The following is a 72,089-nucleotide window of genomic DNA, read 5'->3' as shown; positions in this document are numbered from 1 at the left end:
GTTTCATGCAGGGCTGATGCGTATTAGTACTAAAGTAGAAAACTGTTATTTTATTTGTGGGAAAAAGGCATATAAATGGTTACCTGAGAATTGGTCCGGCAGTTGTTTTTTGGGTTATTTGGTTCTGGCAATAAGACATACTGCAGAATTACCTTTGGGTAAGATACGAAACGTGAGAGAAGCAGCTCGAAAGCCTGAAGGTCCAGTTGAAAAACCTGTGAATCCAGTCGGAAAGATCGAAGCTGGCTGGAAAGATCATAATGCCGTGAAAGACAAAAGCAAATTGACTCATATGGACTTGAGTGACAGTGTTATATCTTGGGCAGGAATATTCCCAGCCTATGGAGCAGTCAAATCGATCTGGGAGCTGAGGAAGTTGTCAAAACTTCTCGAAGTAATGAGTAATGCAACTTTTTCCACCCTAGAACTGGTGACCAATGAACTGAATGCAATGAAAACTGTTGTACTACAAAATCAGATGGCTCTTGACTTCACCCTAGCGATGAGAGGTGGTACGTGCGCGCTTATCAAAGAAGAATGCTGTGCTTATATTCCTGACAATCGTCATGAGATCAATAACCACCTAGAGGTAATTCAGCAAGTATCAGCCATGACTGAACCAGGCCCAAACCCACTGATGGACTTTTTCCAGAATCTATTTGGGAGGTGGGGTTCCATCCTAATGAATATTCTGATTGCCATTTGTGTGGGTATACTCCTAATAGGAGCATGTGTTTGCTGTGGAATTCCCTGCATGAAAAGATTAATAAAAGATTTTATTGATGTATCAGTTACTGAAACTTTGTACCAAGATATTCAGATTGAAAGATTGATCTCAGATGACATTTTTTCTGAAGTATAGATTCAATGACTCACCTAGCTGAAAATCCTAAGTGGAAAAGGCTAGGAGATGAAATGACACTATTAAAACTTCAAAATAGAATAAAAAGTATTAATAGGGGGGAAATGTTAGAAAAATGTGTATTTGAATATATGAGAAATGCTAGTTTAAAAGCAAAGTAGTATATAATACATTTTATTCTATTAATAATATAATAGTAAGGATTAATTCATGTGTAAACATAAGTAGTTTTGAAACTGCAGTGTAGCTTGAAGCAAAGCTGATCTTTGACCCTGGCAGAATGCTAGCTTAGCAAGTTTTAATGTTTATGCTTTTCACAAGTGATTATCTGCTGGGTCAGGAAATTAAATGTGTGAAATAATGAAATCTTCTGCTCTTTCCTGTTGGAATGATTTGGCCTTGTATATGTGTTACTGAGATAGCACGCAGCTGTGTGAGAAAGTGTAACAGAGAACAAAGACGTGTATTAAAAGACTGAAGCTGTTATTGTATTTACAGAAAGACATTATCTCTGACCAGCTGGATAGCAAGGCCTTATTGTATCTAGAGGAAAAGTTTTTTTTTAATATACAGCATCAACAGCATTATGAATAGAAGACTGTAAGCTAAAAGTGATGTAGATGCCCTGTGACATATCACGTCAGTAAGGTGGGCATAGCTTAAATGTTAAACCTATATAAAATTGTGTGCTTCCTGTTTCATGTCAGACAAAATTCTGTACTTGTACGTTTTTTTGCCTCCTGGTGTACACTAGTAAACTTTTTAACCTGAACCTCCTGTGTATTGAAATCTTATTTTATTTAACACAAATGCTGTGCCTACTACACTATTACAGTACTGCATAATTTGCATATATATTGCTTTTTATCCTCTTGTGCCATTTAAGCTGCATTAAATGTAGCTAAGCGATGGGCAAACATGAGCACCTATGGTTAAATTTAATCTGTTTCATAAAAAAAGCTTCTTTATATTTCATGTTTTAACTATTGTTCTTATAAACTTGGGGGGATGGTGCTGGGGGTATGTGAACAGCTATGAGCAGTCTCACTCATTCTTATTCCTAACCTGCTGTTCTTGATTGCAGGGCCAAGTATATTCTGAGAGCTCTCTTCTGAGAGCTCTGCTCTCAGACATGCCCCCTGCACTCATACATGCTCTGTGTCAGTTTAGAAGCTCAGGCAATGCGCCTTCATTGATATGCATGGCACGCTGCCATCCTGCTCCTAAACAGTCTCTTCCGTGCAGGACTAAGCTAGTCCTGCATGGAAGAATAGTGAATCTGGAGTTGCTCTTTTATGCATTTTACCTTACACTATAGTGATTCTAAAAGTGGCTTAATTCAAGTTTTATTATTAAGGGGCATCTTTAAAATGTAATGCTTTACTTTTGTTTTTTTTCTGAGTTTAATTTTATATTTTTCTGTAGGACTTCAGGAGTATAATGTTCACAATTTGTTAAGAACACGAGTTCAAGTTCATTTTATTACACAGCTTGAAGGCAAGAATGATACAATTAAAAGCAACACAAATAGAAACAAATACGATAACAACTAGAGTGACAACGAGTAACCAAATAGGTAAGTGTTGTTATTCATCAATGCTTTCATCTTCCATTTTGCTTTCTGCACCTGTTCAGGTAGATTCCTGATGGTGGCTTTCTTAGGAGAATGCATCGTGTGCTCTTTACCAAAATTAACAAAACATTTTTTTTTCTTTTAATCTCATAGAGCAAACTACAGCTCTTAAGAAGTTATAGACTATTAAAGACTTTATTAATTCACTCTTATCTTAGCTTAATGTCTTGTTGAATTCACAATGCACAAAAGAGTAAACAAACTCCTTTCCTGTTCATTTTGTAATGAAGCATCACATATTATTAAACTTTACCTTTATTCCTTGGAGAGAATTGTTTGGATGTTATGCGGACACTGCTGCCCTGAAGTACTTCCTTTATTTTGTGTTTGTTTATACACTTCATTGCTTTGTTTGGTTTCCTTGACGGCATTTTTAATTGAGGAGCTGTCTGTTTTTATTTGTGAATATTGATACATTCTAGAAGCAATTGCATATGGCACCTGAGCCTATAGAATCTTTGAAGCCTGTATTTTGTGTAATCTGAGCCAAGTTCTTACCATAATATTCGTGGGATTAAAGCCTTGAGGTTTGTGATGTATGGTTATCTGAGCCATTCTGCAGATATACTATAGCCAGCAGCTGAAACTGGCATTCTGAAATATACTGTGTGTACTTTTTATTGCCTGTTTGATCCTCATGCTGTTGTTATTATTTGGAATTCACATATTGCTTCCTTGCTATTGCAACTGCATTCTGTACTACTCGCAGATCTCACTGTTTTCTTTATACTACTTCCTCAGCTCTCATACTATCGTTATTTTATTGAACTTGTGTACTGTACCAAATTCTAGCTCTGTACTACTTTGGGATTAGACTATATTTCTTAAATTTTCTCCCAATGGGTTCAAGTAGTTGTTGAATCAATGTTAGATATTCTTCACCACAACTAAAGCATCACATCCATGGCACAGTTTATATATCTAACATATCTTCTCTGGTTGCTGACTAAATTAGTTCAGTATATCATTCCTGCCTTCAGTTTTGCAACCCACCAGGCAAATATGGAAGCTCATATCTATCCATTTGATTGCCAGCCTCATTCCACTCAGTGTTCTAAGATAGTTATCAGTCAGCATTAGGCTTTTCCTATACTAACTACCACTGGACCACCAAGACATGATCTGTCAAAGTGTAACATATCATGGAGGCCAAACTCTCACACAGATGTCAGGAAACAACAATTAAACTCATCCATACTTCAAAAAAAAAAAAAAAATCACACTAAAGCAATACATGATGAGATTGTAAAATATCCCCAAGTTTCCAAGAATCAGGACAAAAGAGCTTCATCTCAACTAAAAAAAAACTCCACCATCCTCACATAACTCAGAGAGTTACTAGACTGCATATTATACCATTTCCACTGCCACTATGTGTGCATGCTGAAATAGAAATCTCCTAGTAACTTGTGACCCCTTAATCAGGCACAGTGGCTTTCATAAATACTTGACTGGACTCAATCAGCATGTCAGTTAGTTGCCTCTTGAGTGTAGGATCATTGACATCATGAGGGTCTTACAGTCCCTCCAGTGTGGCAAACATGACTATCATCTGGTAGGGGCTCATGTAGATGTACGTGATCTTGGGCAATTCACCCAGAAAGACATCTATAGAGCTATACTGGGGCTTGCTATACATGTGCCAGTTGCAGGTAAGACTAGACATGGGTGGAATCCTGCCCTCACCTAAAATGATGCCCACATCCAAAGAAAAGATAACTGGCTTTTAGAAGAATTGGCTAAGAAGATCATTTCTTACTAAGTGGATGATCGACAGACCATCCTTGCCATAGATGACTTGCACTTTTGGTCCCATGAATTCCACATATTGTTTAAGGCCTCTGTAATAACAAATACATTTTAATGCATTATCCTTAATAACTTCACCAGTGTCAAAGTACATACTTTCATATTGTACCTCTGAATGTACGCACATGGCATTGAGAGCCTTATGAACAAACATGGTGATACCTTCGACTGTGAAATCATGCTGTAAACGTTGAAATTTATTAGCTCATCAAGTGTTAAAAAAAATGCTAAACCTCTATAACAATTACTTTGTATAATTGTAGATGTTATATAAGCTACTGGCATTAGCATAATAAACACATAAAAGGCTATTAAGTCCCAATTAAGCATTTGAATTATTACCCCAAAATGATTTTATCAGTAAAAGGAGATTCTTTGCTAAAATAAGACTTCTTATAACTCAAATGTAGCTTATCAAATCTTCTTCTCAGTACATAACAATACAGATTGTTTGCCTTAAGGCAAAAAGTATACAATCAGTTCTTTTAATGTAGCTTGATATAGTGATAGTCATTGAACTTCTTACAGGGTAGAAATTGACTAAAACTAGCATCTAATTTGTGCTTGGAACACATTTAAAAAATAGTCTCAGTATGTTTATATGATTGTAGTTCTCTTGGTTGACGCCCATTTGTGTGACACAAGTGAAATGTACATTTTGAGTAAAGGTCCATGTTTGGGAAAGCTGTTATGGGTGACTTGTATTTGGTAGAGTAAAGTAAGTAGTGTGGGGTTTGGAGTTTGTGTGGGCGAGTGAGTGCTTTAGGGTTAGGGTAAGAGTTATGTAAGGGGATATATTTAGTGAGATTGTGTGTGTGTGTGTGTGTGTGTGTGTGTGTGTGTGTGTGTGTGTGTGTGTGTGTGTGTGCGTGTGTGCGTGTGTCTGTGTGTGTGTGTCCAAGCTGTTTTGTGTAGTTATACTGTTATGGAGAGCGCTTTTCTAGGTAAGTTGCATGTTAAGGCTAGGACAGAATTAGGGTAATCATACGTTATAAGTTAGGTGGGGAGAGGGGTTCACCTCAATCTGCTCCACCTTAGTAAAGCATGCTAACCCTAACTCTGCCCCAACACACAACCTAACGTACAATTGACCTTTAAAAATCTCTTTCCAAAGTACTACCACTATTCAGACATATTTGGGCTGAATGTCTGGTAGCGTTATGGATACTACATTGGAAAAGGAAATTTGTTTCCTTTTTGATGAGCTGTGTGTCACAATATTATGTGCTTTTGTCAATGTTTTTTGTCAAGCATTTAATACATTGACCATTTATGACTTAATTGTTTATTCATATGATGTAAAGAAACAGAATTCAGATCATTAACCCCTATATGAGTGATGACAGAATCAAAGGACCATATATTAATAAATGATTTGATTAGGAGGCCAGGAGTATCAGACAAATTAAGTCACCTCAAGCATGTTATATTTATATACTCTCTGTGCTGGCCACTAAGGGCCTAACTACATTCTTCAAGAAATAATTGCAGAGTTGATGCTCATATTCTGGCGATATGGTAAACTTAGCAAAAGCCATGCATCCTAAATAAGGAACTAAATATACAAAGTTATGATAAGGATAGGAACCAAAAAAAAAACCACAACGCTGAAACACCAAAAATGAATAAACCACTTTCTCCTGCAGAGGCAATAATTCCAATAGCGAAGTATAAAAAGTTCTTTTTATTCCACACGATACAAGAAGTTTAAACCAGAAGATGACAAGCGCTTTCGCCTGGTTCATTCCAGGCTTTATCAAGTCAAACAACCATACTGGTTGTGAGAAGCTATTTATATACTGCTGGTAATTAATCACATGGTGTAATTATCACACTTGATTGTTTAAACCAACTGTTAGCTAAGCTAAGTGCCTTGCAAAGTGAATGAAATTGCTAAAAATTCATTACAACTGTCATAAACTGTATATGTTTACCAACTGTAATTAATAATATGCTAAAATAAAATGCTAAAATAATGTGCACCACTTAAATGTTCAATAATGAAAATAGAAATGTGCAGAGTGAATAGTGAAACTAAGTAAAAATAATTACACAATAACCTTCAAGTAATATTACACAAACCAAGTAAACAATGAATACATACATCTTAAAAACGAATGGCTCAACATTTAAAAACAGTGAATAATGTAGGCAAACAGACCAATGGATAAATGGTTATGCAGGTAAATCCTATGTGTAAAACGATGAAGTAAACATTGCATAAACCCTATGTGTGACCAGGGATTAAAAAATGTGTGTGTAAGAGGGGGGGGGGGGGAATTTATAACCTAGCCCTGCGAAGCTTCAGCACTGAGCCTATACTAAGCATACCATTAAGGCCTGGGGGTTTCCCTGCATCAAGCTTCAACTGCCAGATTAACTCTCTGAACTCGAGTTTAGATTCCCAATCTCCCCCTCTGATGTCTGGGTTAACCTGTTCAAGTATCATGAAGACCAACTTAAAATCGGGACATACATTGGAATGCTTAAAGAAAGCGTTGCTCTCTTTTTTATTTTCAATTTCATATGTATGCTCATACAATCTTTTTCTAAATTCACGCTCTGTTTTGCCTACATAGAACCCTCCACATGTAGTGCAGCAGCCAATGTACACCACTCCCCTAGTACCACAAGTAAAGTGTCCAGTTGGTTTTAAATTAATGTGCCTTGCCTTTAAATAAATGTGGCTGTCATTTATAAGGAGGTGACATTGCTTACATGCACCACATTTGTAAGTGCCATGAGGTTGCTTCGGTTTTCCAAAAGGTGTAAACTGTCTTCTCTCAAAAATTCCTAAGGATTGGAAGATGAGTAGTTTAGTTTTGTTTGGGTTGAGTATTAATTGGGCATCGGATAACCATGTTTCAACAGAGGAAAAGGCTTCCTGTGTGACTTTTTGCAGTTTGGGTAGGGACTGGGCTGAGCAGATGATGGTCAAGTCATCTGCGTATTGGATGAGTGTGCCATGTTTGGTGGCAGAGGCTAGATTATTGGTGTAAAGAGAGAAGAGTAGGGGTCCAAGGATGGATCCTTGGGGAACCCCTATGGAGACAGGTAGTTGGGGAGATATGTCATTCTGCCATACAACAGATTGTTGGCGGTCAGACAGGTAACTCTGAAACCAGTTGGTGACTGATTGTGAGAAGAATAGGTTATTGAGGACAGAGATAAGTTGTTTGTGTGGGACCATGTCAAATGCTTTAGATAGGTCTAGGAAAGTAGCAGAGGAGAGATAGCCATTGTTTTTATGCTGAAGGATAGTGTTAGTAAAGGAGAGTAAGGCAGTGGTGGTGCTATGGTTTGGTCGGAAACCATGCTAAGTACTAGAAAGGAGGTTGTTAGTAAGGAAGTAGTCGGAGACCTGAGAGTGTATGCATCTCTCTAGTATTTTGGGGAGTGGAGAGAGAATAGCTATGGGGCGGTAATTGGTTAGTTCTGCAGAGGGTCCGCCTTTGTGGAGGGGAATTATATGTGAGACTTTCCACAATGTGGGAACGTAACTTTCTGACAGAGATCAGTTAATCAAGATGGATACTGGGTAGGCCAGAGCTTCAGCTGCTATTTGTAGGTATTCACTTGGGAGGTTGTCTGCTGCTAATTTGGTGGGTTTAAGTTTAGTTAAGAGTTTTTTTATGTTGGAGGTAGGTACAGGAGAAAAGGAGAAGGCAGTGGGGAGATTACTAGTTGAAGGTGTGGGTTGGAGGGGAGGGGGGTTGTGTTGTTTAGCTAGTGATAGTATGGTTTGGGTGAAGTGTGTGTTGAATGAGGTAGCAATATTTTCTGAGGAGTGAGGGATGTTAGGAGGAGGGGTACTGACTTTACCTGGGTGGAGGATGGAGTTTATGGAGGATCAGAATTGTTTGGGGCTGTGTTGTGAGGAGTCTAGGGCAGACTGGTAGTATTGGAATTTGTCCTGTTTTATTAGCTTTTTGACTCTATTGCGTAGTTCTAGGAATTTCTGTCTAGCTGAGGAGGTTTTGGATTTGCGCCAGTGCTCCCAGGCTTTATCCCTGTTTTTCATTTCTGACTTAGTGGTTTTCTGTAGCCATGGGGAGGGTTGTGCTTTGGTTCTGGAAAATCTTATGGGGGCATGGTAATTAAGGATGTTCAGGAAGGTAGTATTAAAAAATTCAACTGCATCATCTAGACTGAGGTACTTTAGAGCATGCCAGTTACATTCTTTGAGGGATGAGATGAATGTGAGTGGGTTAAAGTTTATTTTTTTAAGTATTTGACGATAGATGACAGGTTTAGCTTGGTACAGGTATTTTTTGAGTAGGAATGTTAGGGAGTGATCACTGAGGCTATCTGATAAGCAGCCTGTTATATATGACTGGGGGTTCTTACTGACTAATATCCAATCCGGGGTAGTGTGCTTGCTGGAGTTTTTATTTATCCTTGTTGGTGACTGGACTAGTTGGGTGAAGCCATGAAGGTGTACATGATGGGTTGGATTGTTGCCAGAACAGGATTGCCAGTCAATATTGAAATCACCTAAGATGATAGTTTCTTGGGGGAGATGGTGGGTAGACCAGCTGAGGAGGCTTTCTAGTGGAGGGATGTTTTGGCCAGGTGGGAAGTAGCATCCAATTATGTTGATGGTTTTGTTTTGGTTAATTTTGAGGTTGGTATATATTATTTCTTCATTGCCTATTTGTGGAGTTGATGCTTTTAAGATCTGGATGTTTAGATGCTGTTTAAATACTATAGCTACACCACCTCCTTTTTTGTTTAGCCGGTCTACTCTTAGTATGCCGTAACCTGTAGGGAGTATTTGCTCACTGGTAATGTGAGGTTTTAGCCAGGTTTCTGTCAGGATGACTATATCTGGGGAGTACAAGTCTATGATGGCATGGAGTTCCTGGACTTTGTTGGATATACTTCTAATATTTAGGCTTAGTAGAAGGAAGTCACTTGGCTTTCTATTGGCTGTAATATGGGAGAAGTTGTGGTTTCTAGTCTGATTATGAGGATTGGGGTTGGGGATGGTAGGGCCAGGGTTGGGATGGATGTCTCCACTTAGGGTTAGTTTTGATATGCATGAGATTATTAGTTTTCTCAGTTCTTGAATGTGTTTGTTTATAAGGGAAACTTTATGATTGTACTCTGTGAGTAATAGGTATGGTGGGAGGGTTACTATGTTAAGTTGTAGGGATGCTTTACGTTTGAGTAATATAGTTGGTAGAATATGTGATTTGATTAGAAGAAGATTTGATCATTAACAACCTATTGTTATAAGAAGAGATGACTATATTACCTACTGCAAATGGTAAAACTTTGGATGTCACATGCTTAAACCTAACACCAAATAAGTGCAAAAAAACAAATTAGTATGAAAACACCATGGTTCATACAAACAAATTTCAGAATATGAACATAAGAACAGTACTAGGCAAGTGATGACAAGGACCATAAGATGCGCAGGCATATACCCCTTGAAGCATACACACTTACATGTTTGTGCCGCCCTTTTCAAGTACTTAATAGAGCTCACCTCCCAAATCAAACAGAGCTGTACATGATAACCCTCTTGTAAACTTATGACTACCCTTCTAGTCATTAAGAACTACCCTTCGGTGTAGCAAAACAGCAATTTATTTGACTGGCGGTGGTAATATATTCCACTGAATAAGAATATGTTGACTTAAGAGTCTCCCTCCAGAGAGTCTTATCTATTTTGATGATGTAGATTTAGGTTCCTAGTACAGACGTTTGTAGATCCACTGGTTTTGCTAAAACATATGAGATCAAATAGAATTGTGTATTTTATAGCTCAAAAAGCAGGACGCAGGTTACCTGGAATAGTCTGTTGGCTACTGAGCATGAAGACAGTCATGCTAACCCATGGGGATAATTATATTTAAGGCCTTTATGGGGTTTTTTTGTTTGTTTTTTTGGTTAGGTATCTTTAGGGCTTCTTCAGTCGAGTGGTATGCTTGGATTTATACATATCAAAGTGAGCATTCTGTTCATTTGTGAGTCTGACAAGGGAAGAACACTGTGATAAGATGACTTATTTTGATCTTAAAAATATCCTTTTGGAAATGAACAAAGCCAGCTAGAAGGGTTTCCTGACCATGTGGTAACATGATCATCAAATGACAGAGAGTTATCCACAGTATCCAGATCTCTTATGACAGATTTGGCTAAGAGATGTATAATTTATAACTCAGGAGGTGGGAACAGCTTGGAGTTATGAAGTTCATTGTCTGTTAAATAATGAACAAATAATGGGGTCCCAAATTGAACCCCTGGGACACACATTGGTTAATAATATGAACTTGGCCAGCTTCTCCATCCCATGATATTTTCCAGGAGCTTTTACACACATATATTCTGCAATCCAGCTAACAGACTGAAATGAAAGGCCTATTATAACCAATGTTAATGCATATATGATGCTACTACCTTTTTATTATCAAATAAAAAAGTTTTAAATGTATGGTACATGAATATTTTATACTTACTTTCAATAATATTGCAGCCCAGCTCATGGGAATTGTTTAGATACCCAATTATTGTATATAGTATGTAGAATCATATTTTCTTGTAACTTGAAAATGTAAAAAAAGTGCCTGAAACTTAAAATGGCCACCCTACTGAAGGTATTAATCAAAACCAAAACACAGCAAAATGAATCATTCAAATATAATATTGCAACCTTCTTTGATAAGCATCATTTGACTTCATGAGCAAGTATCCTCCAAGTAGAGATAGCTACTCAAAGGTAAAACTCTTACCAGTGATTAATTCTTAGGTGAAACCATTCATCTCTGAGTGGGAGTTAACTTAAGAGTTAATACAATGTATACAGGGAGTTAATATCTTAAATTTGTTATAAATAAATTCAAATGAATGCCAGAAGAAATAAAAAAGACTAAACAAGACTACTACAGGTGCTTCTAGTGTGAAAATCTAAACAATCCATCAAAATTCTGGAATGATAACATTATTTTTTTCTGAAAAGAGCCTAAAGGTAACCTGAAAATCAGATCTCTCCAGACTCATCCTGACAGTATTACATTTGTTTGCATTTTTTTATTAAACTTACTTTACAGTAATGCATAATAACTATAGACGTTTTCACAACCCTCCATCAAAGTCACTGAGAGCTAGAGGCTGGATACCTTAATATTACTAGGTGTAAAATGAGGCCTAGACAATTGAAAAGCAAGGGAAATAAGCATCGCTGCAAACTAAAATTAAAGAAATCAACAGCAAATACCAGGAAAATATACTAAGTACAGGACTGAGGATGGACAAGTTTGACAAGTGGGAGGATGACTATGGTCAACAGTTCATGTAAAGATTTAAAAGCAAATTGCAACACAAGCAGTTAATATAGAGAAACAAAATTAAGGCTTATGAATTCTGTTAACTGCCTGAAAAAATGGAATAGAGACCTATTGAAATCACAAGGGAGAGAAAAACATGGGGAAATGTAAGATGAAGGGGATGCAGGGACAGCTAATTGCAACAATGTAAGGAAGATGGAGAGAAAAACATTAGCAAAATAAGAGGTACAAAAGACGAAAGAGAAAGAAAAGTATGGAGAAGAAATTTGAATGAATTAAGCTGGAATAAAAAAAATGAGAGAACAGAGCAAAGGGAAGAGAAAATGTGGTGTATAAATAAAGCCACTTGCACCACCAGTACAAACATAGGTTCATAGGTATGTACTAGGCTAATGGCCCTTGAGCCAACACAAGCCTAACCCATAGGAATACCCTGGCATTGTGCCATCCCGACCTTAGTTTCCAGTGCCTCTGTCGAGTAGAGTCACTGGAGTGATCCCCGGGGTGAATTTTCTATTTTCCATCCACTCATCAAGATTTCTCTTGAAGAGAACCAGCAAGGTGCTCTGCTTGACATGTATGGGAAGTCTATTCCATAGCATGGGCAGACTCTGGGTTATGGACCTGTCCCTCCAGCATGTTCTCTTGATTGTGGTAATGAGGTTGAGGTCTCTGGAGCATGTGGTGTGGAGGGATTGGGACTATTTTAGATGTAGCATTTCTAGCAGAACTGGGTCAGACATGGCTTTGTAAGTCAAGCAGAGATCGCCTCTAAGTCGGCAATATGAGACAGAGAATAATTGGATTTTTTTGAGTCTGTCCATATAGGACAAGTGGTTAAAACCTAGGATCCTCTTTGTGAGGTACTTTTGCAGCCTTTCCAGTTGTTGCAGGTGTCTAGTGAGGTACATGCCAAATGGAAATTTGTACTTGATGATTGGCCTAATGAGGGAAAAGTAGAGGGAGACAATGACTTCTTTCTTCCTGGATGCAAAACCCTTAGTAATGAGATGTGCCACATAGTAGGACTTTCTGACCACAGTGGCAGTGTGGTGGTCAAAAGAGAGGTTATTGTCAGCCTGTGTTCCCAGATTTCTTATAACGCCTTCTATTTTCAGTGGACTACCATCTATGTGGTAGTTCATGGGAACTGTTTTTTTTTTCCAAAGGGGATGACGACACATTTTTTTGGCATTAAGCTTAAGGCCATGGTTCTGACATCAGTCTCAGTGAGGCCTTTCTGTAGGATGTCAACACCACTTGGGGAGTTAATAATAGCTCCCAACTTACAATCGCCTGCAAACTTTGTCAGCCAGAGACTGGACTTATGAAAAGTAGATACCAAACAGCAGAGGGCCAAGAACCGAGCCCTGTGGGACTCTATGGGTGACTGGTTGGCAATCTGACTTGAAGTCAGCTACCTTCACACTGTGGGTTCTATCTGTGAGCCAGTTTGCAAACCATTTAGTGGTATAGGGGTTGATGCCTAGCTTAATGAGTTTTTCTATGATTCCTGAGTGTGGAATGGTATCAAAGGGCTTGGCCAGATCAAGGTAGGTTGTATGAACTACCTTGCCTTCATCTACAGCTCTGGTGACTGATTCGAAGAAGTCAAACAAATTGAGCAGGCATGATCTACCCTTCACAAAACAAAACAATGTGGGATCCAGAGTTTGGAGATTCCCTATATCCTTGTTTATTAGGTCCATGATGATGCATTCCATAGCTTTGCATAGCAGACTTGTCAGGCTAATGGGGTGACAGTTCCCAGGGTTGTAGTCACTCCTCCTTTGTAGAGAGGGATGACTATGGCAGTGCACCATTTGGTAGGGACAAAGCCTGAGGTGAGGCTGTGATTGAACAGGGCACACAGTTGAGGTGCCAGTTTACTCTGTAGTTCATGTAGAACTCAGACAGAGATATTGTCAGGTCCCATAGAAGCTGTCTTCTTGGCCTTGGACAATGCTGTTTTAACCTGTGCAGCAGTAATACTGGGTGTCTGGCAATCTACTGGTATTATGATTGGTTCTTGGGGGGGGGGGTAAAGTTGGTACTGAATCTGTCGGCCAGTATATTGGTAATATCTGTTGGCTCAGTATAGGAGGTACCATTGTGCAGTAGCAAAGAGCAAATCTGGGTATTACCATGGAGGTACTTTACATAACTATAAATGGTCTTGTGGTTGTATTTACTATCTGCTGCAATTCTGTTTTCATAGCTAGCTTTAGAGGATTTGATGAGGGATCTCAACTTTTTGTTGAGGCTGATAAGGGAGTTTTTCCAGTCTTGGGACTTCACCTTCCTGCATCAGTTTCCTCCTTCTGTTGTAGAGTTTGTTTATGGCAGGGGACCACCAGATTGGCTTCCTTTTTTGGAGGAGAGCACCGTGGTTCTATTGGGTATGGCGAGATCCATGCATTTGTGTACATGTTCGTACAGTGCATTGGTGTATAATTCAGCAGTCATGAAACTATTCTCCATTTGCATGAGTGCCATGAAGTTAGCCACCTCTGTTCTTAGGAGCCCAAGGTTAGCTTTGCGGAAGTTTTTCATGGTAGTTACCTTTATGGATTTCCAAGGTGATTAGTTTATGGTCGGATCTAACCAGGGAGAAGTTGACTACTGGTGTAGAGCAATGGTTGCCCATGTTAGTAATGACCATGTCAAGGATATTGCTACCTCTAGTGGGGGTAAGAATTAGCTGGTCCAGGGCATTGGAATGAATTAACTCCAGGAAACATTGGGCAAGTGTATTGGTAGATGAGTACTTTTTCCAGTTAATGGAGGGGTAGTTGAAGTTGCCCAGTATGAGTGTGTTAGATTGGACCCTAATATTCTCCAGGATGCTTAGGAACATGGAGTTAGTGTCTTGGGACATGGTTGGGAACTTATAACAGGCTACAGCTTGCATTGCTGTCTTACCCAATGTTAATTCCACCTGAAGTATCTCTGATCGTTATGTTGGGCTACCAGTTAGGAGCTGTGTGCATCCTTTATGACTATGGAAACACCACCACCTTTGGAGTTTTGATCCAAGTTCTGGGGCCGAAAGGTGTGGAATGAGTTATAGCCTGGTAGTGCAGGGGTGCTTTCTGCTGCCTTGAACCAGATCTCTGTTAGAGCACAAATGTTGATGCTGTCCATTTTAAGGAGTGCTTCAAGCGAGTGCATTTTGAGATTTAGACTTCTAGTGTTGAGCAGCATGACCCTCAGATTGCATTTGTTTGTAGCCATTACTGTGTTAATTTGGTCTTTGGAACTCTGCCTAAATAAGGTGATAAGCACTAGCTTTCTAGAGAAACTTGGTAATTGGAGAGGTTGGAGGATAGGCATACAAGAGACGTGGGGGGGGGGGCAATCATGGATGAGTGCATCTCTCAGTGATTCTCCCACTGGGACTATCAGGGAAAGTACCTGCTACACTTGTTGAGAGGAAATGCAAAGAGGTCACAGTAAGGTTGTCCCCATTGGTGGAATATCCTTTCAGGCAACTCACATGTTGAGAGACTACTCATGAGGCAATAAAATGGACCTGCCAAATTTGTCTGCTACCATGTTGGATTTCTTTGGAATGTGCATTGCTATCAGAAATCACTTGGATGAGATCTCCCATTGCCACTGTCTCATAGATTTTCAACACAAGGGGTAAGATCTGGTTCCTCTTTGTTGATGTACCATACCACTGATATATTGTCTGTCTGAATCTTAATAATCCTGTCAGGGAGAGAGTCTTGAAAGGCCAACAATGCTAGGAGTACTGCTCTCATTTTCAGAACATTGATATGTGTGCTGACCTCTTTTGGGGACCAAGTGCCTTGAACTGTCTTTCCTAAGAAGTGCCTCCCCACCCAATCTGAGAAGCATCCATGGTCACTATGACTTTGGTCTGAGGAAGAATGAAGGGGGCACATTGTAATATCTGATCTGTACAAATTCACCACCAGAGATACTTTTTGAATGCCTGAGTTATTCTGATTTAGGTAGACATGGGTTGGGTTGGTATAGAATGGACCACTGAGTTGCTAAGATCCATTGAGGAATTCTGTTATGGTATCTTGTGTTTTAATTTCTCCAAATCATTTGGTTTTCTAATATCATGATAGGAATAGACCCCATTCCTAAGTCAAAGTACAATTAAAGTTCATGAAATTAGTATTGTTTCACTCTTTGATGTCAGCCAAAAGTGCTCTTAGCAGCACCTGTAATGTGCCCAGTAATGACTCCTTCCATCCGTATGGAGTTACATGGATTGGTAGCATATCTAAATATGATTGTAGACTCTTTTTTATAAGAGCCATTGCTCCTACTACTACTACTCTTGGAACTATCTGGGTATCTGAGTCTATATTGTAATGCAGAAATTTCAAAAGAGCAAACACTCTTATTTCAACACAGAAAAACCAAACTGACAGAATGTTGAACTGACAAAACAGTGATTTTTTTCCCCAGGGGAAAAAAATCACTGGGCCATTGTTGGGACTTTGCCATTTCCTCCACTGGGGTGTGATCTCAAAGTTGGTATAATTAAGTAGTGGGGTGGGGTGGCAGACATTTTGTCTATTTGTTTTTTTTTTTGGCCCAGTTTGTTTTGGCCATTCAACATTCTGAGGGTTCTGTATTTCTATATCGGTATAAGAGTGTTCGCTCTTTTGAAGTTTTGATGTTACAATACATACCCTGGTATCTTTCTTCCACATTGCTCTCATTTCTGTTTGCAAATCTTGATATTTTATGACTTTGTGTCTCATTGTATGCAGGACACTTTAGTCACAGGGTGTGGTGATTTCAATGATCAATGCTACTTTTGCCTTCTTTTCTTGGACAACTATATCCTGTTTCCTATCATCTATCTTTTGAACTGTTGTTAATGGATGATCCCATGTGATGTAGACTTCATCATTTTCTATGATGCTTTGTGACTCATGTTTCCAGTGTTTTTCAGCCACTTCAATACCATATTGTTTGCACAATCCCCAGTGCAGCAGTCTCACTTTCAGTGTACAGTCCTTCTGACATTAGTATGTCACAACCAGCAATGAGGTGTGCAACTGTTTCCAGTTCTGTTTTGCAAAACCTACATATGTCTGTTTATCCCACATGTTCAACTGACTGTAAAGTGTGTATGTAGTCCACTATCTTGTGCCACCAATAGTAACCTTTAATTTCTTGGTTTGAAATCACCTCTCCTTACCCATTCATGCATTTGTTCTTGATCAACATGAGGTTCCTCCAGAAGTTTTCTATACTTGCAACTATATTTATGTTTTTTCCACATTTCTTGCCTTCTCATCTGGTACTTCACCTTATATTCTTTCTTTTGTTTTTTTTTTTTTGGCACATTCAGTTGTTACCTAGTTTTTACCTACTTCTGGTTTGATTTCCATTCCTGCTTGATGCCAATATGTTTCTGCTAGATTAAGCAAAGAAGTCATCTTAGATTTATTCTCCTCATGTGTCAAAACTTTCACTACATTTGGGTCTTGTGAGGTCAGCAGATATGTGTGGAGTCCCATAATTGCAGATCTATACATGTAATCATTTTCAAGGAGGCCCATCCCTCCTTCAGAATGTGGAATATATAATCTTGGTATACACTGATTTTTATAAATCATTTGGTGAACATGAAGCATCCTTCTTGTTTTTCTATCTAATCTGTCCAACACAATTTGGGGCCAGTCAATCACTCCAAAACTGTAAGTTAGGTCAGAAAGAGCAAATTGGTTAATAGCTTGGATTTTGTTCCTAGATGTCACTGTTGTTTTCAGGATTAATTTAAGTCTTCTGAAATATTCTTCACTACGTTTTATTCACATTTGTTCATGTTTTATTGCTGATCTTTCATCGATTCCCAAATATGTATACACTCCTTCTTACTCAAGTTCTTTTATATCACATTCTTGTCCCAAACCAATGTTTTCTTGGTGCTACAGTTTTCTTGCTTCGAAGGTTGCTTTTGCACATTTATCAAGACCAAATGACATTCTTATATCATCTGAAAAAGTTCTGACAATGTGCAGTTGTGCTTTCAGTTCCTCATCTGATGAGCTATACAGTTTTAAATCATCAGCAAAGAAGATGAGAAGTCTTTACACTTTGTTGCTTTCTAGGAGCCAACTTATAGCCATGGCCTACTTTGCTAAGTAGACAGCTTAATGGGTTTAGGGCAAGGTAGAATAGCAGTGGTGACAAAGAGTCACCCTTTGAATTTTTATCCCTGGGATAATACTTTGTCCTTTATCATGGCTTAATTGCAAAGTGGTCTGCCATTGTTTCATGGTCACTGTAATGTAGTTGATCAGTGTAGGGTGTATCTTATACATTTTTAACCACACTTTTATCCATGAATGTGTTATAATATCAAATGCTTTATTGTAGTCTATCCATGCCATACTTAAATTCTTTCCCTTTTTACAGTTCTCCACTATGACTTTATTTAACAACAGATGATCCTTTGTAGTATCTTCCGAGTGGAACTAGAACTTTCGCTGCAGACATTGACACCAAGACTTGTAGAATCAATTGAGCTGGTAGAGAAGAACTCTGAATTATCTTTTTGACTTGAAATTAAATAGTTTGTACCCTTGCTAAGTGAAGGGAGGTTGTTACTGATACTGTATTGAACAAGACCACTATGAACTCTAATGTCTGAGATGGTTCTAGCTCAGATTTGTTGTGATTGATGGCAACTCCTAGATGAGAGCAAATCTGGAGTACATAGTGTCATGCTTTTATCAGACGATGCCTGAACAGAATGGTTATGAGCTAGTTGTCCAATTATGGAAACACCTGGACTCCCTGCAGTCTCAGTTGAGCTGCTACTACTGCCATACATTTGATAAACATCCTGGGGGCTGTGGTGAGGCCAAATAGCAGTGCTCTGAACTGATAATGACTGGCTCCCAGCTGGAAGTGTAGGTATCTCCTGGCCCACTTGTTTATTTTTATGTGATAGTACGCATCCTGAAGATCTGTTGAGCACATCCAGTCATCCTTCTGCAGGGAAGGCAAAATGATACTAGATATGAGGAAAAGATGCTGGCCATTTCTTAAACTTTTAAAGCAAAACAACATCAAGGCACAGATCCTGTATTCTGCAAGAATAAAAAATAATCTAACCAATGGAGCAGAGACATTCAATATCCTAGATAAAGTCTTTGCTTTCATAAAAAAATAATAACTTAGTCATTATCCCTGAAGATATGGAAGTCTTTTGCATCTCTCTTAAAAGATCACATGAAAAAAACACATGGTCAGAAGCAAAAAAAAAAAAAAAAAAAAGAAGCAAAAGAGGGACATCAGTTCTACACCAGCAATAAAGTTTCTACTGATAGGTTAAAATCTTTTTTTTCCTTTTTATTCATAAAACTAGTTTTAAAACTGTCATGTTCTTGCATTTTGTCTGCAAGTTCTCTTAATACAGACACTTACTGTTTTTAATATTCATTAACATTATTATGATACATTATGAACTACAAATAATACCATAGAAACATAATGATTAGTTTGATACATCACTAACAATTCTGATTTATTCATGCTTTATGTTGTATAAAATGAGTGTCTGATATTCCTACTGCGTAATTGTTATTCTTCTTTACATGGTTGTTTTAATTACTTATCTGCAATGCTGTTTATAGCTTTTTCCTTAAACTGATTTTTATAATGTTAATATTATCTCACACAGTCACATTTTATATGTACTTTTTAGGGTAAAAAAAACTGAATGCATTTGTTTCTTGCCTGTAGTGTGTTTTACCATTTAATAATACTTAAAAAAGGTCATGAACATTTGCAACATTTTTTTAATATTTTTTTTTTCAAATTTTAGCCTCATAGCTCATAGAATTTCTCTAAAAATTCTTCCTTTAACTAAAACGAATCTTTTTCTTACCTTGGGAATCCTCAAGACTTCCACCATTTTGTTTCTGAATTTCACTAGTATTTTTTTTTTTTTACTGTAATACACTGGAGTCAAGGGGAACATTTTCTGGGTAGCACTCCTGCTCTGTATTTCCTATTTCTGGTCATGATTGCCTGAAATATAGTAATCTTAAGGTCAGTCTTCACTAAATTAAAAATGTTCCCTTGCTTATGCTTAGAACAGCGAAATTGTGAAACAGGCATCAAGCAAAATATACACTTTATATATATTTTGCATAATTTTCAGTACTGTATTCTAATGGCAGTTTATATGATAATACAGTTTTATTTATCTGTTCAGTTTATATTTAAACATGAAATGAATTGGTATTTATCAGTAATATATTTTCTGTTTGGTTTTAAATTCTTTTACTATGAAAGGGGTGGTTTTAATTGTATTCATCTGTATGATAGCATGTTTCTTTAAATGTTCATTGATTTGTTGATTCAATTGATTAATTGAAAGGTTACAAAAAGGAAGGTGCAGGTGTGTGCTCAGAAGATTTTTTCATCTGATGAAGTTTGACTGCTACTCTTACGAAAACGTGTGGTGATATTTAGCAATGTTAATGTATTAACAGCGAATGCATGTTGTGGCAGTTTTCTACATTAAAACTTGGTTTTAACTGGAAGCTTCATTCCCAGCTCATTATTCACAGGAAACATGTTGTGGCAGTTTCTTGGTTTGTGTTTAGAACTCAGCTGTGGTTTGCTGCACTTGGTGACTGGTTTGTGCACTAAATTAAAAATGTTTTATAACCAGTTAGTACACTTACTATTTTACTTACTATATGTGGTACAAGAGCAGGTTTCAAGTTGCTTGTTTAATGAAAATAAAAGAGAGAAACAGTGAAGTCACATATTACATCTTTTTAAATTGACTTGAGCTACACTCAAAGTTTTAACTTTGCTTGCTTATTATAGAAAGATTTTATTCTGTTAAACACCTTTTAACTAGTACTTTTCTATTATTTACATACTTTTATGGCTTTTTAACCACACAAAGCTGTGTTTTATAAATATAATAAGCTCTTAAAGTATGGTACAGTGCAGCAACTTTAATAGCATGTGAGAATAAATAGCATTATTTACAGTATACCTCATTTAGTGTAATCTCAGTAATCATATGTACAAATAGAACATAAGTTAAAGATGGAAAGGGTTTTTTTTTCTTTTTTATGAACAAATTCATTTAGTATTCCTATAACCTTAGCAATATATGAATAGTAATAGCTAACATATATTTTAAACTATATAGCATTTCTAACTGTAAGAGCTTTGTTAACTTTCTTTAGTAGCTGCACCAAGAAATGCAAGTTTGGGTATGCAGGATGTTTTATTTAAAATCTGTGACAACTTTTATTTTTTCTTTATAGGTAAAAACAAAAACAAAAAAAAATAAAGTAAATTATATTTCATTCAGGTCACATCCACACGACATGATGATTTTTATTAGTTGATGTTACAGCTTTAGAAATATGGATATAACTTTATCACTGTTTTTACTTACTTTAGTCAATGTTGCTCAGATTAATTTTATTTCTGCTTTTCATATCTCATCCACAGTGCTGATCAGAGCTGCTGGGTATGGCTATGAAAGTTAGGGAAAACAGTCTGAATGATCTTTCAGACTGGGACTTTTAATAATTCCATGCTTGTTTTTGAGTAATACTGTTTTATATAATAATTTGTTTTATATTATCTTTTTGTTATCTTTTTTTAAACTTAGGCCTGAGGATAGAATGTTTAATATCAAAGCTAAAATCATTTGTTTACTAATTTTATTTATCTTTATTTCACTTAGACATTTTTCATAAGAGAAGGAGTCATATGAACAAAAATCATCCACCTTTTATTACCTCAGTTACTTTTATATTTATTTATGTCTTTATCTTTAGTTTCTTTATATGTTAATGGTCGTAACAATCCAAGGGAAAGATCAAACTTATTAAGATATTTGAATACTAAGAAACCTCAAGTTGTTTTCTTACAAGAAACTCACTTTAAATCTACTAAAAATGATCTCTGGAATCCTAACAATTAATCGGTACTAGCCCACTCTCCATTTAAAACTAAAAGAAGAGGTGTTATAACACCAGATTTTATAGAAATATGTGGACTTCAAAAGCCATTATCATTTTTAAACTCAGTAACAGAATTTGGACATTAGTTAATATGTATTGGTTCCCAGGGTTAAGACTGTCAACTGCAAAGCATTACCTTGACCTTATAACTAATGTCTATAAACGTAACCTAATATTGGGGGGACTTCAATTACATCATAGACAGTCTCGAGACTACAGGTACTCACCCATTCAGATCTACTTCTACAGCAAACCTTTTCAAGAAATGGATTACTTCCCTTAACTTATATGATGCATTCAATTCTAAGAATAGTAGTTCACTAAGTTTTTCTCACTTGGACCATAGGTTTAAAACACAAACCAAGATAGATTCCTTGTTTCCAAAGTGATTTGAAATTAAAACTCTGGTCTTTTTCAATACTACTTTGTCCCATTTCAGATCATGATTGTTGATTTACTAAGCTAGCCTCTACAACTAGAATACCAGCTTACGTCACTAAAATTAAAATTTTTAAACCATGGGTTTTAACAGAACTAAATCTCTTTGTAGATTAAATAATAACTCTGATACTAATGTACTTATGGTTTGGGATGCTTCAAAAACTTATATTTATGGCAGGACAGTTACTTGGTATAAAATAAATTAAAGGAATTGGAATCAGAGATGCAAAGCTTGCAAACACAACTTTCAATTCTTAAATCCAATTCAACAAACTTATCATCAGATACCAGAAAACATTAGTTGAACTAAATAAAAATATTCTGACATTCTAACTCATAGAACTAACTTAGCATTAAAAAGGATGAAGTTAAACTCTTATGCTCTCACCTCTAAGTATATGCATAATGTATCGTTGAAAGCTAAACTTCATTCTACATAAAACAATATTATAAAAACATTTCAAGAGAAAACTAATAAGGATGTTTCAGATCTAGGTGATAGACTTGATACTTTCAGGTTTCATTCTACTAAGCACTACAACTCTAATAATATAGACAGTAATGATCTTGATAAAAAATTATCTGCCACAAAACTAGAGACAATCCAGAAGAACTTAAAATCAGCTTTGAAAAGCAAATATCCTTAAATGAAATCAAAAATAAAGTTAAGTACCTTAAACCCAGGTCAGATGGCATTATTATAGAAATGTATAAATCATTCCCTATGGCCACTATATCTTTACTACACAAACTGTTAATGGAAGAACAAAATAAATATATAATTCCACCATCCTGGAGATAGTCATTAATCACTCCTGTGCTCAAAACTAAGACCCACATCTCTGTAAATCTTATAGACCAGTTTCCCTTTTAAATAATAATTATAAGATTTGTATGAACATACTTGTTGACAGAATGAAACTCCCACTTACTCAAATGATAAATTATGACCAAGCTGGATTTATATGTAAAAGACATACCCATGACAATATTAAAACAATTCTGACACTCATTCAATTCTTAAATAGAGAAAAAAAGAAGCCCTATTAGTCACTTTAGATATAAAAAATCCTTTGATTCTGTCAAATGGGATTAGCTTTTTCGAATATTAAACATATCAGCATTTCCATCAGCCTTTATTTCAATGTAAAAGCTATTTATAAAGACAACCTAGCCTATATAAAACTAAGTTTTTTCACATCTAAACATATACCCATAACTAAAGGTTCATAGATTCATAGATATGTACTAGGCTATCGACCCGAAGGCCTACGTAAGCCTAGCCAACAAGGTTCCCTGGCTTACGCCACCCAAGAACATTATTTTCCTGTGCCACTGTCGAGCAGAGACACAGAAGTGAGGCACTAAGCAAGGTTGCCTACTATCCCCTATCTTATTTGCCCTTGTTATAGAAGTCTTCCCTCTTTAATAAGAAGTAATCCAAAAATCAATGGTATTAATATTTATAATCATTATAATTCTAAGATATCTCTCTTTGCTGATGACATTTTACTCATGTTATCTAATTCAAATACTGAATTAAATGAGTAGAAACTGAAGAAATGTGCACAGACTGAGAAAAAAGTTGCCACTGGAAAAGCAAAATCCAAATGTAAAACAAAACAACCAATGGAATAACACACTAGCTGGAGATAAAAACTTGTTTTATTACCAAACAGGTTCATGGTTATTGACAGTATTTATCCCAGCATTAGAAGCTGTGACATCAGGAATCTAACCAAAACCAGGGAGATTAGATGGATGATAAGACTGGGAGCTGATCAGGGCAGTGGGCTTAATGAGAAAGTCCCACTTAGACCAATTCTGAAGGGACATAGCGTTAGGAGTTAAAATACGTTTTTTATATTTTTTGATTATTTTTGTTTTTATATTTTTGTCTCTATGTGTTTGTTTTATGACATTGATGTTTTTCTCCATGCTGAATTTCTCTTTATATGTATTTTTTTCTGTGTGCAGTTTCTCCTTTAACTGAGACCCTTAGCATGTGATTGGTTGCTTAGTAATTGAATTACCTATAAGTAAAGGTTGCTCTTCTCTCTGTGTATATGGCCTGATGAAGCAAAAGTGAAAGTGTTTACCTATTTTATTTGTTTGGTAATAAAACACATTTTTATCTTCAGCTAGTGTGTTATTCGGTTGGCCATTTTGTTTTACAACTGAATTAAATAAATTAAATGATTAGATGAAACCATAAATTGTTTTCAAAAAGTTTCAGCCTCTACTTTAACAAACATAAATCTAATCATATTGTTTTTAATACTAAGAAAAAAACTCAATCCAACATTCAAAATACTATTGGAGAACATGTAACTTCTATAAACTACTTAGGCATAATTATATGCAACACTATTAAAAAGACAAAATAAACTAATTATAGCAATATAATATCTTTAAATAATAATTATATAAGCATATGAAACAACATTTTCTTCTCTTTTGAAGATAAAGTGCAGCTATTAAAAATGATCCTTTAACCAACAATTCTACATATTGTTTTATATCTAGGCACTCCTCCTGAAAACAAATTTATCAGAATTATAAATAGATTATTACTAGACTTTCTTTGGTTCCCCAGTAAGAACAAAATTGCTGATATACATCACATTAGACACTGGGATCGAGGGGGTATCAAGTTTTATAGACACTGATACGTACATAGCCTCATTACTTAAATATTGATCCAAACTTTGAGTCCAACTGGAAATCTTTACACCTAGCTATTTCATCAAATGAAAGTACACTATTCTCAAAAAATCCTTTTAGTAATTCTCCTAATAAAGTTTTGTATTTTATTTGTCATTATACAATATAATATTACAAAACCCACAAAATCTCTCATCTTAAACAACATCTTTAATAACTTTAGGAAACTTGCAAACTCTAACATGGACATTAAAGTTTCATTTGATGTATTAATCCCTCCCAGTGCCACAAAAACTTCACTTTAATCTTATTAATATATGGGAGAGTAAAAACTTTGTATGTTGGCAACATTTTTTAAAGACCTACAAACTTTACCCATACAGCATATTATCAGTTTATATAAATTGTCATCACAAGACTGGCTAATATTACAAAGTATTTTAAACTGATTACAAGACCTTTGCAGAATAATTAAAAATAATCTTATATAGAACAACCCCCCTCTAATATTTTATATATCTGAAATATTATATAATATCTTTAACTTCAATAATATTATCGTCAAATTATATGATGTTTTTATAAAATATAAAGGTACCTTAACTAACAAACACTGTAACACAATAGTTGGAGGCATCTCTCCCAGCTATACTCAGATAGAGAAAAACAAGTTATTATCTTCTATAAAATGTACATCATGGGGTCAGTATTGGAGCATTTTTACTTGGAAGTTCCTACATAGAGCTTTCTTAACCCCTGAGAAGGTTGCTAAATTTAATAACTGGAGCACCACCAAAGAAAAACAGCTGAATAAAAATACGACCAGCCACAAATCCAAACAAATTTATTACACCAATATTGTCTTCACAGAAGAAATCTCTCTGTCGTCTCTGCTGAAAAGCCTTCAAGGAGTGAAGAACATCCTAAAGCTACTAACCTAAATACTATATACAATTAACAATGAAACAATCAAGTAATTAAATAAACAATCTCCAATTTAATTCCTCATTTAATCCAAATGGGTGCAGAGTGTTGAATTTCAGGATGTAAACTGCTTCCTTAGTCAAAAGATGTTTTTTAAAAACTCATTCATCATATAAAGACACATTTATTTTTCCTGAATGATGCCCTGTAACCCTTCACTATTACCTTCATGAAAATGTTGAAAATGTACCGCTACATAACTCTCTAATTTTTATTGTGAATGTCCCTTGCATGCTCTAATAATCTTACTTTAAATGCCCTCTTTGTTTCCCCAGTATAAAACAAACCACACGGGTATCTAAGGGCATAAACTATGCCCTCAGTATCACAAGAGAAATGGTTACACATTTGAAAGGGAGTATTATTTATACTTTGGAAACTATTCACTATAAATTTGCAGGCTTTACATTTATTGCAACAAAAGGTCCCAGAAGGATGTAAATTCTGTAAAATATTTGTATGGGGAGCACAAAATCTACCTTTCACAAGAAAGGTGTGAATATGTCTACCACTCCTAATATAGAACAACCCTTTCTAATATTTTATATACATGAAATATTATATAATATCTTTAACTTCAATAATATTATCTTCAAATTATATGGTGTTTTTATAAACTATAAAGGTACCTTAACTAACAAACACTGGAACACAATAGTTGGAGGCATCTCTCCCAGCTATACTTAGATAGAGAAAAAGAAATTATTATCTTCTATAAAATTTACATCATGGGGTCAGCATTGGAGCATTTTTACTTGGAAGTTCCTACATGGAGCTTTCTTACCTCTGAGAAGATTGCTAAATTTAATAAGACTGAAATTGTCATTTGTTGGTGATGCCTATCTTCTTATAAAGCAGATTGGTTTCACATCTTTTACGAATGTTCCTATTTAAATGAATTTTGGAAAAACATTGAAAACTTTTTTAAAGCTTTACTTAATGACACCTTCTCTTTATCTAAAACAAAAACTTTTTATAATGTCAACAAAGGGTTCATTATGAACAACTCCATTTCATATCTTTTATAGACAATATTACATCTACTACTTCTCCAATGCTTAAAGATTTCTTATCTCTTCTAGAAGAAGTGATTTCCAAAGAAGTCAAAACAAAAGAACTCAGAATACACTCGAGGTGTTTTATTAATAATCCTTGGACAAAATTTTCTTCAGTTATTGAGACATTCCAAACAGACGCTGTCTCTTCCTGAAACATTTTATCTTATAAAACAAATCTGTTTTTTCTTTTATTGGCATATTATTTTATGGATTATTTTCCTCTCTCAGGCCTCTGTAAATAATGTAAATAGATATGTTTATTTGTTTATCTTATTCAGAACTGTGTTGTCTTTCATACTGTTGTAATCAATAAACAGTCATTTGTTTTAATAAAAATAGCTGAACAAAAAAAAAAAAGATAATTATGATGAGATCTGGACATAGGAAATGAGAAGAAATGAAATAAGAGCAGAACCGAGTAGTAAAAAGGATTAGAAGTAAAATATAGGAGAACCAAGAAGACAACAACAGGAGAGAATGAACGAGTAGGAATGATAACTCTTGCAAGTTGAACATCTGTGAAAGTCATCAAATAGAGAAAGAAATGAAAGATGAAGTTGACTTACTGAAAATACAGTTACAATGAATACAGAGGAAAGTTGAAAACAGAGGAAGAGTGCAGGGTAGAGAAAGGCAGATAAGCTGTGGAACATAACTGAGAGAAACAAGCATAATCCAAGCAGAGAAGTTGAAAGGGAAAGTGTTTTGGTAGAGTTAACTGAAAGTACATGAGTAGTATTAACCTTTAGGCTAGTGAAGTGAATAAAGCACTTGCATTTTTGTGAAGTAAGAAAACAAGTTGGACAGAATACAGTGGGCAGTACAGAGATACAAGAAAAAAGCTATAAGCACTGGCACAAATTCATGGAAAGTGAAGCAGAGAACAGAACATGGTTGAGTCTGGAAAAAGGTAACAGACATCATAACAATGAAATTAAACAATGGCATTAAACAGCAGAAAGTAAATCAGGCTATTAAGCTCTTAAGAGGGAAAGCAGAAGTATTAGAATGATATTGAAAGGAGTTTAACAAAATACTAAACAAAGAAATTATGGGATAGTTAGTTAGACTCATAAATGGATTTCCAAAAGAGGAAAATGCCAAGCAGAATAACAAAACCAAGGGTAGTGCTGCTACCAAAAGAAACAAGAAAGAAAACAATGCCTGGGGCTTAGAGGTCAGTATCAATAATAACTACTTATGCAAAGATATTAGCAAGATGCTGACCATCAGGAAAGGACATCTTTTACCAAAATGTATACAGAAAGGGCAGATGGAATTTAACTGAGGGATATTGTCAGCAGACATGGCTAAAATATGTTGGTGGTTGCTGCTTACATTTATGGAGCATTACACAATATTTATGGAGAGTTATATGACAGTTATGAATGAATTAATAAACCACATGCAGTATGGATATATGGCAAAGATGGAGCCCTGATGGCTACTCAGGCCACTAACATTCAGTTAGTTGCCCCAGCACTGGAAGATTCATGCATGGAAGAAGAGGCATGAAAGGGCTTGTCTGCTTGCCTCTCACAAGGTAGTGCAAGATTTTTGTCTCAGAGGGATAGCAAAGTAACCCTCTGGGGGAAAGAGGTCAACTGCCCAGTGGGCAAGGTGATAAAGTGCATGAGCAGCAGATGATGACAGGGTGGTAGTGCAGTATAGCATTCAAAATTATGCTGCATTTACACTCAGGGCTGAAATGCTTCATTATTTAATGTATGATATCTGGCTAAAGCACAAACCACTTGTTACATTTTTAGGAAGTGATTTGATGGAGATTTGTAGGGGGTTGGTGGGGGGGGGGGGTCCTCAAATCCAATTTGGAAGCTTGGAGGAGATGTCCAATGATGGTCTTTTTTGGTCCTCAACTTAGAATTGAGGGGTACACCAGAAGAACTGCAGAGATCACCACATAACTTAGCTATGGTTCTGGTTTGTGTACACTTGGAGGCATATAGGGAAAGTGTGAATTATCCAATGGAGACTGAGAAAACCACTTTATGTGCTTCAGAGGTGGAGGACAGGGTTGTCTGTAGGCATCATCCCTAGTAAAGCAACAGAACATCCACCACATACAGCTCATTTTATGCCCCTTCCCTTGCACAGCCAACATGTGTGGAGAAATAGGCCAGCAAATATGCAAAGTAAAAAAGAGAAATAGGACAGCAAATACGAAAAAAAAAAAAAAAACAAAATAAACTACTCCTGGTGGCTGCATGCATGCATGATAGCCATCTTAACTGACTCTCACTCATGATGATGAGGAAATGAATGATTCAGTTGACTCAGAGGAAGCTGATGAATATAGGCAGTGGGGACAAAGTTAAGCAAAAAAAAAAGAAAGAAAAGACATGTAGATGATACGGGTATAGCACTATATAATATTAAATAAGTTACTTGTCTCCATATGCTGGGAATACCTCAGAGTTATGAGCATAAAGTAATTTCATAGAATAGATGAAGGCAATATCTAAGGAGCAAAAGACTACAGCAATAGTTAGTAAGCAGCTGATGAGAGACATAAACAGCAGTCAAGAAAACATTGGTGTCATTTATCCCTGTCACTGTTTATAACAGCAATGTTAGAGTGATTGTGTGTGTGGGGAGTGGGGGGGGGGGGCATGACAACACTGGTGAAAAGAGGAAAAGAAAGAATCTGCTTTGAACTCTTTACTGACATCTGCGTACTTAAAATGGGAACACAATCCAACAAGAGGAACAAAACACATTTTGAAAAATTCAACAGAGCAGCAAGACTAGAATGAGAAATTAAAAAGGACAGTCAAAATGAAGGCAGAAGACAGTCTGAAAGAGCTGATGATGAATCAAGAAAATGAAAAGCATGGATGATAGCAGGACAATGACCAAGACATAGTATGAAAAGCTAAAAGGCAATACAGGTGGGAGCATAACAGAATGGAATGCAAAATGGGCAGAGTGGGAAGGATAAATATTGTAACTAATTACTCTTAATTCCAGGATAATATGCATACAAAGATAAATACTAGGTCTGCAAAATGAAAAAAACACTTTGAGAGATTCAGAAAAAAACTACAATAATATTCATATGGAATGGAAAGAAACCAAGCTAAAGTGTCAGCTAAAAGATTGCAAATAGTAGTAAAGGGGAATGATGATGAGCTTCAAACATAGAAAGGGTCACAGTGGCAAATATCATGCACCAAACAATGAGGGTGAGAGAAAGTGACAAAATGAAAAGGGTACACCAAATGACAAGAGAGAGACAAAGAGAGAAAATGAAGAGGGTGCACCAAACAGCGAAAGAGAGACAAGAAGGCTTGCCCCTTACATCAGAGTATGTAGGAGGCTTGCCCCTTACATCAGAGGGTGTGGAGGGGCTTGCCCCATACATTAGAGGGTATGGGAGGCTTGCCCTTTACATCAGAGTGTGTAGCGGGCTTGTCCCTTACATCCAATGGTGTGGAGGGGCTTGCTCCTTACATCAGAGGGTGTGGAGGGGCTTGCCCCTTACATTAGAGGGTATGGGAGGCTTGCCCGTTACATCAGAGTGTGTAGGAGGCTTGCCCCTTACTTCTGAGGGTGTGGGGGGGCTTGCCCCTAACATGAGAGGGTGTGGAGGGGCTTGCCCCTTACACCAGAGGGTGTGGTGTGGATGGGCTTGCCCCTTACATTAAATTGCATGGGAGACTTGCCCCTTACATCAGAGGGTGTGGAGGGGTTTGCTCTTACAATCAAAGGGTGCGTGAGGCTTGTCCCTTACATCAGAGGGTATGGAGAGGCTTGACCTCCCCGCAATAAATAAGTGTAAAAGAGAGAAGTTCTAGATTCGCTCTTCTCTTGGATTTCAGCCTTTTTTCCCTGACATTTTGAGTGTTTACATTTCAATAGGGAACCTACAAATCTACAGTAAATAAAATATAATTAAAATTTAGAATTAACATGCATGAGTATAACCCTCAATAGAGTCTAAAATAATAAAATGACCTGACAGCATTGAAAAACTAGTTAAAATTTAACTCAGAACTGGTCATCATCATCTTCTTTCGGCTGTTCACATTAGGGGTCACCACAGCCGATCACCTGTTTCCATTTCTTCCTGTCCTCTGCATCTTGCTCTGTCACACCAACCACCTGCATGTCCTCTCCTACCACATCCATAAACCTTATCTTAGGCCTTCCTCTTTTCCTGTTACCTGGTAGCTTCATCCTTAGCATCTTTTTCCCAATATACTCAGCATCCCTCCTCAGCACATGTCCAAACCAATGTAATCTTGCCTCTCTGGCTTTGTCTCCAAACCTTCTGACCTGGGGTGACCCTCTAATATGCTTATTCCTAATTCTGTTCAACCTCATCACACCCAGTGCAAATCTTAACATCTTTAACTCTGCCACATCCAGCTCAAATTCCTGCCTTTTTGTCAATGCCACTGTCTCCAACCCATATAACATAGCTGGTCTCACTACCCTCTTGTAGACCTTCCCTTTCACTCTTACAGGTACTCGTCTGTCACAAATCACTCCTGACACTCTTCTCCACTCACTCCATCCTGCCTGTACTCTCTTCTTCACCTCTCTTCCACACTCACTGTTACTCCGAACTATTGACCACAAGTATTTAAACTCATCCACCTTCGCCACCTCTACTCCTTGCATCCTCACCATTCCTCTATCCTCCCTCTCATTCATACACATATATTCTTTCTTAGTCCTGCTGACCTTCATTCCTCTTCTCTCTAGAGCATATCTCCATCTCTCCAGGGTCTCCTCCACCTGTTCCCTACTCTCACTACAGATCACAATGTCATCTGCAAACATCATAGTCCATGGGGACTCCTGTCTGATCTTGTCTGTCAACCTGTCCATCACCATTGCAAATAAGAAAGGGCTCAGAGTTGATCCTTGATGTAACCCCACCTCCACCTTAAACGCATCCATAACTCAGAACTGGTACAGAAAATAATTTCTGAGACAGGTCATTCCCAAAAAGTAATGTGATTTTCTTCCAACACATTTCTGAAAACAGCTAATATAATGTTTATACATGGTGAAATGAAACAGAAAAAAAACAAACCTCACTAAACAAAAATAAACAGATAAATAAAAGGATAACAATATATTTAGGATATTGTCTGTAAGGTACATGACTTGTAGGGAAAAATTATTGAAATCTGTCTGAAACTTGTTTTTTTACCATTCACCATGAATTGTTTTCTTTAAACCTTTAAAACTGGGTTAAAAAAAAACTCAAGACAGCCATAGGTAGAAAATAGAAACTCCACAAAGGCAATGAACAAAAGGCAAAAGAGAATCCCAAAACTATGAGACAGAGATGTTAGGAATGAGCCACTTTGTTGCACCAGTACTGAAATAGTTAATATTAAAAATGGGGAAGAGCTTATTTCATTACAAGCCATTTACTCTTTAAAGTAATAAACAGATAATAGGCTGATTGATGTACCAGGTAATGTGATCATGTAATTATAGTAATGGCTTTGATGTTTTGGCACCATGTTCTATTAGATAATGACACTGCCAACTTATCAAAGGTCATCCTACATATCGGTTAGTAGTCATAAACAATGAAATACATAGCTGCACATGCAGTTGGTGAGACTGAGCCTGCAAAGGTCAATATTTTGTTGCATTAATACCACTTTCATGGCCTCAATGCATCCAAGGTTATTTTCAGCAGTAAATCATAAGATAATCAATCCTGTAGCATAACATTCCACCTCTAAGCTCAAGAATCAGGGACTAAGCCCAAAACTTAATGATAAACAAAGACCCAAATAGGCATACTCTAAAATTCAATTTTCTGTTATTATTTAGTGATTACAGTTATCCATGATTCTCCAGAAATCACACATTTTACTAGGAATAGGCAAAATGTCTGAAAGAAAAATCAGTGACAGCCTGTGAAATTCGGGAGAGTTGAGAGTTATGGTCTGTATGAGACCTACTTTTTGATTTTAGACATACCCTGTGCTGGACATTGCATCCCATATAGTTTTTCTCTGTGACTATGTATTTTTATGCCACAAACTATTTGAACTGGCACTGTGGACAGTTGTTATATATACAAGTCATAGGCTGTATTTTATTACAAGAGACTTTACATGTATAGTACAATGCAAATGCAATGCCTCTTTAAAATGTGTGGTTATAACATAGACATCAGATACAGTCAACAGCTAATATTTCATCCAATGTGATCCATGGTCAAGGTGCACACAGAAATCCAAAACATGAAATCCATGTACTGAAAGGGCATACATTCTTTTAATAACTGAAACTAGCTATGAATATCAAGATTTTTACAGTTTCAAAGTTTTTGTCTCTGTGCTTTGCCCCCCACACCCCACCCCAAACTATATATACTAACTCCAGGATCACACTACAGTGGGGGAAAGAGCATATACCTTTTACCTGCCTTACAGTACTCTACAAAGTGCCAGTACTTCACTTCAGTGAAATGAGATTCGGTGAAATGAGTTTTCATTAATTTGAGCTTTCAGCGATTTGGTCAGGGTGAATTCAAATTTAGTGAAATGAGCTTTCAATGAAACAGAGTAGACCCCTAAACACATATGGGATTAGAAAACAGCCTTGCGGGACACCCTGACTGTGACCAAGAATTTCACTTTTTTTAATTCTATGATACTTGCCATGTTCTATTTGTAAAAGATGCAGCTATCCATCTTATCAAGAGCACATCAATACCTAGTTGTTGCAATTTATTGATCAGTGTTTTGTGTATGACCCTATCAAATGCTGAAGTTAACTCTGTACAAATGACATCACAGCACAATGTTTCATGTAATGCTGTTATTATATTACTATTGAACATCATAGCACAGGTGGTAATATATCCATTTCCAACATATGCATCAGATATATGGTTTCAAGTCTCACCCTTTCTAGTTCTGGCAATAACTTAGCCAGTATTACCTTCTCCATTATTTCTCCACAACATGAAAGTAAACGTAAGGGCATGGCTCTTGGTTTGTCCTACTCCCCCTTCCCTTAAAGACAGGCTTAATAACTGCATGTCAATCTTCAGGAAACTCCCCATATTTTAAAGACTCAGTAAATAACAGACATAATGGTACTATAAGCTCTTGCTGAAGTCTTCTCAGGTCTTTGTTACTAATTCTGTCTCCTCCCTGTGCTTTGGTTGGATCCATTTTGCATACTTCTTTTTCAATATAATCTAATTTGATTTTAGTATCTTTGGTTACCTGGATGTCATTAATACAACTTATCACCCCCTTTGTGGAGCCAAACTATTTTGCATAAGATTTTGTAAATATATCTATAATCTGTTGTGTCTGAAAATACATTTTAGAATCTAGACACAGGTTATCAGATTTTTCCTTCCACATATAATGTACTATCCATAAAATGTTTTCCTAACATGCTCAATATCTTTAGGTAAATTGCCTGCACATTTTTCTTCATCTTGTCTCACTCTATAGTTAATTTATTTGTCCAGCTTGTTTATTTCAGTTTTCAAAATTGTAGTTTGACCTATTTTCTGTTTCTATTATTTGTTGTCCCTTACCTCAATCAAGTATTTTGTTCTTACAAAAATGTATCCTATCCTGACGTGTGCCAAGATTCTTATGTTCATTTTTTTTATTTTTATTTTTTTTTGTATTTAAACAATTTCTTTTTCAAAACTTTTCACATTCTTTCTGCAGTGTTTCTGCTGAAAACATCACACCAGTTAGTTTTACATAATGACAGTTTTACTTCCATATAGTCTGTAATTAATCTTTTGTGCACTGGTTTAGATTTCAGTTTGGCAGAATTATCAACAACTTAACCTTAATAACCTTATGATCGCTGAACATCAATGTTGGTAAAACGTAGCTTGAAGTAACAGTCATTACTTTAGGAACACAATGTCTAGTATGTTCTGTTGCAATTGCTGTTTTTGAACATATGCTGTGAATAATTTCCTTACTAATGTTGTTGAATCAATGTTATTGCTGTCTGTTTCGGGTAAATGTAAGTCCCCAGCCACTATTATTCCTCCCTCTTATGGTTCAGGCAAGAAATGTATGAATAACTCTAAGTCATCAGCACTTGACTTTGGTGGTCTATATAATCCAGCAATTGTTATATGTTCCAGGGTTGTCTTTATTGTCCCAGTTACACAATCTATAATATTGGTGTTATCACTGAACTTGTAATAAACACAGGTCTCATAACTATCTTTAATCCCTATCATAACACTTCTACCTTATTTTTAGTTAGACTGCCTGTTACAGTAAAAACATTTATACCCTGACAGAACTGGTTTCCAGTCATTGTTCTTTAATTTTGTTTCACAAACAATAACAACATCAGTCTTGTGGAAACGTAGAAAATCTTCCAATAAAAAAATATTATTGCTCCTAGCATTAACAAGCATCAGAGATGCATCAAATGTTGCTATCTGTGAACTGTTACATTTTTGACCTAGCAAATATCCTGCCTTGTGTTTCTCAAATATATATCTGCTGCAAAAATTCTCTTCCCTGATCTTGACAAGTGTACACCATCCTGTCTGAACAAGTTTACCCAAAATTAGGCCTGGATGCTCTATACATTTCCATTGTTTAAAATGGGACATTTTTTCATGCAGGTATTTACCCCAAAATTTTCATTCATGGTGACCTGACTCTCCTTTCTATATGTTATTTGTCAAAAATAGGTCCTAACACCTGTACAAGCCATGTACGGTACCTAAGAGGGTTGTAATTTCCTTACAAATGGTCAGAGAGTCCTTGTGGACAAGATCATTGGTACCAACATGAATAAAATCAGATCCATACTTCTTTACATAAGACATACTAAGGCCTGCCTCCTATTCTCTATTTTTGCTCCTGGCAAGCATAACACTATTTGATATTCATTATATTCTCTGCAAATGTAGGTATCAGTTCCTCTCTGAATCTCCAATTACAAGAATGTCTTTTCGGACCAGAGTGATGAAAGTTCGCCTTCTAATTCAGTAATATCTGCTCAATCAGTTGTTAGAAATGAATGATCTTCATCAGCATTAGTCTTATTAATCCCATTGTTTTCATTGCTTATTACATTTACAAGCTCACAATTGTTATTCAGCTAGCTTTGCACATCCACAGCTGGAGCTATATTGTCAAAGTCTGTCTTCCTCCTCTTTTTGCTTAGAATAATCTTCCTCAAACTGTCCGTATTCAGTTTTGATTTCTTCCTATTCACTATCTGTTGCCTCCATTTCCTGCCTTTCTTTTGGAAAAAAAATTATGCCTTTTTCTGTAGACTGAAAGTTTTCTGATAGAAAAATGTTATCACTCCCTGCAATCTGTGCTTTACATAAAAAGCCGTGTCCTTTTTAGTATGTATTATCTTTGCTTTACAGTCATTTATCAATTTATTTTTCTTCCTTGTTATTCATTGTGAACATCTTCCTTTCTTTCTTTTATTTCCTTCTATACATTCTGAATCCTAAGATTGCTGAATACTTGTATCCAGAATTCTAAATTTGTGAGTGGCATTATTTTGTTTCATAGTATCTAAGTGATCTTTACAGACAATAGACACTTCCTTTCCTATATGTGTTCTACTTGCTCTTTGTGTAACATTATCCGTCTCATCTGTCCAGTCTTTAATATATGTAACAGCAGTTCTCCAAGACGTATCAATTTTAGAAGTGCAATCATCATTAGTAAGTCTAGATTTACTACTAATAATGATAAGCGAATCATCCAATCTTTGACCTTTGACATGAGGAACACAGATCACCAGTGTTATCAGGTGTTACCTTTAAGTATGCATAACATTTAGTACACTGTACAAGATACTTGTGCTTTAGCACATCATTAATGGCAAACTCATTTAAGGAATCCATATTCAGCTGCAAATGAATAAAAAATTCTATAAGAAAAGAATAACCACACTCAGTTACCACAGAACTCAAAGAAATTTAAATTAACTTCTGTGAGAACAATCATGCAAAAAATATACAACTAAATATTAAATTAGGTAAGGTAAAGTTGTTGCTCTGGCTGTACAAATTGTGAAATTCACACAAAAGCTGGGATTCCTTTACACTGTGAATGAATGTGCACAGTAGCTTCTTCTCACTATCACTCTCAGACATACCTCTTTTTAACAGTAAAGACCAATAAATCACAAACCAGCACAGGGTTATTTAGATAAGCTCTGGATTGTCATCTCTGCATTCTTTGTGAATTTATAACTGATTAGGCCCCTCGGGATGGCTTAGGTTTGCCTATCTAAAACCTATCCCTTTCTAATAGCAAACAGTAAAAATCAAAAGTGAAACAGTACAATATAAATCAAGTAAATCTTCTTGTCTACAAGCCATCCATTCCTTCTAACATACAGTGAAAAACAATAGTACAAAATAAAATAGAAATTCACATAAAAACTTATCTTAACAAGCTACGGTAGAGTCCATCAAAAACAGTACTGAATTGTTTAGATAAGCTCTGGATTATCCTCTCTGCAGTCTGCGTAAATTAGCCCTTGATGTTCATAGTCAGTCATATAACCTCCTTCAACATTTCTCCTTACATCCAGTTTCCAAATATACCTTCAAAAATACCTCAAAAAATTAAAGTCTACTGTAACTGCCCCAACAATCTATCTGGCATATATCCTAAAATAGTAGCTAAGGCTATTACATATGCAGTTTCAGTTCTGATAACTTGATCAATATATGAAAATAAAGTCCTCTTGCTGTGGAAAAAATATTCAGCATTCTACTTCACAAAGGTGGAATTAATACAGATCTCTTAGACTATATCCAGCTGACATTTTATTTTGCCCCTATCAAAAATATTAGGAAACTATATTCATATGCAGCTTTTCAACTATCTAGTGGATGACCAGTTTCTGTCTTCAACCCAACACAGCTTACGTGTTCCTCACAGCACAGCTATTGCTTTGCTGAATTTTGTTGATACTATTAACGTCCATAGAAATGTCAGAAGCCTAGTCTCCATGATCTTCCTAATCTTATCAAAAACTTTTAATAATGTCACCCACCAGAAACTCTTAGGGTTCACCAAATCTTCAGTGATGTGGTTCCATAGTTACCTCTCAAATAAAAAAAAATAAATTTCTGCAATTTTTCCTCAAACAGATCACTTTCAAAACTATAGTATAGAAAAAGTAATCCCACAAAATTCTTGGGTGTCACCATAGATGACCAGTTGAAATTCAACCGACATGTATCATACATGGTTTAAAAAAAAAATCATGAAAAACTAGGTACGTTATATACAGTAAAATCTACCTCACTGACATAGCATGAAGGAAGGTACATAGCCTTTATTCTTCTACTGCTATTTCTCCTAAGTGCTGCCCCAATGTTCACGTCACACGAATTTCCAAACTTGAGCAGTGTTACAATAAAATAGGCCAACTTGCAGTAAATGATAACAATAGAACATACCTCTGCCTAGCTCCCACATAATTAAATTGGTTAGAACTATCACATTGCCTTGCTCTTTCTCAGCTAACTGCAATGCAAAGACTTTTCTATAAGCTAGAAGTTTGCCCAGCCCTTAACAACTTAATACAACACTACTGAATAGAATTTAACTCCCAAGAGAAAAATCATTAATCACTATAACCAAATCAGCCAGTACTGTAAGTGGCTCTCTATATCCAAACAGTGCAACTAAACCATAGAGCTACATCTTACTACTACTGAAATCCATTCAGATGCAAACTCATGTAAAATACAACTAAAACTTCACCTATCAGATCAATGGATCTGCTCCTGTACATCTTAAGGATAAATGCCACTATCTTCAGCTTGCAGTATCATCCAACCATTTCTCTTCATTCAGGATCCTACACCCCATAACCAGTCCTCATCAATACTTGAATAGTTTTACTAGCATCCGCCAGCAATATACATAATTTTATGACACTGCTCACCTCCATGTCTATATTTCTAATATAAACCTTATGACAGCCATATATATATATATATATATATATATATATATATATATATATATATATATATATATATAATTATCTGTGGACCTGCTTTATATCCACTGCTTAATTTCAATATTTACGTTTTCTGCCCTAATTAGTTCCTTCCCTCACCGCCATTTCTTTGAATTTTTAACTACTTACTCACATAACCTATTATGATCTTTAACATATCCATTAATAAACCTCTTCAAATACTCGGTGTTGAATATCAACTAATTCATAAGTATCTTCTATAGTATAATAGTTGCTTTTATTTCAAATTAATGTAACACAATTAGTGAATGATGGAATGTCTGTTTAAAAATATTTGTAATATGCTGGAGCTTTTCTCCCCAGGACTGCACTGTTTTTTGACTGAACTCAGTTGGACAAACTCAGTACAAAAAAGCAAAATAAAAATAAAATAAAATAAATAATTTCCATCTACTTCAAAGAAGTATCTGACTACAGCTGTGAATAGAAAGCAGAGTTAAGAAAATCATGTGCATTTGTAGTTTCTATTATTTCTGGGCTGATGTAATGAAATATTTTTCCTTTGCAAGTGGAAGGACTGGGTTAGTTAATTTTGATGTGGGGAAAGCAAAGTAATAAAATAAGCTGATATAATGCTTTGCTGCAAAAATAGCAATGCTGTGGAATTGGGATGCATAAATATTTGAGACTAGTCTTTGACTTTGCCTTAGTCTTGTGCCCACTTGGAAAATTTGGAGGTGATAACGTCCCGTAAGTTTGCTATATGCAGTTTGTGCCTGCTGTCATCTAGGTACTATTAAAAGTAGTACAGTTTAAGCCAGAGATAGTTAGATACATGCTGCTTGCCTAATGAGAGTTTTTTTTTAAATATCCCTGTCCATATAATTGGTAATTTGATATTCTTACTGCACTTTCTTATTTGTCTGCATATTTAATGTGTAACTACATTGATTACCTTATTGCTTAATTAAAATGCATTTGTTCACTTTTTAAGCTCTTGTGACTAGTCCTTTTTTAAACAAACTTTATTCAGCATGAATCTATCTATCAACAACAAACTAGGCCATCCTGAAAATATTAATCAGTGCACTAACAGAGTAGAAGTATGCCAAATGTTAGGTACATTTTTTAATACAGCAGAATTATCCATTTCCGTACCATTTAATTTGCCCTAGTATCAATAATCCCATCATGTAACATCAGGAATACTTTTGCCTCTTACAGATTACTGTCATAACTCAAATGAAGAATATGAATGCCATATTTCAACTTAGTAAGGTGTGAATAACTCGTACTCAATTTCTCCCAAGGGTTCATTTTAAAGTTATTCTTTCCTAATACAAAAATCAGCTGGTAACATTTTTGCCTTCTTTCCATCCCTCATTAATGGTACTATCTCTTTTATAGCAGATTGGCTAGATTATTTCCCTTTCTATTATTAATACAATTGTTATATACCAACAATAACAATTCTAGCAATTGACTATCTGGACACAATGTTCATATCACCAGTCACAATGTTCATATCACCAGTCACAATGTTCATATCACCAGTCACAATGTTCATATCACCAGTGGCAGAAATAATAGCAAGATGTTATCAAGCATTATCTTACTAGGCTAAATATGGTCAACCAAGCCCTCTACGTCTGCTTTAAAATGTTCTGATTCCTTACATTGTACAAATATAGGGAACCAAACTACCAAGACATTACCTTTGTACTACCAACATAGCAGGTCAGCTTTGAAAAAATTTCAAGCAATTTGGTGGGGATATAGAAATAGTTTTGATAGCACCGCCTGCCAAATAATCTCTATCTACAAAAAAATAATTACATAACAGGATATTAAAGTAAGGAATTTCCATATTTTCTCTGTAAATTATTTTTCTAACTCCCATTCACAGATTTACTCATGCCTATGTATCTTCTCCAATTGAATCTGCACTTACGTAAGGAGGATTATCTTCTAGCTTCTTATATGTAGTCTAGCATGGGCAGTCTATTGTCCTTTAAATGTCTGGAGATCTTAAGAGATTTCCATTTCTTCTTGAACTTCCTATAACAAAATATTGCTCTAAGATTTATGGCATATTTCAGTCTTGCTACATCCTATATCACCATAAGGATTTACCCTCAAATTTTCCAGTATCTTAAATTTCCCTCATTTTTAATCCAACTAACAAAAAGTTGATCTTGAAAGTTCCAGTAATACCCTAGATTCTCTTTCTACACATATTGTGACATATGCTTTCTAATCCACTTGTAGAGTGAAAATATTGCCTTCCATGTTGACTCCTACTAATTATTAAAGAGACAGTATACATATTTGAAAATGGCCACCAAAAACTCTCCAAATCCAGAGCTACTAATTCTCCTATATCTCCTGGTAAAACTAATTTAGAACAATGATATGCTCCCAGAGAAAATTCTTCAGTTTCTTTAAGAAATTCAGAGATAAATTATCTAGAGGAAGGCCTCAGATCTTTTGCATTGAATAAAGCACTTCTGGATGAACAAAATTTGTGAAACCTGAATTAATTGTTCTAAGTGTAACACAAGATACTTCCAGAACTTTAAAAATGTGTTACAAATTGACCTCAATTGCTCAAATGTAAATTAGACTGTACTTGTTTTTTTAAGTCAGAGCTCTCACTAAATATTTTAATTTATCATTCCATTGGTAGTGTTACCTCTACCTAATAAGACTATGGGACTTATAATTTGTCACCAAGGCTTTCATCTTCTCTTTATTTAATTTCTAGTTCAAAAACAGCCAAAATTTTGCAGGATATTGAAAACTGTTAGTTGTAAAACAGGGTATGATTAATATATGAGGAGGCCATCCACATGTAATGAATATATTAGTAACTGTGCTCACATTTGTACCCCATATGATGTAAAAATCTTAGTTTGCAGACCAAGTGCTCTAAAAATAAAGTGAATACAATGTGGTAAAGTGGGCAAGATTGTAAAATGCCCCTTACTATTGCAGTTTCTTTAAAAACTCAACCTGACATTTTTTTACCCTGGGAATTTTCTCCTAATAAATGTCATTTAAATCAATAAAACCATTGGGAAAACCAAATAATTCTAATCTGAGGAACATATAATTCCAATCTTCTTAATCAAATGTTTTTTCTTCATTGAAACTGAGAACGGTTAGCATTTTTCCTGTGCCATTAACATCTATGATAAGCATAAGAGTCTTACTAATGTTGTCAAAGGTTTATTTACTTCTTATTAAGCCCATTTGATCAGGATGTAATATCTGGGCTAACCAGATAGATATTATTGTAGTCAAAATGGAGATAGTTTAAAACCAGAATTTAGGACTGATATAGGTCAATAATATGCCGGAAGCAGCAAATCTCTCCTTGATGTTAGCATTTTTCCTGTGCCATTAACATCTATGATAAGCATAAGAGTCTTACTAATGTTGTCAAAGGTTTATTTACTTCTTATTAAGCCCATTTGATCAGGATGTAATATCTGGGCTAACCAGATAGATATTATTGTAGTCAAAATGGAGATAGTTTAAAACCAGAATTTAGGACTGATATAGGTCAATAATATGCCGGAAGCAGCAAATCTCTCCTTGATGTTAATATTACTGATAAGAGTGCTGATGTCAAATAATTTGTATTCTTACCAATGGCTTGAATATGGTTCCCAAGCAGAAGAAAATTGTTTATAAAGTTGGCTCCCAGTTCCTTGTACTTCTTCAATCATTTCCTGCAGCCTTGCCATTGGTTGAAGCTGCCTAGGTCACCCTGAGTCCTTCTGTAAGAAATAGAGCTAGTAATTATACCAAACAATGTTGGCATAATAATCAATATCTTTACCTCCCATGAACAAGGTTCAGGATTTGATCCTGACCTCTGGCCAATGCCTTTGTGTAGTTTGTATGTTTGACCTGTTTCTCTATGGGGTTTCTCCCACCATCCAAAAAAAAAAGCATGCTGGGAATAGACAAACTGGTTTAGGTATTGACTCTGGCATCTGTATCCCCTAGATAGGAGAACATGGATCAGAGACTGTATACCATGTAAGGGCTAGTGACCCAGTATTGAATAAATTGCCTCTAGTTGATGGGCATGGGTTTTTGAAGGTGATAGATATGTTGAGGGACCACCTAATCTGACCTACACCAGGGACCAATTCTAACAGTAGGATGGGTCCTTGTGCCTCAGTCAAACATTGTGTTCCCGACATAAAGCCTAGATCAATAAGCTTCTGACCAGACAGCTTCCATTTGCCCAGCGTGGGTTACCTGAAATAAATCTGTTGAGTGAAAGCTGGACTTAAAACAAATCAACCTCCCAAACAATAGGGATTTCTACACAGGAAACAACTTGGAAGTGGATGATATGATGGTAAGGAGAAGGCTAGACATTCTCTGTGTCCAGGCATCTAAGATGGAAGGGCAGTGCAGCAAAGCCACTTGGCTTGGAATCCAGTTAACTACTCAGGGTCTAGTATTAAAGGATGTCATCAGAATTAGTGACAAGCTTGTGGCAACCAGACTCCAGTGTAAGGATTAGGGCAGTATTCATAATCTCAGTCTATGCCCTTGAGCAGGATTGTGAAAGCAAAAAAAAAGAGTTTATTTATGCTGCAGTTGCAGATCCCACTAGCTAAAGCAGTACAACATGAGTTAGTGTTAATAACGGTAAACCAGAAATTTACATATAGGGGCAGACAGAACAGAATATGAGGACTGCCTGGGTCCACATGGGTGGGGCAACAGGAATAAATAAGTAAAGGACATTCTAGGCTTCTGTTTGACAAATGGCATGACTGAGATCAACACATGGGTTTGCACAAGAGACAGTCACACAATCATGTACAAGACTGGGCAACATGGAACTCAGGTGGAATTCCTCCTAGCAGGAAAGGACATTGGAGTAGAATCAGTGATTGCAAAGTCTTCCTCAGTGATAAACCACTGGTTGCCACAATCACCTGCTATTAGTGGGCAGTGAAGGCTCTAAGTTTAACAGAGACTAGGCTGAAAACCTAGAAGCTGACAGGACAAAAAAACAGAAGAGTTCGAGAAAATGCTCAGGGCATCTCAGAAAGAAGAAGAAATAGATGGAGGTGAAGAAGAATGGCAGTGTGATTAATATACAATCGATATGCAGGAGAGTCAGGTATGAAAATAACATACATAAAGAAAGCTGGTGGTAAAATGTTGAAGCCCAAGACATTATCAAAAGAAAGAAGTACAGGAAAAAGTGGCAGACAGCAAAGAACAATGCATTAGAGGCACTCTATAAGCTTCTGGAAAGTGACTAACTTGGCGGCATAAAGAAACTATCAGGTTGCAATGTAAATATGGGAAGATAAAGAAGATAGTTATCAGACACCCTTCATAAGTAATGCCAAAAACACATTGTTCACCAGCCAACAGGGTATCAAAAGTAGATAGAAGAAATACTTCTAGCCAAAGCTGTACTGTCCCAGACTCAGCCGATGATGAAAGAAGAGCAACATCCAAGCCTTGAAAAAATAAGAACAGCACCAAGGAAAATGAAATCAGGGAAAGCAGCGGGCTTAGATCAGGTCATAGCAGATATGATAAAGATTTTGGGGGAGGTAGGCAAAAATTTGCTACAGAAGGGTACTCACACCATTATGTCGAGAAAAGCGTATCCCAGATGACTAGAGAGTAAGCAAACTAGTGCCAGTGTACAACAGTAAATGTGACATTTGCAGCTGTGAACAGTATACAGGCATCAAACTCCTGTCAGATTACATGAACGTTCTGGAGAAGGTGACTGAAAAATGAATATGCAGAAAAGTAGAAAGTAAGATTGGAGAGGAAACAGTTTTCATTCAGATCAGTATGCAGTAAAACCAACTCAAAGTTTGTAGTAGGAAAGATAGTTGAGAATAAGTTGAAAATGAGGAAAGAGTTCAACATGGCACTCCTGGAAAGCATATGACAAGGTTCCAAGAAAGCTGATTTGAGCAATCCTGCAATGGGTCAAAGTCCTAGAAACATTGGTAGAATTAATGCAGGTTGTGTACAAGGACCCACTGGCATAAGTACAAACAGTGTTTGGACTTGCAGAGGGGTTCCCAATAGGAGTGGATGTGCGTCAGGGTTCAGCCATGAGTCCACTGCTATTCTAAATGGTGATGGACTGCATTTGCAAACAGGTCAGAAGGGACTGATTAACAAAGCTGCTGCATGCAGATATAGTGGAATTACAAGCAGACTATAAACAAGATCTTCAGCAAATGATGCATGAATGGAATGCACAATGGGATGAAACCGAGTACAGACAGGAGAGTTGTCATGGCAACAAACAGAAGGAATCAGAAGAAGCTGAAAATTTGTGAAAGAAAGGAAAATAGTGTAACAGGTGAATGAATTAAAGTATCTTTTGAAAGGGTGGTGAAGGAAAACGGAGGCCTGAATGAGGTTAAAGCTAGAATTAGAGGGGCTGTGGCTAGCTGGCACAGAGTATCACTGGAAGTGTATGACAGCAGAATGTCAAAGAAGCTGAAAAGTAAGGCATGCAAAACAGTGGTGTGACCAGTACTACTGTATGGTACAGAAACCTGGGCAGTAAAGGCAGAGCAGTTGATGAAGCTAGAGGTGATGGAGATGAAGTGCCTGGGATGGATGGTAGGATGCACTCTGTAGGACAGATGAAAGACTGAGGATATCAAAGCTGAAGCAAAAATAGATACAATTGCAGGGAAGGTCAAACAGAACAGATTATGGTGGTTTGCTCACATGTGAAGGAAAGCAAAGGATAATCTGGTAAGGAATATTTGGGAGAGACAGGAATAAGCAAAATGAAACAAGGGGTTTTAGCAAAGAGATGGTTGGATTATTTGAGAGAAGACCTGTGATAGTCAGACATAACAGCAGAAGAGGGTAGGAGAGTGCAACTAAATTCAGAAAGATGGCATCAGTTGATGCAGCACCCCAACCTCATGTAGAAAAACATGGTAAAAAAGGGGGATTAATGATGATGATGACATGTCACTTTATGCGAGGACCACTATCTTCTCCATAAATCCCAGATAATATGTGCTCTAGAAAACACTGGATTTTTGGGAAGTGTATAGTTCCTAGTTATATAGCTTAAAGCTGTCTAGTATTTGGTGTGTGTGTGTGTCTCTCGCCTATTAGTAAAATAATGAAGTATCTCAGGTACTATCCCTCTAATTATTTTGCCACTATATCTGGAGTCTAGGGTTTTACATCCATTTCTTTCTCTTTGTCAGGTTGTCAAACTTAAATGCACCAGTCCTCATTCTGGATCATCTCTTTTGGGATGAGTTGTCATTTTAATGATGCTTCATTAAACTTAGCTATCTGTTACTGGAAAATTTGCCTCTTAATTGCAGGTTTTTCAGATTGCCATGTGACAAAATCTGATATGAAGCTGCCCCATCCTATATGTGTTAGATGTTTTTTTTTTCCAAAAAAATGACTGATTATTAAAATCCAGCAAGCAAGGCTCAGAATACAGCTAGATTTATGTAAAGGCAAAGATTTTAAATAATATTTTCACAAAGGAATATGCTTACACTGCAGAACCAGTGGAATATGGTCAGCAAAGGAAATAGCCCCAATGTCTAATTTTTGGAGATAGTATGTATGTTCTTTAAATACAAGAATCTTGTCAGCTCAGAACGATTTGTACCTATATGAGAGAAGTGTAAACTGTGAGGTTTCTAGACCATCTAACATAGCTATGTCCCTAAATCTCATCACCTTCTAATAACTAGTAAAGAACATGCCCAAATGAGGAATTCGAGTTACTCTAGGCCAGGAATGAACCTCAAATGGATGTGGTATCATATTCCATTCACCTGCTATTATTGGACAGCCTTCATGGAATGAGGTCAGGTCTCTAAACATAGATGCTGTCTCTCAAACAGAAGTGCTTGGTGAAATATATACTGAAATAAGAGTACTCATTTAACCTCATAACCAGTCCTTGCATGCTGAAAATCCTGCTGCCTTATCTACAAGCACTGCACTTGAGGCAATGGGCATGCTCTTTCCTATTATAATACATATACCCTTACACTTTCCTCCTTGATAGGAGAATTTTACCCTGTCAAATCCAAAGTTTATTTATTTCTCATGCTCATGTGCATCCAAATGATTTTCTTGTAGGGAAGCCATTGACAGTTTTCTTTCTGATGCATACAATATCTTAACCCACTTAACAGGTGAATTCAGCCCATGAACATTCCAAAGTACTAAGTCATGTGTCATTTATTGACTAAATGAAGGTATTTGTGGCAAACATAAAAACGTTGTAAAATGTTTCCTCAAAACTGTCTTCAGCAAACATCTGAAGGAAAGTTTGTTATTTATGTATTTATTGGTGGGGGGGTGCAAGACCACCTGCAGCCCCCCACCCTCAAGCTTTTATATACTAACTACAAGGTCATCACCAATGGAAAGGCAAGCCCCACTGTCACTAAATGTAGTTTTGGTGAACTTCAGTCATTTTATCTTGTCCAAGACTATCTTCAGAACCTGATGTGTTCTTATAATTTTATTGCACCTGCAACACAATCAAACTGAGGTGCATTCTCTTGCTTGCTCCAAGACAATTTAAATCAAATCTGTGAATTCACTCCTAGAACATGGTATCATAAAACTACAAACTAAAGAAAAAACAATGAAAAACTATACTAATAATATATAGATGACAAGAAAACTACTTACATTTATCTAAAAGATTTTCTTTGGAGGAAGAGGAACTGTGCCTCTGTTAGGATGTGAATCTCTTACCATGTGAAATACCTCCCATATCTGGCCGCAAAGATAAGGAAAAACTATTTTCCAGAGGCATTTTTATTTGGTCTCCTTTTATTAGTTCACTGCCCCAGATGTCCAGCCAGTGCTGAGAGGACAGCATCAGAAAGTGTAGGAAAACAGAACATAACTCATACTGCTACGGGCGTGGAGTTAGATCTTGTAGAAGATACAACAACAGTTGCATAGCATTAATGAAAGGTCTGCAACACAGTTTTTCAGGTTGAAAAAGGCTGTTTCCCTGCACTTGAATAAAGTCCACATCTCTGCCAGGAAAAAAAGAGATCTAAAACACTGGATAATGGCTAGCAGGCACAATTGGAGCTTCTCTAGTTGAAATTTCAGGACTTGGAGGATAGGAGCAGTTTTAAGAAACTTCTGTCTACCAGAGTGCCAAAATATTAGAGTGCTTTATATATGTGACCAAAAAATATACAGAGTGGACCCAGTTTCCTTCTCAAAAGATCTGAACTGAAAATTTTCATCATGAGTTTTTCCATACTACTGTGAGGAGGGCAATGGCGCAACTGATTTCAGTTCACTTCCCAATGTATTCTTTAAAGGAACAGGTTGCTCAGTCTCCTGGTCTCCATATAAAATTAAAAAAGAAGACTGACATAGAATTCTAGTTAACACTGATTATTGTATGCAGACTAGGAAACAAAGAAACATTGTCTAACAAGCTATTACACTTGCTAGACAACTGAAATGTAACAATACTTACTGTGCTCAGATGTACTGAGACTATTTCTGCCTTGGGAGTCAACGCTTTTCTTAGCCTGATGGAACTGATAAAAAAACTTTCAGGCAATTGCACGTTAAATGGATTCTGATACTCTTTGACAAGAAGACAACCTCCCTCCCTCTGTGATTGGTATTATATATATATATATATATATATATATATATATATATATATATATATATGTGTGTGTGTGTGTGTGTGTGTGTGTACATAAACACGTTTGAAAGGCACTTACCATGTGTAAGGGGCACTGGAAAACATTGTTGGGGTTCACATAAAGAGTGGTGAGAAAAGGACTTAAGGTGATAGGCAAAATACTCATCTCTGTAAATGGCCTGTGTACAGTATAATCTGGGTGTGGATGTTGAAAGCTCATAAGTAGGACAACAGTGCCTATTCAGTTTATGCTCTGAGGCCAGCTTGCATTCGCAAATTAAATACTGAGTTAGACTTTTGTGCACTTTCTTTATTTTTGGTACCAGTGGGGACTTGAGAGGGAGATCATCTTGCTGGCGCCAGCTAAGGTTTTTCTTTGCACTAATAACAGTGCTGCCATTAATCCTTGATATTTTTAGGTGACAGTGGTGGGACTCAAACCCCACCAAAGCGCACATCATCACATATTTGTTTGGTAGTGGTGGAAATCAAACCCTATCTGTAACATTTGTTTGTCACAGTAATGACTTCAGAGTTGTTTCTGAAGATAAGCAAAAATGTATATATACAAAAACACAGAGCATTAGGTCTGTTAGAGCTACATGGTAAATATAAACATAAAATATTTAAATATTAAGAAGTATCAGCTTTTGGGATGTATGCTGGTTGTCAATATGTTAAACAGCTGGATTTGCTTATGCCACCTTTTTCAAAAAAAAAAAATTATAGTCATTTAAAAACACATTGCAATACTATAAGAGCCATATGAACAACTACGTGCAGTACAGTCCATCATTCAATATTGGTAGAAAGTTCAAATTAAGGATTTTGGACCAGTTAAGAGCTGTAATGCTTGGTAAATAGGGCAATGCAAGAATATCAAAATATTATGCCTTTATTTCAGAGTTACTGAAAGTGCTTTAGTCACACAGAAATTTGTTTGTAGATGCCATTTCAGCAAACAACGATTATAAGAAGCAGGTTTTGCTTAATGATAGTGAAAGACCTGGTTAAAAAGGCTATGGTTCATAGGTTCATAAGTTCATAGGTAGGCACTAGGCTATTGGCCCTAAGGCCTATGCAAGCCTAGCCAACAAGGTTCCCTGGCTTTCGCCACCCAAGAAAGTTATTTTCCTGCGCCCCTGTCAAGCAGAGTGACAGGAGTGATCCCAGGGGTGAATTTCCTAATTCCCATTCATTCATCAAGATTTTTCTTGAAGAGTGCTAATGAGGAAATTTGCTTGACATAGATGGGTAGCTTATTCCAGAGTATAGGAAGTCTCTGGGACAGGAATCTATCCCTCCAGCATGTTCTATTTATTGTGGTGACATGATTAGTATTAAGCCCATTCTAAAGAGAAGGTGTTCAGATCATAAAACATGCAAGAGTTGTTTATTCATTGGTTAGTTGGGTAATTGTAGTGTTGATTTTTTTATACTGTATCCTAGTTTGTAAAGCTAGTCTTAATAAGTTGTGTAGATGAATGTACTAAGTGACTTGAACAATAAAGACATTTTATCCATTCGATGATCACTTTGTCTTTTAAGTTTTATAATTAGTGCTTTTTTTTTGAGGGTGAGTCTTTAATAGCCACTAATATTTCGTTATGTTTTTGGTAAAAGCTTTTAGTCATATTTTATTGCGATTTAAGTTACATTTACTGAATTTGGCTTTCAGGAATTGGCCAACAGCCATTGAAATAAAGCTGTCTAAACAGTTTAAGCTCTTTAGAGCAAAATTGGATGGAGGAGGTAGAATTTTATCTTTTTTCTATCCTTGCTCCAAATTATGGCAGCTTCTTCCTCACTATATCACAGAGGGTACTAACTTCACTAAGTTTAGACCCAACTCAAACAGTTTCTGTTTAAATAATGCTAATGAAAATCCTAGAACATAGGAAATATCACTTAATAAACATCTCTCTGCACTAGGTTAATTCCCCTCTATGTTCTTCTTTTAGTAAATTTGTGCATAGTTTCCTTTTCTCCTTGCTCATATTTATCTGACAGCATTACCTTTCTTTGTCCTTCTGTCTCCTTGGGCTCTGCATCTTTACCATTACTTATCTCTGCTTTGTCCCCTAAATAACTCTGTTACCTCCTACACTTTACAAGGCTAACCCTGCTTTCTCACACTTTTTTTCTGCTAGTCCAATTCTACATTTATCTATGTAAAATGCACTCTTCAACATAATTTAAAATTTGTACATAGTATCTTCTGTTTTACAAACAGCTTGTATTACCTTTGTCTTCCACTTTTTTTAAAGAAACATCTTTATCAATTATTGTGTATGACATAGGCAATCTTACTTTTATATAAATGAAAACAAACCATATTGACATTGTTTTAGTTGCAAGCATTATACATCACAAACCATGTTGACGTAATTATAGTTGCAAACATTGTACATCTCTTATAATCTATCCAGTCATTGTCAGTTGAATATTACATAACTCATTCAAATTCTGCCTTCTTTTAAACCATATTCCTCCTCTGCATGTATTGTTCCCATAATTCCCAGTTTTTCCTGTGTAGTTTGCTCCTACCATTTTCTAAAGGTCCCAGTTCCAGTTGTTTTATCTCTGTTACTATATTCACTACTTCTGGCACAGTTGGTTTAGACTTGTACTCCCATTTTCTAGTAATTGCTTTTTTTTTGGCAGCCACCATAATTAGACTCATCAAGGCCTTACTATGTCTATGCAATTCTGATTCAGTATCATAGCTCAAAAAATAATTTCCTTAGCTACAACAGTTTGCTCACCCCCTATCTCTTGAAGAGCCGTCTGCAGGGACTCTTTAAAGTCGAACAACTCATTGCACTGTTAGAAAATATGTTCCCAGTTATCTCTTTCTTCCCCATCACATCTTCAGCATTTGCTGTCTACCTGAGAAAAAATTCTTTGGAGTGTACTTAGGGTATAAAAATACTTATGTAAACACATCCAAGCAACAATCCTAAATCTTCTAGATTTTGTTGCATATTTGGGAGACATACATATATCCCTGTCCCATGGTTTCTTTATGAATTGCTTATCCATTTTCTTTCCCCATATTTTCTAAGCTCCTCTGATTGAGTCTTATAGTTATCATGCAATATTTTGCATGCTCTACTAATTATTCCTTTTTTAACAACAGCTTATCTTATAGATTCTACTAAAAACTCTACCAGTGCTGGTCTTTCACTTAGGATCCCCCTGTTTCTTTCATTTGCCTATATTTGATATCAATCCTTGATAGGAAAGGCAATCACTGTCTTGCAGTCCAAATAAATTCTTGGCCTCTTCCCATTCTATTACATTTCCCTCTCTAATTATTTGCTCCCAATTCCTTTTTTTCTGTTACGAATTTTCTCCAATAATTTCCAGCCTCCAGCCCCATCTTGTTTATTTTCTGTATTCTTAATTACAGTCGTCCTTCTCAGCAGAATCTCCTTTCTCCATACCTGTGTTGACTTAGTTATACTTTTATGTTTCACTTTTTTGTTACATTTGTGTTTCTACTACTGTGAATGCAACCCAGGCTGAGCCAATAATTAGCCATGCTGTGATCGATGCTCTACGCCATTAACCAAATGTAAACAAAAAGTGGGAAGTACACTGTTCATAGACTGAGAACATCTGTCTTACAGAGGTATAGTGGCTTTCATTGCATTCATAAATTTCCATTTGTATTACAAAAAAAATGCTAACAGGCCTTTAGTCTCTAGGGAAGGTATTTAAAACCCAATGCAAATGAATGCAATTAAAGCTGGTATTTATTCAAGAGTGATTAGCAAGAAAAGAACAAAACAGTTCATGTCAGTTTGGCCTGTATAATTACAGATAAAAATAAATAACTTCATAAGGTCTTCTTTGGCCTGCTCGTAAAGCATATTGTCTTTAATGCAGTAGCAACAAAACATTAAAATAACAGATCTTAGACCTGGTATTACTCACTGGAGTTATAGTTAACATGTTGTTCTGATTAAATTCAGTAGCATGATGTGAATAACTTTATATGTGGTTTCTGTATTATGATAGCTCATTCAAGAACTTTGCAATTAGGATAAAATTAGGCATACTTTAGAGTCCACTGACCATGTTTTCTTTCCATGTACTACAGTTTGCACCCTCGGCTCCCTGCCTCTATAGCAACCATGCCCTGGGAGGACCCCTAGTGTAACCTGTACTATGGGGCTTTACCTACTGGCTAATCTCCTGCACATGGTGCCCCCAGGCTATTCTCTGTGCACCGAGTCTACCAGATACACCTGCCAAAAGTGTAGGACAGGACAAGCAAGCTGATATCACTAGAAACAAACTGGGTCCATTTACCCATCTACAGCTTGTGAAATTACAAATCATATATCTATGTCACAGGATCATAAATAACACAAGATAAAATAAAAAAACTATCACAAACCACGTGTAAAAGTGAATCACTGTTTAATAACCTTAAAAAATTAAAACGACTGAGCGCTTTCGCCTTCTTATACACCAGGCTTCATCACAGCAATTTGAAAGAACAATTCAACAACATATAAATACCCTACCAAGCACATTTAAGCAACCAATCACATCCTGCTGTGCATAAGATTTAAAAATACTATTTACATATTTAAAGGAAATTCACTTGAATATAAAAACATCAACAGGGACAAGAAAACATGGACAAAAAACAACACCAATCTTCCTTCTTATTTTGCTTCTTCCACCAGAAATAAATGTTTGTTGCACTCAAAATGTATATATTATATTGTGCAAACAATAACTATTAACTTTGATAGTTGTTAATAAAAAACTAACAACTTTATTTACTTAAATTTTACTAGCTCTTTGTTTTAGTATAGATGCCAAAGAAATACTGTCTACTCTACTGGAGTTGACATCACAAACTGGTTCATGGCACCCAAAGTGAACTTTTCAGAGGGAGAAGAGGAAAAGAACAGTATACCTTCATTAAAGAACCAAATATTAAACCTTGAGAAGCTGTGTAAGAAATACAGGTCCCTTCACTTGGACAATGCCTTTTTGAGCAAGTCCTTCATGCTCAAACATGTCCCAAAGGGCTTAAGGCTCTGGAAACTACCTTTAGGTATTGAGACTGGGTCAACTGTGTTCCATGAACTGGTAGCGCTTTTTGATAGAGCTGGCTTCAAGATGTTGGACATTATAATACGAAATAATCAAAGTAAGTTGAGCCCACTGCAAAACGAAATTACTGCATTGAACCAGAGCATAGTAAATGATTTATTGTTTACACAGTATAATCAAAGCTATAATAAAGAATTGCATGATCTGGATTTGTTTGTCAAAAACAACTTGACCATTAGGCAGCGTAAATTAAATAGGGATACAGCCGAATATAAGAACAATTAGGCTTACCCTATAAATAATAGAGACAAAAACATAAGTAACACTGGTCATCAGAATGATAGGAGAAATTACATTATCAGTCGAAACTCTTCAGCCAATGAGGGTAATAAAATTGATGAAAGACATGATGAGGAAGAGGTTTTTTTTAGAACAAGAACCCCTGTTAAGGAGATCGGAACATTTGAGGAGTCAAACGATCAGCGGTCCCTGGAACCAACGGAAACACAATTAACAATATTTGATATGAGTGATGTTCTTTTTGATGCAAATGTGACTGTTGACTTTGACTAGGGCTAAGTAAATACTGTAACAAATTGTAATAATTCTCCTGCATGTGACATTATTATGAACCAGGGTTTCAGTATTTGTAATTTTAGTGACCTATTAATACATGAGCTGCATTTTGAATTGTTAAAGAAAGCCATTTCCTTCATTCCAGATTTTAAATCTGATATAGCTGATGTGTTGACAAGTCTAAAACTGTATGTTAGACAGTTAAACTTGAGACTATTTTTTAGTGGTCAGTCAAATGTTAACCACAGGTCAAATAATTTGCATCAAAAAAGTGTGTTTATTCCTCCTAGCAACTCTGAAATCACACTTTTTGAGAAAATGTGTGAATTAGAATTTAGGGAAGAATTAATTGGTAAAAATAATAAGCAAGTCAATTTAACACACAAAGAAAGAAAGGTCCTTATTGATTTATCTAGTGACAAGAACAACAGAATTATGAAACCGGACAAGGGTGGGGGATTAGTAGTTATGGCTCAAATTGATTATGTTTCAAAAATGTTTAATATACTAAATGATTCCTCCACCTATATTAGGGTTTCTAGCTATGCAATCAACAGGGCATACATGAGGATAGATTTATTTCTGTCTGATGCGTTTTTTCAGTGGCTGATTGAGCAAACAGATCTAAGGTTTTTAACTGTGGAAAATCCAGTGATACCACAGGTGTTTGGAATCCTCAAGATCCACAAAGACTCACAAAATCCACCCCTTAGACCAATTGTTGCAGTAAGGGGTTCAAAGACAGAACCTCTAGCAGCATGGGTGGATAAATGGGCAGGTCCGGTGGTGAGGGAAACTGAGCACATTCTCAAGGACTCTTGGCGCTGTTTAGAGAGGCTCAAAATCAACAGGAATAAGAGAGAATATTCCTTCTTAACAATTGATGTAATCAATTTATTCTCTGATTCTGCACCCTGAGAGGTTGGAAATGTTTCAAGAGAGTTTAAGAAGTCAAAACGTTGAAAGAGAAAAAAATAGTTTTTCTTATAGAAACATGGAAATAGTGCTCAAAAATAATTTCCTGGTTTTTGAGGCTGAATTATTCCACCAGGTATCGGGTGTGGTGATGGGGGCCAAATGTGCCCCAGTTTTCACCAACCTTGTACATTTAGAGTGGGAGAGGAAAGTTTGTTTGGCAGTCACCCTTTATGGGCAAAATCAAGTCTTACCATCAGTTTTTGGATGATATACTCATCCTATGGCAAGGTGATGAGAAAGAAGCGTGACTTTATAGAATATCTAAACTCTACGTCCCCCTTCCTTAGGTTCACAAGCAAATGGAAGGCAAATGAGATTGAGTTCCTTGATATACAGTTATCAAAATGCAGTGAGAAAGACAAATTTAACAGCAGCATATATAGAAAACAGACTTACTCAAATATTCTACTCCATTTTAATAGTTGTCACCCCCCCACATCAAATGAAAAGCATAATAAAAAGCCAGATGGTAAGGTTAATAAGTGATGACACTATATTTGCAAAAGAGTTGTACATTCTGATTGGAATGTTGATTGAAAGGGGGTACCCACTTAAGTTGTTGGTAAAACCAAAAAGGGAGATAATTGCAAAGAGAAATACTTCCTTTAGCCCCATACTAAGAACAACCAGTGGTCAGTTACAAATTATTACCAAAGAAAGAGATATGGATGTAATGATGTTACAGTATAATGCTGAGGAACCCAATTTATGTTTTATTGTCAACAGATGTTGGGAAGTGTGTATAGTACAGGAAACAAAAGAACAATTGGGAGTAAAACCTCAAATTGTTTATAGTAAGGGCAAAAATATTAAAAATATCTTAGAAGGGCACCCCAAAAGTGTCATGAAAGTGGAGGTACAAATCAGCCATGCATAAGTGTGGTGCCTGCAGGTATTGTAAATTCATCAATGATGGTCCCTATGTTACTCTCAGCGAATACAGTTTTTCCATTAAATGTCCTGGCAGATGCAATTGTAATTCGTCTATATTAGTATATCTGGTTTCTTGTATATCTTGCCCAGCCATTTTATGTTGGTAAAACTGTGAGTAGGCTTAGAGACAGAATCAGTGAACATCTTAGGGCAATTAAAAATAGGGACCCACACAATGCCTTACACACATATATATATATATATATATATATATATATATATATGGATTCACTTCAGAAGCTCGAATTTACAAAATCTCGAACTTCAAATAACCGAAACCAAAACATCGAGTTTTGTAAACTCGAACTTCTGAAATGAAACCAAAAAAAAAAAGACAAACTTCGCTTTTGCACCCCCACCCCCCCCCTACTTAAATATACCAACTCCAAGATCGCGCTACAGTGGGGAAATGGGAAATCTCCCATCCTGCGCTGTATGCGGAAGCGCAAAATGGGAGATTTCTCATTTCCTGCCAACACCACACAAAAAAAAAAACATTACATACACACAGAGCATACAAGAATCCTTTCCTCTGTGTGTACGCAATGTATTAAGGTAAGTAAACTTTTATTTTTCAACACTACACATATTCGATTTACTGAAATCTCGATCATATGGTCTCGACCATATGAAATTCGAGATTTCAGTAATTCGATTATGTGAAGTGTACCCATATATATATATATATATATATATATATATATATATATATATATATATACAAAACACAAAATGTGTCAACTTTAAGAGATTCATCTTTTTTGTGATTGATAAGGTGATAGCCAATGAGAGGGAGGTGAAGACAAATTGGAAGTAGAGGTTAGATGGCGACTTAGGTTGAATGCCACTGTTTTACCAGGGCTTAATGACAGTATTTCTTTGGCACCTCTACTAAAACAAAGAACTTGCAACATTTAAGTAAATAAGGATTGTCAGTTTTTTATTAACAACTATCAAAGTTAATAGTTATTGTTTGCACAATATAATATATAAATTTTGAGTGCAACAAACATTTATTTCTGGTGGAGGAAGCAAAATAAGAAGGAAGATTGGTGTTGTTTTTTGTCCATGTTTTCTTGTCCCTGTTGATGTTTTTATATTCAAGTGAATTTCCCTTAAATATGTAAATAGTATTTTTAAATCTTATGCATAGCAGGATGTGATTGGTTGCTTAAATGTGCTTGGAAGGGTCTTTATATGTTGCTGAATTTTTTTTTCAAATGACTCTGATGAAGCCTGGTGTATGAGAAGGTGAAAGCACTCAGTTGTTTGAATTTTTTTAAGGTTATTAAACAGTGATTTGCTTTTACACGTTGTTTGTGATCATTTTTATTTTATCTTGTGTTATTTACGTTATTTTGCCTGTTGACAAGTTTTGTGTGTTTATGTTACAGGATCATTAGCTGTCTTTAAGTATGGACAAGCAGGTGGTATAGCTGAGGAAGTATTTTTGTTTTTCAGAACATGACTTCTACTCTCCCGTAAATGTGAGATCTTCCCACTGTGCCTGCCCTATGGTGGTGGTGGTGGGGGGGGGTGCATGAGCATCCTCAAACATCACCCTGCACCTTAAAGGAGGACAGGTAGACTCAAGGAAGGCTAAGGTGAGGTCAGTATACCCTATGAATGAGGAGATTAGATGGTGTCAGCTGATGGTCAGCTGTTTGCAGCAAAAAAGAAACAGAAAAAAATATTTCATTCTACAGAGGCTGTGCTGCCATTGCTAACTTTTTGACTCTCTGTAAGCACTGAAGTTGCACTCCTGCTCCATTTTAACAAGGCTGTATTCTTAATAGCCATTTGCCCACCTCCCAGGAGGTACTTTGAGCTATTACATATCCTTGGTCATATGTCTAAATATTGGAGAAAGTCTTACAGTACTGTCTCCCTAAAAAGTCTTCCAAAATAGTATACAAGGTTTACTGAACATGGTGCAGATCATTGTTTTAACTGAGTTGTAAGTTACTTGTTTTGTCACCATGAACATATTTAATTTATTATTTTGTATTTTGTTTAATGATCCCTAGGTAACCATGCTTCTGAAGTCAATTAGGATATTTAAAAAGTCCTAACCTCCACCCGCATCCATTTTTGTATGATTATAATAAAAGCACATTCTGTAACTATAATATACCTAAACCAGAAATCCCTATACGTATTGAGTGTGCATGTCACTTCATGATTATAATCCAGAAAAGCAGATTCTGTAACCACAATATACATAAACTGGCATATGAGTGCATACGTCACTCTGCATCGATTCATATAAGGAGGAACGGATTTTTTGCTCTATGTTCATTCTTACAACTTTAGTAATATTTTCATTTTTTAATATTATCCTTTGTCCCAGTTGCTTGCTGCAATCTGCTTGAATTTTGCTGATCTCTGTCTACATTTTATTTTGAATTGAAGTTTTTCATTTAAGGTTTGGCTACTTCTAATCTTTTTCTTGTATTACATTTGTTTTGTTTTAAGTTTTCTGTTCTGTTGGAGCTTTAAGAGGGTAAGTTAGAAAAGTTAGCAAGGAAGTCCTTTATAAACAGTGAATAACATCAGCTAATTAGTGGTAGCTGGAAATATTTGGAGACATCTCTATTTAGCTGGAGTGCTTGTTTGACTTGCTTGCTGTACTCTGCCTGAATATTGCTGATCTCTGTCTGCATTTATTTTTTCACCCACCCACCCCCAATTGTTGTTGTATTCTTAAACTTGGTGGAATTTGAATTGCCTGACCCTACTATAAATCTGATTGTGGACACTCCTCCCAATCCCATTTCATCAGCTGATTCTACTGAGTACATAAATATCAGTTGGGAAGGCCCACCCCCCCTTAGTTTCTTAACCTTGAATTATCTTCTGTTTCCTCCCTTCTACTTAACTTAAAAAATGCACATTATTCAGCTGCTTTTACTGTACTTGCAAGACAGTTAAATTCAACAAATTTTCCCCTTAAAACTCAGGCAGAAATATTAATTTGTCGAGCTCCTCCGTGATAATTTCTGAAAAGCCACTCCTAGTAACAACAGTTTTCAACCTAGCATTATGGACAGTTGGACTACCCTTGTTTCTCCTACCAACCTTGTTGACTTGGGTCACTTGAGGCAGTGTAGCAATTGCTTCATGTGCACAGACAACCCTCTACTAAGAACACAGTCAAGTACATAGTGTGAGAGATGTATATACACCAAGAATCTAGAATCCATGCTCTGTCTCACTCAAAACAGTAACACGGACATGTACACAGACAACCATCTACTAATAACACAGTCGAGTACAGTGTGTGAGAGATCTATATACACCAAGAATCTAGAGTCCATACTCTGTCTCACTCAAAACAGTAACACAGAGAAGGTTGTCAACTCACTCACCATTATATATTCACATAGTACCACTACTCATACACATACCACTACTCACACGCATAGTATGCATCAAACACGTAAATCCACATACACGGAGGTTCTCTCGAAAAACTTACCAAAACACCAGAGACTTCCAAAACACAAGTCTGCTACAGCTAACACAGTCTGCTACAGCTAACACAGTCTGCACAGCACCCATGACACATAGCAACACCAGTGTCTCACCCACCAAGCTTGTAAGGCATAACACTCAAAAACCAGGTTTTCTTTCTTGTCATTGGTGACTCAGAAGTGAGACACACGGATTTCTCACTCACCAGTTTGGACAAGTAGAAAGGCATGGTCAGCTGCCTGTTGGGTGCCAGGATTTACCAAGTCATGCATGTACTTTGGTCACTTCAGAACAAGTACCGTTATGATTCTGTCATAGTTCATGTTGGTGTGAATGACCTGAGACATAGTTCACTGAACTATATGAAGAGTGACATGGTCAAGATCTCTGAGTATGTATCCCAGACAGGTATGTCTGTAGCCTTGAGCGGCATAATACCCTCATCTAGAATGATGCCATGGTATAAACAAAAAATGATTGATTTCAATAATTGGATTAGTTTTTGGTGTCATTCCAGTGGGATCCAGTTCCTGTATGCCTGGGAAGACATCAATGACAAACCTCACTACTTTGCCAGAGACAGTTTTCACCTGGTACCTCTAAGCTTTCAGCTGATGGCAAAGGATGTTGCCTCCCTCATAGTGCCTTCTTTAGGCAATGTCTCAAAAACAACATTACCAATGTGAAATTAACCAATCAGAACAAAATAAGGGTCATGATGCTAAATGCTAGGAACCTAAACCAAAAACTGCACTCCATTGAAGGACTTCTATCACCAGAAGATGTAAATGTCTGTGCAGTCACAGAAATCTGGTTTAAGGTCTCAGAGAGTACCCTGTCCCTACAAGGCTACAATGCCTTCCATACCTTTAGACAACAAAATAAACATGTGAAAACCAAAGGAGGTGGTGTTGCAATCTATATTAGAGATAAACTTACCTCAAGTCTAGTTAGCCCGGACAATTCCATAGAGTTACTCCAGGTCCAGGTTAGGGTGGATAAGACCCTATTTCAAGTCCTAGCCAGTTATGGATCCCCTACATGAGCCACAACACCCACTAAGCCTACTTAAGCAAACTGAAGACAATCCAAATTTTACCGAACACACTGGTTATGAGGGATTTCTATTATCCCACAATCAAATGGGAAACCTACTCTAGCCCAAACTCACTAGCACAAAAGTTTCTTGACTTTGTGAATTCAAATGAACTGGAAAAAATTGTCCATACCCCAACAAGAGGAACAAACATTATAGATCTGGTCCTCACCAACATGTCAAACAGATACACTGCTGCAACTGTTTGACCCTAATTAGTTAAAACTGACCACAAATCAGTCACCTTCAAACTGACACTAATAACAGAACTCACAAAGGGTGAAATCAGACTAAAAAACTTCACCAAGGCAAACTATACCCTCCTAGGTGAAGGCATAAATGCATTCCAAGCCCCACCCCAAGCTGAAAGTGGTAACTATGCTGCAGCTTACACTAAAGCCCTGTACAATCATTTGCATAAGTGTATAAACTCAGCTATACCAGATAGAAACAAAGCCAGAGTCTCAAGTAAAATCAAACTGCCATGGTGGACTTTCAGCATCAACAAACTATACAATAAACGCAAACATTTTCTGTCCAGGAAAACAAAGACAAGGGCTCAACAAAGGAAAAGCACCCTCCTCAGCCTTAACAGGCAAATAACACAACTTGTCAAATCCTCCAAGACCTCCTTTGAGAGAAACCTAATAAGTACTGCCAAGGATAACTGTAAGGCGTTTTACAGCTATGTGCATACCTCTCAACTGTACAGATTTTTGCAGAATGTCCAGATTTTGGCCTCATATTTTTGGCCTGTTTTTCATATACTTGTGGTTTTCTGGGAAATTAGTTGTAAATCATTACAGATTGAAGTTAGAAAATAATGACAGACATTTGAGTTTCAGACTTCATATCCTTCAGAAAAATTCATGCTAATGCAAAACCTGTTATTCTACCAACTATCTAAGTTTGTAAGAGCAATATTTAAAAATTGTCCCTATTTTTGGGCCTTTGTCCCACTTTTATTTATGACTTTGTTCAGATTTCTTGTTCTAAGAGGTTGAGAGGTATGTTGGACGTAACCTAAAGGGTAGGACCCAAGCATGTGCAGAATTGGTGGCCAATTGTATCACACACACTGACCCCAAAGAGATAGTAAACCTGCTAACAGATAGTTTTGGTGAAAATTTCACTCCCTTATACCTCCTAACGTACAATAAACCCTCCCGTAAACTCTCTCCTCCACCTTACATATCTGAAGAGCAGCTCCCCTAAGCCCTGTCCAAGGCAATAAACATGGCCTCTATGGGATCAGATGACATTCTAGACTGTCTTCTAAACAGGCTAAAACATGAATTAACATCACCACTGAGTACCCTTTTCAATCATAGCCTAACAGGCTTTGTTCCTGCGGAATGGAAAACAGCTACCATTATTCCCCTCCAGAAATGTGGCCTAGCAACAGACCCAGGGAATTACAGACCCATAAGTCTGACCAGCCTCATGGGTAAGGCCATGAAAAGTATCATTATGGACCTCATAAATAAAGATATAGGTGACCTCCAAACCCTGAATCCTTCCCAATTCAGCTTCATGAAAAGCAGATCCTGCCTGTTAAATCTGGTGGATTTCTTTGAAAGTGTGACCAAGGCCACTGATGAGGGCAAATCTGTACACACAGCATAACTTGACTTGCAAAGGCTTTTGACACAATCTCACATTCAGGAATTACTAATAAACTTAGCAAACTGAATGTAAATCCCTTCATTCTAAGATGGGTTGCCCACTGGCTCACAAACCAGACACACACTATCAAAGTGGGTGACTCCACATCAAACAGAAGAATTGTCACCAGCAGGGTCAGTGCTGGGTCCCCTACTGTTTGGTATATACTTCTCAGAAGTTCAGGTGAAAACTAAAGGGTGGGAGTTTGGCATAATAGTTAAGGTGTGCAGGGTTTGATTCTCATATGGGGTAATTGGCTAGGCTTAAAATGGCCCACAAGGGCAGGTTACCTAATACTACTCTATGAGCTATGAAATCTACTCTATGAGGCTGACCAAATATCCAGACAACTGCAAACTAGAATCCGCAAATGATGCCAGCATACTCCAGACGGGTATCACACAGACCAGTGACTGGTCCACTAGTCATAGTCTCAAACTGAATGCAAAGAAATGCATCATCATTCCCTTCAGCACAAACAATGTCCCTTCACACTATGAAATCAATAACAATACCCTAAGTGCCCATGAAGTGGTAAGGCACAGGTTGACCACAACCTTAAATTTGTCCACCAAGTGTCTACCATTGCAAGGAAAGGTTTCCACATAGCTCACTTAATTAGTAAAGACATCACCTTAAGTGCAAAAAAGTCATAACCCCCTATACTCGTCCCTTATCTGGCCCATAATTGAGTATATCTCTCCATTCGGTATGTACTGCACTAAGCACCTACAGCTATTAGAGAGACCTCAGAGGTTTCTAATAAAGAAAATCAGGGGCTTCCAGCAAGTGCCTTACATGGACTGACTAAAATCCCTGTCACTATACTCAGTATAGTATAGTATAGTATAGTATAGTATAGTATAGTATAGTATAGTATAGTATAGACTTCTTAGGTGAGACTTATGCTTGGCCTATAGAGCAACCCAAGACCCATCTCAAATGAACTTACTGCATACCGTAAATCAAATGGGTCTAGGGCTACCCATTCCAGAGACTTAAATATGGTCTGCAAAATAAATAAGACATGCTGGAGGGACAGATTTATCTCCCAGAGACTGACACATCTTTGGGATATGCTACCAATTCATATAAAACAGAGCACCTCTATGACACTGTTCAAGAGCAACCTGGATAAGTAGATGGGGCACCATAAATTCCTACCAGGGATAGCTCCCACAACCCTCCTGGACATGCGCAGCCATACCCAAATGCAAACTTGGGTATGGACTAGTATTTCTACAGTATTACATTGGGTTGAAAGGGCTAGGCTTAAAATGTCCTCCGGGTAGCTAGCCTAGCAATCTCTTATGATCATATGATCCTATGTGTTTCTTCCTACTTTATTACTTTACTTTGCTTTTGCTGCTTGTTCTTAAAATTGTTCAGTTGCATTTATTCTGCATTTTTAGTGCATGATAATAGCCTGAATATTTGTAACTGTTATTGTAAGCCTCTTAGTTTTGGTTTAAGCACTTGGGCTTCAGGCCAGTTGTTTTACATTAAGGTTTATAGTCTGCACTCTCATGGCAGGAGAGGTAGTTTACATCCTTGTAAGCTGGTTGAAGGCTTATTGTGTCTGTTATTCTAATAGTGTCTAAGTTCTAGTCAATGCCTTTGGGCTTCAGGCCAGTTATTTTACATTAAGAAGGTTTGTGGTCTACACTCTTGTGGGAGGAGAGAGTAGCCTCTGCCATTCTGAGCTGGGAATTGCTGGTTGAAGGCTTATTGTGCCTGTTGTTCAAAGTGTCTTTGTTCACTCATTCTTATTCTAATTAACAATCACACCTGCCCAGGTGACCAAAAAGGATGAAAAATTTCTCCAAAGCAAATTATAGCTTCCTGAGTGATGGCATAAATAGTTTTAAACCCCCTGTTACCACTATCAGCAATGACTCCTATATAGAGGTGTACACAAATGCCCTTTACAAACACCTATAAGAATGTATAGACTCAGCTGTACCTGAACGGATCAAAACAAGGTCTTCACAAAAAAAAAAAAAAAAGCCACCCTAGTGAACATCAAGCATAAATAGTTTATACAACAAGAGGAAGACACTGATGTCTAAGAACAAGAGGGAACTGACTCAATAGACAAAGGACACCTTCCAGAGCTTGAACAAGCAAATTAAATATCTTGTAAAGTCTTCTAAAGCCAATTATGAAGCTAAACTAGCATCCCTAGCTAAGGATAATCACAAGACATTCTATAACTACGTCAGAAATCTAAAAGGGAAGGCCTAATTTTCTGTCAAACTAGTAGTGGATGGTGCCACTCATACTGACCCTGAGGACTGTCAGCAAACTGCTAGCAGACAGATCTGATGCAAACTTCACTGACCTGACATACCCCAAAGCATAGCTGTCACCAGTCCTCTACTTAGTTTCTTCAAAGAGGAGGTCATAATAGCACTCTCCGTGGCCAAAAACACAGCCTCTCCTCTATGGCACCAAATAACATCCCAGGTTGCCTACTAAATGGTCTAAAGCAGAACCTAGCAGAACCACATGGCACTCTCTTTTAATACAGTCTAAGTACTGACTTTGTCCCAGCAGAGTGGAAAACAGCAACAGTAATTCCCTTGCACAAAGGGGTCCATCAACCAACCCATGGAACTATAGACCCATAAGCTTAACCCGCCTTGCCTGCAAGGCCAAGAAGACAATCATTATGGACCTTAATGAAGACACAAGTGACCTTGATCTGATACAGTTGACCCAATTTGGCTTCACTAAGTGTAGATCATGCTTATTAAACCTGGTGGACTTTTTTGAAAATGTCACCAAAGCCCTGGATGAAGGCAAAACAGCACATACAGCCTATCTTGACTTAGCCAAGGCTTTTGACACAATGCCCCACTCAGGCATCACTGAAAAACTCATCCAGCTGGGAATTAACCCATGTATCACTAGATGGGTAGCCAACTGGCTTACCGACAGAACCCATACAGTTAAAGTTGGGGATTCCAGCTCTACCAGCAGACCCATTAACAATGGTGTACTACAAGGATCTGTGTTGGGCCTCCTACTGTTTGGAATCTATTTCTCAGAAGTCCAGGTGAAAATAGATGGCCTGTGGCTTACCAAGTTTGTCGATGCTTGCAAACTGGGTGCAATCAGTGAGTCCCCCAACAATGTATACATACTACAAAAAGGGCTTACACAGACAAATGATTGGTGCCAAAGCCATGGACTTAAACTAAATGCAAAAAAAAAAAAAACAAAAAAAACAAAAACATTATCATTCCTTTCGGCAAAGGGGAAGTCCTGGCAAATTACAATATTAACAGTATCGCCTTAGCTCAAACCATGTGGTGAGAGATTTAGGAACACAGGTTGATAGTAACCTTGCCTTTGACCACCATGTGTCCACAATGGTAAGGAAGGCCTTCTGTGTTTCACATCTCATAAGTAAGGGCATCTCATCCAGAGCTAACGATGCTGCAATTCCCCTGTACCCATCCCTTATCAGACCACTAATAGAGTACAACGCTGCTTTTTGTATGTACCTCACCAGACACCTGCAGCAGCTGGAAAGACCTTAGAGGATTCTCACCAAGAAAATTCAGGGCGTTCAACACATGACCTACATAGATAGACTGAAGGCCCTGTCACTGTACTCTGTATCTTATAGGTTGCTAAGAGGGACTTGTGCCTGACCTACAGAGCAGTATCAGACCCTGTCCTAATGGAAATGTTGCACATCCACAAGTCAAATGGGGCAAGATTCAGTCATTCTAGGGATCTTAACCTAGCCTGCGACATTAACAGGACAAGCTGGAGGGAGACATATATGTCTCCCAGAGATTGCCACTCCTCTGGAACAAACTCTCAATTCACGTAAAACAGAGCTCCTCAATAAACATATTTATGCATAACTTTGGCAACTGGATGGGAGACAGTAAGTTTACCCTGGGGGTGTCACCTGTGACCCTCTTGGATAAGGGCAGTTGGTGTTGATCATAGACCTGTGCTGCAAATATAGACCATATAACTTGGTCAATAAGGGAACAAGGGTATACCATGATTAGGCTTATAAGGGCCCTATAGCCGATAGCCTAGTAATCTCCTATGAACCTATGAACCTATTTTTGTTAAGCATTGTCTGTATGTGTCATCTCTTCCCTTATTTTTCCTAAACACAGTCATTCTAGCTTTTTGTTATGCTTATATGGTTGGTCTTTTCTCACAAAATCAGTAACAGCACATCGATAACCACATATATTCTATCCCAGTCAGTGTTGCTCTGCTTGGATTTAATATGGGTAAGTCTGGATTCAGTTTCCACATTCCAGCAGTTGACATTCCAAGTACTGGCAATTCAAATGTTTACTAGCTTAGCAACTGATGAAAGGTGGAAAAGAACTAAAAATGATAAGTAATGTCTTGGAGGAAACCATTAAACTACAAATATGAGTAGGCAAGGAACAGGAGATTTTGTACTCAACATTATTGGAGAAAGATTAGGAATGAAGATAATTTCAGAATGTTGGGTCCTTGCCATGGCAAACTAAAAGAAAAATTAGAAAAAATAAGTGAAGTCTTCCTTCCAGATGGGAAAAGGTAGTCGATTTAAGGATTTACACAGATCTTTATTCAACAATGAATGAGTGTTCTTGTCTAATTCCATATTGACAGTTGAGGTGGATCACCTCTCTATCACTGCTCAGCAGAAGTGTATCTAGGGTAGGATGGAGGGGGCAGCAGCCCAAGATACAATATGTCAGGGGTCATGATTTTCATACCAGCATTCATTTTCAGTGTGCTGATAATGCATTTGCATTGAAGCACTTGGAGCTCTGTATGTGGTTTACCAGCATTGAGACAGTTTTGGTCAGGACTGGACTGCAGAATGTTTCTTGTTAGCTTTGGCAAGCTGTTTATTACATTTGTAGTAAGTGATTTTCTACAGTTTAGAAAAGGACCTTTTATGGTTCTCAGCTCAATGTTGAGGGAGACTTCTGATTGGGCAGTGACCCTGGGTACCATAAGGGCTAGCTATACCTCTGCTGCTTAGAAGTAAGCAGATAAACATAGTCTAAAAATACATTGGTGGACATGGAGAACAGCACAGAGAGCCAATATAGAATTTGTTAAAGATAGTAATTTATTTCATATATTAATGCACTTGCTTTGCTTGACTGAAACATTGACAAAAAACATTGGGTAGGAGAATAATACGCTTATAGTTTCAAACTCAGGCAAGTAATATACAAACTACTACCATACACAGCAAAAAGACTAACTTTGTTTTGAATAACACATACCTTCTACATGGAATTAAAGTCAACGGTATTTTGAAATGAGTATACCAGGAATTTTGAAAATAAATGGTTGTTATACAGCTAGCCTACTATTAGGTAAGCAGAGTTCAGAAAGATGGCATTAATATATTGGTTGTCAGGTCTTACTGATGGTGGAGGTAAAGAGCTGTAAAACAAAAAACAAAAAAAAAAAAAACAGTTCAGATCCCTGAGTTGCAGACTATGAATGCTATTGCCATGACTTCCCTGCAGTGTCGACAGAGGGAGGAGGGAAGACAGAATGGAGACAGAAGGTGCTGTACTGTGGATGCAAGGGAGTGGTCAGTGAAATGTTATGGGAGGAGACATGAAGAGGAAGTGGAGAACAACTTAACTCTGAACTTCAAAGAGGTGTCGACTCAGTTGCTTGTAATTCTACAATGAATTAAGGCACCTAATTAAGACAATTTTGTTTGTGAGAAAGTTATTGTTCAGCCAGAATATCAGAAGAGAGATGACCTAGGAAGGAGCCAACATCAACACAATGCAGAACTGAAGCCATAAACAATGGTGCATTTTAAAATGGCTTGAGTTAAGAAGCATTTCTGCAGCTGAAAAAGGCTCATGAAAAAGCTGAAAGGCATGCCATGAGTGTCTGAGGGTCTGTGGAAACAGTTTCTTGAGATTTTATCCCAGCATTAGAAAATGTATTTCTATTATATGTGACTGACTTGCCCCCCCCCCCCCATGTCAGTTATTTTTATTCATGAGCTGGGCCAGTATAAGACTTACATAATGTGTTGCCATTACTAATACAATCAAAGTCTACTAGAGTTTCACGTGTTAGCTCAATCCCAAGAAATAGAGATTAACAGTTTAAAAACCTCGCCTTTCTATTTTTAGAACTCTGTTTCACAATGCGACTGCAGCTGTACAGACTTTCTAAATGCATGTATGTCCCAAGCTACAGTTAAACAGGATAGTGCATGTCAGCTATTCTGTTATATAACATAAGCTTTAGCATTGTGGTTGTTTTTATTATCTTATTGGTAGGTTGCTGCCACAAAAAAAAAAAAAAATATATATATATATATATATATATATATATATATAATATATACAGTGGATATAAAAAATGTACATACCCCTGTTAAAATGCCAGGTTTTTGTGATATAAAAAAATGAGACCACAATAAATCATTTCAAAACTTTCCCCACCTTTAATGTGACCTATAACCTGTACAATTCAATTGAAAAACAAATCTGTTAGGGGAAAAATCTAAAAAATAAAAAACATACAATAAGCTGGCTGCATAAGTGTGCACACCCTTAAACTAATACTATGTTGAAGCAACTTTTGATTTAATTACATCATTCAGTCTTCTTGGGTAGGAGTCTATCAGCATGGCAAATCTTGACTTGGCAATATTTGCCCACTTCCTTGCAAAAGCACTCCAAATCTGTCAGATTGCATGTACATCTCTTTTGTACAGCCATCTTCAGGTCACCCCACAGATTTTCTATTGGATTTAGGTCTGGGCTCTGGCTTGGGCATTCCAAAACTTTAATTTTCTTCTGGTGAAGCCATGTGTTTGTTGATTTGGATGTATGCTTGTGGTCATTGTCATGTTGAAAGGTGAAATTCCTCTTAATTTTCAGCTTTCTAGCAGATGCCTGAAGGTTTTGGGCCAAATGTGACTGGTATTTGAAACTGTTCAAAATTCCCTCCACCTTGAATAAAGCCTCAGTTCCAGCTGACGAAAAGCAACCCCAAAGCATAATACTGCCACCACCATGCTTCGCCTTGGGGATGGTGTTCTGTTGGTCATGTGAAGTGTTGTTTTTGCACCAAACATATCTTATGGAATTGTGGCCAAAAAGTTCAACCTTGGTCTCATCAGACCATAACACATTTTACCACATACTTTTTGGATACTTGATGTATTGTTTTGCAAATTTTAGCTGTTCCTGGATGTTTTTCTGTGTAATAAAAAGCTTCCATACCCCATATTCCAGACATATGGGAATATGGGAGATTGTTGTTACATGTAGTACACAACCAGTACTTGCCAGAAATTCCTGCAGCTCCTTCAGTGTTGCTGTAGGTCTCTTGGCAGCCTTCCTGACCAGTTTTCATCTTGTCTTTTCATCAATTTTGGAGGGACGTCCAGTTCTTTGCAACATCACTGTTGTCCCATATTTTCTCCACTTTTTTATGACTGTCTTCACTGTGTGCCATGGTATATCCTATGCTGTGGAAATTTTTTTGTACCCTTCTCCTAACTGATACCTTTCAACAATGAGATCCCTTTGATGCTTAGAAAGCTCTCTGTGAATCATGGCTTTTCCTGTAGCAGGCAACTGAGTAAATGTCTGGAAAATCTTAATAGGACAGTTGAATTTTATTTGGGGTTAATCAGAGTCTCTTTAATTGATGGCAGGTGTATACCCAAGAAGACTGAATGCTGCAATCTAATCAAAAGGTGCTTCAACAAAGTATTAGTTTAAGGGTGTGCACATTTATGGAACAAGCTTATTGTATGTTTTTTTTTTTTATTTTTTATATTTGTCCCCTAACAGATTTGTTTGTTTTTCAATTGAAATGTACAGGTTATAGGTCACATTAAAGGTAGGAAAAGTTTTGAAATGATTTATAGTGGCCTCATTTTTTATATCACAAAAATCTGGCATTTTAATAGGGTTGTGTACACTTTTATATCCACTGTATGTATATATAGCCTGTGTGACACTAAGAAATGCAACTCCTTGAGGCAGTCTGCATAGCTTTTATGATTTAGGCCCTTGATTTTCTTAGTAAGAAAGCATTGTGGGCATTTGAGCTGTATCAACTGTTTGGACTGGTACATATCAAAGGGAGCAAAATACTCAATGTGCATCCTGGTGAGTGCAGAATATAGTGGGGGGATCACATCTAAGCACCTGGACACCAAACCCTTATTAATAAGCAATGCAGTGAAAATGCACTTGCTATCAATATGTGATGATCAAATGACATTAAATTGTCAACAAAAGTTCCCTGATCTCTAACTAATGGATCAATTTTCAGGGGTATATTGTCAATGTAATAGTTTCAAGGAATTTCTTGCTTGCCAATGGATACTGTTACACATTTTATGGCATTGAGTTTTAGTCCATGGTTTTGACATCAGCTATTGGTTTTTGGAAGGCCCTCCTGGAGAATGTTGGTGCCCTCTGAGGAGTTTATGCTGGCACCAAGTTTACAGTCATCTGCAAACTTGATCAGCCCTGAACCCTTAACAGTACCTTTGACTTCCAAGAGGTAAATGTCAAAGAGGAGTGGTCAAAAGACTAAACCCTGAGTACACCACTAGTGACAAGTCTTTTGGTAAATGTAGAGCAGCCCACTCTAATTATCTGGATTCTATTTGTGAGCCAATTTGTAATCCAATGAATTATGCTGGGATTAACATTTAGCTGGGATAGTTTACCTATGATACCTGAGTGTGAGAGGGTATAAAAATGCTTTTGTGAAGTCTAAATATTTAGTATGTACAGATTTTTCCTCATCTATTACTTCAATAACCTTTCCTAAGATGTTACCCAGGTGGAATAGGCAGGATCTGCCCTTGACAAATTCAAACTGGTGTGAGTCAAGAGTTTGTACATTACATATGTTATTTATTAATTCCATGATGATCCTTTCCATAGCCTTACAGATGGGGCTGGTCAGTCTTAAGGGTGTATAATTTCACAGGTCCTTTAGCACCCTTTTTTTGTGCAAGGGGCTGACAGTTGTCCTCCACTTCATCTGGTACAGAGCCTGTTTGTAGGCTGATACTGACTAGTGTGTAGGGGATCTGATCATTTCTCTTTCAGGCTGGACAGTAAGCAGCCCAGCCAAATCGAAGCAGTGTTCTTGGTGTTAGATAGTGCCTTGATAACTTGTTCATGGAGATTTGTAATAGGAATACTGATGAGGAATTGGATGAAACACTGATGATAAATTGGATGAAACAATCTACAATCACTTTTCACTATGGGCATGCAGGTAAACAGCAGTTCAGCGAAGTTGTTAGCAAATTCCACCAATGGCACATGATGCAAGACTGGACAAGGACAATGATTAATTAAGGGTCATGGTCCTGCAGTTGGATACCATTCCTGCCAGAGGGTATCTCAAGCACTAATGGTACAGGCCAGCCGATTGTCTGTAGGTTATGGTCACAGAATAGCACTCATACTGCATTGATGGAGGCAATTTGACAATCAGCTATAACCAACATGCCTCTTTTTTCACAGAGTCTGTTGGACCTGCCTTAGTGTCCCCTCCTGGCTCAAATTCAACCCAACCCATATCCAAGGTCAGTGAGGAGATTGAGGACACTGGTGCAGCATCATATTGCAACTGAGGAGAGTGCCCTGACAAGCAGCAGCCTTGTAACCTTTGCAGTTCTTGCCTACAAGGCTTCATGCAAGCTGCTATGCATGCACAACCTTTCTGACCAGAGGTACGCTGCTCATAGCATTGTGCTTACTAGACTCTTAACACTGCTACTGCAGTGACCCTAGGGTGCATCTTTCTCCCCTAGGATGATGAGTCAATATTGGCTTCTTACTCTTATCCTCCCCATTTAGCCACACCATTGTCC

This window comes from Protopterus annectens, chromosome 8.part0 (genome assembly GCF_019279795.1).
Source record: "Protopterus annectens isolate FY-2018-M chromosome 8.part0, PAN1.0, whole genome shotgun sequence".
Taxonomy (NCBI): domain Eukaryota; kingdom Metazoa; phylum Chordata; order Ceratodontiformes; family Protopteridae; genus Protopterus; species Protopterus annectens.
The sequence above is the reverse complement of the archived record's forward strand: the minus strand, read 5'-3'. Positions refer to the sequence as shown.